This window comes from Mustelus asterias, chromosome 21 (assembly GCF_964213995.1).
Source record: "Mustelus asterias chromosome 21, sMusAst1.hap1.1, whole genome shotgun sequence".
Classification (NCBI taxonomy): Eukaryota; Metazoa; Chordata; class Chondrichthyes; order Carcharhiniformes; family Triakidae; genus Mustelus; species Mustelus asterias.
Window position 1 is genome coordinate 61731196 of NC_135821.1, and position 63163 is coordinate 61794358.

General features: G+C 44.3%; 1 protein-coding gene across 4 annotated transcripts; it reads right to left on the minus strand.

Moving 5' to 3' along the window:
- Positions 1-22820: 22820 nt before the first annotated feature.
- On the minus strand, positions 22821-55227 carry LOC144509323 (platelet-activating factor acetylhydrolase 2, cytoplasmic-like). Of its 4 annotated transcripts, none has more exons than XM_078237990.1 (11): positions 55114-55227; positions 52948-53069; positions 42152-42302; positions 40728-40821; positions 40157-40225; positions 37756-37957; positions 32015-32128; positions 30487-30578; positions 28644-28814; positions 26113-26261; positions 22821-24458 (listed from the first exon to the last, which is right to left on the minus strand). In XM_078237990.1, the coding sequence occupies exons 2-11, from the start codon at positions 53035-53037 to the stop codon at positions 24385-24387; spliced, it is 1206 nt and encodes a 401-aa protein (XP_078094116.1). In that variant the 5' UTR covers positions 53038-53069; positions 55114-55227; the 3' UTR covers positions 22821-24384. The 4 variants fall into 4 exon arrangements, with proteins under 4 accessions (XP_078094116.1, XP_078094115.1, XP_078094117.1 ...); XM_078237989.1 differs by having other exon boundaries at positions 55130-55221; XM_078237991.1 differs by having other exon boundaries at positions 55033-55120.
- Between the last annotated feature and the right edge of the window lie 7936 nt (positions 55228-63163).

Here is a 63163-nt window from a genome sequence, read left to right on the forward strand (position 1 = left end):
CTATTTGGGGGCCTATAGTAAACTCCTAGCAACGTGACCGCTCCTTTCCTATTTCTAACTTCAGCCCATATTACCTCAGTGTGCAGATCCCCCACGAAGTGCCTTTCCGCAGCCGTTAAACTATCCTTGATTAACAATGCCACTCCTCCACCTCTTTTACCAGCTTCCCTACACTTAGTGAAACATCTATACCCCGGAACGTCCAACAACCATTCCTGTCCTTGTTCTACCCACGTCTCCGTAATGGCCACAACATCGTAGTCCCAAGTACCAATCCACGCCCCAAGTTCATCTACCTTGTTCCGGATGCTCCTTGCATTGAAGTAGACACACTTCAACCCACCTTCCTGTCTACCAGTACCCACCCTTGACCCTGATACCTTCCCCAATACCTCACCACCCTCACTGACTTCTGGACTACAACTCCCTTTCCCACTCCCCTGACAAATTAGTTTAAACCCCCCTGAAGAGCCGTAACAAATTTCCCTCCGAGGATATTGGTTCCCCTCTGGTTCAGGTGCACCCCGTCCTGTTTGTACAGGTCCCACCTTCCCCAGAACGTGTTCCAATTATCCACGTATCTGAAACCCTTCCTCCTACACCATCCCTGCAACCACATATTTAACTGCACTCTCTCCCTGTTCCTCAACTCGCTATCACGTGGTACCGGCAACGTACCAGAGATGACCACATGTTTCGTCTTGGCTCTCAGCTTCCAGCCCAGCTCCAGAAATTCCTGCTTTAAATCCCCGTCCCTTCTCTTACCTATGTCATTGGTACCAATGTGCACCACGACTTGTGACTGTTTCCCCTCCCCCTTCAGAATCTGGAAAACACGGTCTGAGACATCACGGACCTTGGCATCCGGTAGGCAACATACCATCCGTGAGTCTCTTTTGCTGCCACAGAACCTCCTATCTATCCCTCTAACTAACGAGTCCCCAATAACTATCGCCCTCCCGCTCTCCCCCTTTCCCTCCCGAGCCACAGAGACGGACCTGTGTGCTTAGTTCATATTGGGTGTGACTTCTCGCCTTAAGGCCCCGAGGGAGAAAGATTCAATTTCTGACAATTTGAGGAGATGGTAGCTGCTCACACATTGTTGATAAGATCATCATCAAATGTGTCTGCAGCACTGTAATGTTGTCACGGGCCCAGCTATTAGTTAGGCCTCCCTTCATGGCTTCCATGTTAGACCTTATCCCTTTTGCCAGGTCCTTGCTGAGCGACTTTAATCCCGATCACATTCATTCAATGCTTGACATATCCTTTCTTTTGTTTGCCGTGAGTCAGGAAGCAGCTTACACTGATGCCAATCACAAGTTCCTGTCTGCATCACGGTCGATTAATCTGAAAGGCCTCCATCTGCTGGTGGGTCCCTGACTTGGCACTGAGAGCCTTCTGTTGAAAGATGGCAGGTGTTTATTTTTTTCTTCATAGTGACCTTCAAGTCTGACTCTTGACCGTGCTTAGCCTCCCAGTAAAAGCTATTGCCTTCAAGATGGGATGGGGGTGGGTAGAATGAATAGGATTTGAAAGATATTTTCTCCTATTACATCATGACAGGCAGAATTCAATACACAACCGCATTGGCCCAATGTTGCAGACGTCTGTGTATTTTGACAGAGATTGAATTGTCAGAGGTTCTCTTGAGTATAGGTGTCCTTTCCAGCTGTGCTCAATGTCTGTGAGCTGCTGTGTTTTAATGAGGCACATTAGTCTTTTTTTTTAAGTTATTCAAGGGCAACATTCATTGCTCACCCCTAGTCTTTTTGAGAATATTCTTTGTGGCAGTTTGATGCAATTGAGTGTTGTGCTAAGCAAATTCATAGGGAAAGTTGGAGTCAACCTCATTTGGTTTGGAGACTGGAGCCACATGTAGACCAGATCAAGTAAGGACAGCCGGTTTCCTTCCCAAAGTACAGTATTGAACCAGTTGGATTCTAGCCACAGTCTGACAACTTCATGGTCACTGATAACTTAGAGCAAAACAAGGAGACACTCTAAACTCAATTATAATTCCCAGTCCATAAAACACTTTTACTGACTCGGGCTTTTAAAAAAAGTCTCAAACTGCCCTGATGTTGTTTGAGCTGATGTACCTGAATTACTACTCCAGTAACATAACCTGTCACACTGTCCTTTCAAATAGTTTTGAAATATCCATTATACTCAGCAATTTTTGTGACTCGGATTAAAATTGCAGCAGCTTTTGGGGTTGGTATTGATATGGATAGAATACATCTGGCTTCCCTCATTCTGAGCTCATTACTCAGCCAGAGGTTTGTGGGCTAGATTTTGACTTTGTGCGAAAGTATAGAATGGGTCATCACCAGGGAAGTGGTACTGAGCAAATGTTGGAACTTAAGGTTGACAAGATTCCGGGTCCGGATGGATTTCATTCTAGGGTCTTATACAAAGTGGCTAGTGAGACAGTTGATGGGTGGGTTTAATTTTCCAAAATTCACTAGATTTGGGGAAGGTTGCATTAGATTGGAAAATAATATAACTCTGTTCAAAAAGAGGAGACAGAAATCATGAAACTATAGGCCAGTTAGCTTGACATCTGTCATAGGGAAAATGTTAGAAGCTGCTGGGGCAGCATGGTGGCACTGTAGTTAGCACTGCTGCCTCACTGCGCCAGGGACCCAGGTTCAATTCCAGCCTTGTATGACTGTCTGTGTGATTCTCCCCGTGTCTGTGTACGTTTCCTCCGGGTGCTCTGATTTCCTCCCACAGTACAAAGATGTACAGGTTAGGTGGATTGGTCATGCTAAATTGTCCCTTAGTGTCCAAAGATGTGTAGGTTAGATGGATTAGCCATGGTAAATGCGTGGGGTTACAGGACTAGAACGGAGAGGAGAGCCTGGGTGGAATGTTCTTGGAGAGTTGATGCAGACTTGATGGGCCAAATGGCCTCTTTCTGCACTGTAGGGATTCTATTACTAAAGACTTAGGGCACTTAAAAACATTCAAGGTGATCAGGCAGAGTCAACATGGTTTTGTGAAAGGGAAATCATGGTTAACCAATTTATTGGAGTTATTTGAAGAAGTAACATTTGTGGATAAGGGGAACCAATGGACATACTGTACTTAGAACTTCAGAAGGCACTTGATAAGGTTATTGTGGAAAATTAAAGCTCATGGCGTAAGAGTTAACATATTGGCATGGATAGAAGATTGACTAACTAAAGGAAACAGAGAGTAGGCATAAATAGGTTTTTTTCTAGTTTGTATTGTGTGGTGTGCACAGGCATCAGTGCTTGGGCCTCAACTCTTTACAATTTATATAAATGAATTGGACAAAGGGACGGTTGCAAAATTTGCTGTTAGCACAAAGGTAGGTAGGAAAGTAAGTTGTGAAGTGGACATAAGGAGGCTACAAAATGATATAGATAAGTTAGGTGAGTGGGCAAAGATCTGGCAAATGGAGTATAATGTGGAAAAATATAAAATTTTCCATTTTGGCAGGACGAACAACAAAGAAGCATACGATCTAAATGGTGAGAGATTGCAGAGCTCTGATGTGCAGAGGGATCTGGGTGTCCTCGTGCATGAATCGTAAAAGGTTCGAATGCAGATACAGCAAATAATTAGCAAAGCTAACAGAATGTTATTGTTTATTTCAAAGGGAATTAAATATAAACTTAAGAAGGTTATGCTTCAGTTATACTAGACATTGTTGAGACCACATCTGGAATACTGTGTACAGTATTGGTCTCCTTATTTAAGAAAGAAGGTAAATGCATTGAAAGCAGCTCAGAGGAGGTTTACTAGATTAATATCTGGATTGAGTGGATTGACTTATCAGGAAAGGCTCGGCTGGCTAGGCTTGTATCCACTGGAGTTTAGTAAGAGGTGACTTGTGAAGGGACACGACAGGGTGTATGTGGAATGGATGGTTCCTCTTGTCCGAGAATCTAGAATTAGGGGGCACTGTTTAAAAATAACGAGTCGATCACTTAAGACAGATAGGAGAGAAAAACATTGGGGTGAATTTTCCCGTCCCGTCCGCAATGAGAATCATAGCAGGCGGGTGATGGACCATGCAAAGGTCTGTTGACATTGGGTGGGACTTTTAGGTTTTGGGGTGAATGTGGCCGGAAAATCCCACCCATTATCTCAGAGGGTTCTGAATCTGTGGAACGCTCTTCCTCAAAAGATAGTGGAAGCAGAGTCTGAATATTGTTAAGGCAGAGGCAGATAGATTCTTGATTGGCAAGGGGACTGGGAATGTGGCGTTGATGTTTAAATCAGATCAGCCATAATCTTATTTACAAGTGAAACAGACTTGAAGGGCTGAATGGCCTACACATGCTCCTAATTTGTATGTTAGTTTGGGTGACAGTAAGTCAACAGCTTTGTTATACATCTCTCCCAATTTATTTTTCCATTGGAGTCAATGGATGTAAAAATGAGATGTACAATGGACAGATATTATTGCATAGAGTCAAGATCTACCCTAGTATGTGTTTCTACAAATTCACAATTATGTGATCAGAGGGGAGATGAAGAGAATTTATTTTACTCAGTAAGTCATTATGATTCGGAATGCACTGCCTGAAAGAGTGGTGGAAGTTAGAACAAAGAACAAAGAACAGTACAGCACAGGAAACAGGCCCTTTGGCCCTCCAAGCCTGTGCCGCTCCTTGGTCCAACTAGACCAATCGTTTGTATCCCTCCATTCCCAGGCTGCTCATGTGACTATCCAGGTAAGTCTTAAACGATGTCAGCGTGCCTCCACCACCCTACTTGGCAGCGCATTCCAGGCCCCCACCACCCTCTGTGTAAAAAACGTCCCTCTGATGTCTGAGTTATACTTCGCCCCTCTCAGCTTGAGCCCGTGACCCCTCGTGATCGTCACCTCCGACCTGGGAAAAAGCTTCCCACTGTTCACCCTATCTATACCCTTCATAATCTTGTATACCTCTATTAGATCTCCCCTCATTCTCCGTCTTTCCAAGGAGAACAACCCCAGTCTACCCAATCTCTCCTCATAGCTAAGACCCTCCATACCAGGCAACATCCTGGTAAACCTTCTCTGCACTCTCTCCAATGCCTCCACGTCCTTCTGGTAGTGCGGCGACCAGAACTGGACGCAGTACTCCAAATGTGGCCTAACCAGCGTTCTATACAGCTGCATCATCAGACTCCAGCTTTTATACTCTATACCCCGTCCTATAAAGGCAAGCATACCATATGCCTTCTTCACCACCTTCTCCACCTGTGTTGCCACCTTCAAGGATTTGTGGACTTGCACACCTAGGTCCCTCTGTGTTTCTATACTCCTGATGACTCTGCCATTTATTGTATAACTCCTCCCTACATTATTTCTTCCAAAATGCATCACTTCGCATTTATCCGGATTAAACTCCATCTGCCACCTCTCCGCCCAATTTTCCAGCCTATCTATATCCTGCTGTATTGCCCGACAATGCTCTTCGCTACCCGCAATTCCAGCCATCTTCGTGTCATCCGCAAACTTGCTGATTACACCAGTTACACCTTCTTCCAAATCATTTATATATATCACAAATAGCAGAGGTCCCAGTACAGAGCCCTGCGGAACACCACTGGTCACAGACCTCCAGCCGGAAAAAGACCCTTCGACCACTACCCTCTGTCTCCTATGGCCAAGCCAGTTCTCCACCCATCTAGCCACTTCTCCTTGTATCCCATGAGCCTTAACCTTCTTAACCAACCTGCCATGTGGGACTTTGTCAAATGCCTTACTGAAATCCATATAGACGACATCCACAGCCCTTCCTTCATCAACCGTTTTTGTCACTTCCTCAAAAAACTCCACCAAATTTGTAAGGCACGACCTCCCTCTTACAAAACCATGCTGTCTGTCACTAATGAGATTGTTTCGTTCTAAATGCACATACATCCTGTCTCTAAGAATCCTCTCCAATAATAACTTTCAACAGTGAGTTGGATAAATACTTGAAGAGGAAAAAATTGCAGGGCTATGCGGAAACAGCATGGGGGAATGGGACTAATTGAATAATACTTTCAAAGAGGTGGCACAGGCACATTAATACTGGCCCAGAAAATATAAGATTTCCAGCATTTGCAGTATGTTGCCTTCATCCTTTTTATAGCTGCGTCAGATGCTGAAGAAAGAAAATTGCAATATGTTCCAGGCTCCTTTATTGCAGCCTCAGACCCATTTATTCATATTAATTATTCAGACAAGTGCGTTATGTTTCTATTTAAAGGTGCATTCAACTGACACATATCGATGGGACTGTTCTGTGTGTCTGCTGATGACTTAATAATAGATTTGACAACACACTTGCACAGCAAACACTGATTGTGTACAAAAAACTCATCCAGTTTAAATCATCCTACAGCAATTTGATATATTCACTGGATGCGCCATGGTTTTTAGCTTTTAGATTTCACATAGATCTTGTCTCCAGCTAAAACCTGAATTGACTTGAACTGAGGAGGAATCTGGGAGGTTTCTGAATTGTTGAAATTCCCAGGACCTTAAAACTGTTCAACTTTAATACTTCCTTTTACCAGCAAACCAATAGTGACAACATTTTTAAAAAAAATGTACTTGACCCTGGACACTTTGGTATGTCTGAGGATATGAAAGATGCTATATAAGTGCAAATTCTAACTTCCTTTCTATGTAATTTACTGGCTTTCGTGGCTATTTTATTCAACCTTGGTGTTGTCATTCATCCAGGACAATGCCCCCTCACAGCCCTCACCAATAATTCCTCCGAATAAAGATACCAGATGGCTACCAGACTTTCCACTACAATGACCCAACCCAGCCCCTCACTTCATGGGAATCTTTAATGCTTCAATCTCTTCAGCCTGTCTCCAACTAATAACACCATCTGCTCCGTTTTACAATTTATAGGGGCATGTTGTCAAAAATCTCTCTCCAATTTGCAATTGAGCAATAGCTTGCATTGATACAGCATCTTTAACATAGTGAAACTTAACTTATTTCATAGGAGTGTAAACTGACATAATTTGACACTGAGCCACATGAAAAGGCATTCGCACAGGCGTAAAACAGTCAGATTTTAAGGAGCATCTTAAAGCAGGGACAGAGGTAGTGAGGCAGAGAGATATAGGGAGGGAATTCCTGAACTTGGGGCCGAGGCAGCTGACGGTATATTTGTCAATGGTGGAGCAAAAGTAATTTGGGATTCGCAAGTAGCCAGAATAGGAGGAGTGTAGAAATCTTAGATGGTTGTAGGAGCAGAGATGCTTACAGAGATGGGCGTCATGATGTGGAGATGCCGGCGTTGGACTGGGGTAAACACAGTAAGAGGTTTAACAACACCAGGTTAAAGTCCAACAGGTTTATTTGGTAGCAAAAGCCACACAAGCTTTCGGAGCTCTAAGCCCCTTCTTCAGTTGAGTGAAGAAGGGGCTTAGAGCTCCGAAAGCTTGTGTGGCTTTTGCTACCAAATAAACCTGTTGGACTTTAACCTGGTGTTGTTAAACTTCTTACAGAGATGGGGACAGAGGTCTGGGGGAAGTGGTGGCCACACAAAGAGGACTTGAATAGAAAGATGAGATTTTTAAAATTGAGGCAGTGCTGAACCAAGAGTCAGTGTAAGTCTGCAACCACAGGAGTTGATGGATGAACAGGTCTTGGTACGAGTTAGGATATAGAATCCCCACAGTGCAGAAGGAGGCCATTCAACCCATCGAGCCTGCATCAACAACAATCCCATCCAGGCCCTATCCCCGTAACCTCACGTATTTACCTTGCGAATCCCCCTGACACTAATGGACAATTTAGCATGGCTAATCCACCTAACCTGCAAATCTTTGGAAGGTGGGAGAAAACTGGAGCACCCGGAGGAAAGCCACGGGGAGAACGTGCAACATGCAAACTCCACACAGTCATCCAATTGAACCCAGGTCCCTGGCATTGTGAGGCAGCAGTGCTAACCACTGTGCCACAGAGGCATAAGCACCTTTATGGAGAGTGGAAGATGAGAGGTCATCCAGAGAAGCACTGGAATAGTCGAATCTGGAGGTAACAAAAGCATGGATGAGAATTTTGTGCTAATCTCAGCCAAAACAGGAGATTATTTGCAACCATTGGCCTTGGTGCCAGTCCAGTACACCCTGCTGTAAGGTGTATATGAATGAGTGGGAGGTGATGACAGAATGGAACCGATTGGCCCTCAGCCCCTTGCCTCTGTGCTGCATTGCAAGAAAAACATCCACCTCCTGAGACCAAAAAAAAGCTATCAACTCACAGGCAGACATCTGCTGTCGTTCTGTGCAGAGCCGTTGTGTTTATTTGCAGGTTTCTGTGTTTGGTAACCACACCCACAGTACAGAGAGAGATATATAACATGTGTGCAGGAAATACAAACATTGCAGCAATAGCTAAACTGCAACGGATGCACAAAATAATCTATATTAACCCTGTAAGTGCCGCAGGAAAAATTTGTAAAGTTTTAAATGGAGTAGACATTAGAGTTGAAATTCATAGAATCATCAAATCTTGTAACCAGCACCAATTTTAATGTCTACCTCTACTAATGTTAAAACAGCTTCTTCATACTGCCACTTAGTAGCCCCAACCCCTGAATACCATATGTTAATGAGGGTATCTTTATTGTTGTTAATTCAAGTCCTTCACAGTCATTTAGTGATGCCTCACACCAGCATCCTGTGTTAGCGGCATGTGTCTCTACTCATGTTAATCCAATTTCTCAATCTGGCTCAGTACCTTCCCCTGGGGACCTATGTGAGACTGGGAATTAAGTGGAAAAAAAGAGAAAAGGAAAGGAAGAAATGTGTAAGGAAGGAATGGAGGGAGGGAGGGAAAATGAAGAGAAAGAAGGAATTAGTGTTTTTAATGCATCTTTTGTGACCTCAGAATGCCACAAAATGCTTCCAATATTGAAGTACTTTTTACAAGAGTAGTGACTCTTGTAATACAGCTCACCACCACCTTCTCAAGGACAACAACTAGGGATGGGCAATAAATGCTGGCCAGCCAGCAATGCCCATGTCCCATGAATTAATTTTTAAAAAATGCAGAAACCAATAATCTCTCCCTCAATGTCAACAAAACGAAGGAGGTTGTCATCGACTTCAGGAAGCGTAAAGGAGAACTTGCCCCTGTCTACATCAACGGGGACAAAGTAGAAAGTGTCGAGAGCTTCAAGTTTAGGTATCCAGATCACCAACAACCTGTCCTGGTCCCCCCATGCTGACACTATAGTTAAGAAAGCCCACCAACGCCTCTACTTTCTCAGAAGGCTAAGGAAATTTGGCATGTCAGCTATGACTCTCACCAACTTTTACAGATGCACCATAGAAAGCATTCTTTCTGGTTGTATCACAGCTTGGTATGGCTCTGCCCTCCGCACTGGAGTTTCACAGTGCGGAGGTAACATGTCTGAAAGTTGTGCATCCAACAGTGTACATGCGGTACATGCAGATATCAGTGTTAGATTAGCAGAGACAAATAAAAGGTCTTATGAAGAAAAGAACCAGAGTGGAAATGTTGGAATGAATTCTGCTCTTTGACTCCAAGTTCCAGCAGGGGAGGATATTTGACCACGAGGTACACTCTGCCCTAACCCGTAGAGTTGCCAACTCTGGTTGGAGATATTCCGGGAGGTATTATCACACCATCTCTTACATCTAGCCATCCACCCCCACATTTTATTACAGGACTGATATTTATTTTTGAAGTGCAAAACATTCTCAAAGTCAAAGGGACAGCAGGCACTCTTTGTTACCCTCTTGGATGCTTCTTGACAGTTAGTCAAACATCCTTTCTTTCCTCTTCCCCCATAGTTTGTTATGACTAATTGTCATGCAGAGTTAAATGGTGGAAACTCCCTCTCTGTTCATCCTGGTCTTTCATTACATGTAGTACATTTTGCAAATGAATTGAAGGCAATTCAATTGGAACCTTATAATTGTGAAATAACAGTAGGAAACAACCTCGACACACAAAATACACACAAACACAACACAGCCACATGATATTTTGATTTGATTTATTATTGTCACGTATATTAGTATAGTGAAAAATATTGTTTCTTGCGCGCTATACAGACAAAACATACCGTACATAGAGAAAGAAAGGAGAGAGTGCAGAATGTAGTGTTGCAGGGCGTAGAGAAATATCAACTTAATGCGAGGTAGATCCATTCAAAAGTCAGATGGCAGCAGGGAAAAGCTGTTCTTGATATATAAATATTTGACATTTAAACACATACACAATAAATTCACAGGCACACAAACACAATACATACTTACAAACAATTGTAGCAAGTTGACAGATTCACTACTGATTTGGCAGCTTCTCACCGACTAAAGGTTGATGCATTTTGGAATGCTCCAAGCCTACCACGGTCCCAAGGCCATTGCACTGTTTCCCTCCCCCCCACCCCCCCCCAAAAGCTTCTCAGTCCCTGAATCACTTCTACTTGATGTGTTTTGCAATTGGCTCAATTTAAGTCAGTCGTGTGATCAAAATGTTTCTTGGCTAATTATTGCAGATGAAAGGTTAATGGCACCAGTGTTGAGCCATGGGAGTCTTGGTCAGTCATGGTCAGAGGCACACACAACACTTGCCTCAATCTCCCCTTTCTCCTATGATCCTCAGGCTTTTAAAATATAAGCCAATCATCATCTGATCGCGAAGTCCTAATTAAGCCTATTTTATTCTAACTGAGGGATTCAAAATCATGAGGGGTCTGGACAGAGCAGATAAGGAGAAACTGTTCCTACTGAGAACAGGATTGAGAATGAAAGGGCACAGATTTAAGATAATTTTCAAAAGAGCAATGGAGACATGAGGAGAATCTTGTTCATGCAATGTGTAGTTAAGATCCAGAATGCGTTGCCTGGGAGTATGGCAGAGACAAGTTCAATTGATGCATTTAAAGAAGAATGTGCAGAGTCATTGGGAGAAGGCAGGGCAACTGCACTCGGAGTACTGCTCATTCAGAGAGCCAGCACAGAGACAACAGGCTGAACAGCATTTTTCTGTGCTGTAATAATTCTGTGATCCTATCATTTTTTTCAAACTTGTTGGTGTACTGCACTGTGAAAATTGAACCTTCACCTGCCACACTTTACACAGAATTTCATAGAATTTCAACCCCCCACACAGGCCATGCAGCGCAACTAGATCTAGTTGGTGTTTACACTCCATACAAACCCCCCCCCCCCACCCCCTTCTACTTGATGTGTTTTGCAATTGGCTCAATTTAAGTCAGTCGTGTGATCAAAATCCAACCCGAGCTGCATATCCTTCTATTCCTTTATCTCACATGTATTTATCTAATTCATCAGAGTTATGAAATACAGTACACTGCTTGGAAGGTGGTGGAGTCGGATTCAATGGTAACATTGAAGAGATTGAAATAAACACTCAAAAGGCAAATATTTATAAGACTATGGGGAAATAGCAGGAGAGTGGGATTAATTGGATAGTTTTGCCAAAAACTTAACAGAGGCACAAGGGGCCAACTAGCTTCCTGCGCTGTATCATTCTGATATCCCTTAAATACATCTATGTTATTTGTCTGAACTATTTGTTGTGTAGAGGGAAAATTGAACTTTCTGTTCTGAAACCCATTGGAGACTCATTTTGAATTACATGTTTGTCACAGAACAGGATTCCTGTTGAGGTGATGTCTTCCTATATTAAAAAAGGGCCATCTGTGTAGAGTTATTTCAAGGACATTGTTCAGTAAGGGAGGGCAGACTCCAGGCGTAAAATAATCTTTTATAATTAGTTCAGCTCTCTGCCATCCTTCACTTTACACTCAGTTTGCCCCATGGGATATTGTCCAGGAGATCCTTTTCAATGCAGTAAAACCATTATTAGCTCCATCACTATACCAATCTCCGTGTAAATATAATTACTCTGTGTCCTGTGTGGAAATAAATCCTCCGTTTCTGCAATTGAAGTGAAAAAAAATACTAATAATTTGAGTGTAACGTGAACAAGTTGATGTTATTTAGGCTTTCCTCAGGGTTCCCATCAGTACCTGGCACTGTTTATGTCCTAAACATTCTCAGTTCAAATATTCAATCCCTCACACATCCAGCCTTACCCAGTTTCCTGCTACTCGAGGCCTCCTATTGCTGTTTTCCGAGCCTGTTTCCTGTTGTCTGTAATGAAAACTGCTCTCTGAAATTAAGTGCTGATTTTCTTTTCTAACAAATGTATTTTTCCTTTTTTACTTTCCCATCTGGTTAGGCGAAGATTTTAGCTATTTAAAATTCCGAATGAATTTCCATCAGAAACAAACCCTAATCATAAATCACACCCTCACTCTCCCCTCTGGTGAAACGTGGTTTGTGCTAATTTTATGATCTGTCTTTTTAAGCAGCGTGCAAAGCGAGCACACAAAGGAACTGCTTGTCTTTGTCTGTGTTGGCTTGCATGCTGCCGTCTCCTGGTACTGCACATTCACACCAATTACATACCCAACACTATGTTGCCATGGTGACTGAGGGGGTCAGTCACAACTCTGAAAGCTTCACATTGAGTAAACGGCACGTGTAAGCCTGTGCTCTCGCATGCCTGCTGCATATTAATCACCTGTACATCTGTGTCTGTGTGCAAATGTCTGGTGTGAATGTGAGCGTGTCTTTCTCCGAACGTGTCTGCCTGAATATCTCACAGTGTGTTTGTGAGCCTGACTGTCCACAGGATGGATTTTTCCAATCCCGGGATGGCAAGCTTGAAGATGGAAAGGGTAGGCTGGAAAAATGAAGAGGAGCCACATTAGGAATACTCCCCAATGCATTGTCGCCCCTATAGAATCTTCCCAAGGCGGACTGGGAAATGGATCAGCTCCCCACCCTCCCAAGGCAGACAGCCAAATACCATAGTTAAGGTCCCAATCAAGGGCGATTTTGCAACCGCGCCAACATTTTGCCAATGACAATGCCAAACCCCTCACCACACACAGAGAACAGCAATTCAATGGAGGCGGTCTCCCTAACCACTGGGAGTGGGTATCAAAACTGGAGGCTCACTGCCCCATTCAGTGGGTAGGAAAGGGTAAATCCATAGCACAAAACACACCCACCCAGAGAGTTATCCCCTCCACTCCGAGGTACCTAACAGCTTTACCCTCATAATTATTTACATTTACACCTCCGAGGGTGTCTCCATGTCGAGACGTACTTGCAGTCACCTCTCTGCCTCTGCAATGCCTATCTTTCCAATTGGGACTGCTGAGACTCTAGAGATGCCCATCCTCTGGCTCGACTGGCAGCATCGAGAGCCCACCCACAGTCCTTAATAGGATAGTGAGTACACAGGCAGCCAATTCCTAAACCACCTACGGAAAAACTGCCCTGCCAACAAATGCGGGCTCGCGACTCCCATTTGGTCCATGTTGGGTCCCCAAACCTACGGGAAAATCCACCCCATCTCTCTCAATGCATCTCTCAGTTAATGCCTCTTCTGTGACTAGTGAGTGCGTCTCTCCGGTGTATCTGTCTGAGTTTAAATCTCTCTTGGTCTCGGCATGTGCATGAATTTGTGTCTGTTGAAAAGCTAATGATAATAATATATTCCAGGGAGGGCTCGTCACAGACAGCAGCTCATGAATGGGCAGGGCTGTCAGGAATCAGAGATCAAACGTGTTGCATTCTGGTTTGACAGATCTAGCCCAGAGCGACAGGATTGACCCAGAGAACTATTATGTTTTAGACTTTTAACCCTTTGGGAACTTAAAGCTAATTAGCTTTCTGGCAGCAGTAGAATGAACTATTAATATTTTCACTTTGTTTTCCGAAAATGGCAATTACAAATGCAAATTACAAAAATGCAAAAATGTAAAGATCATGTGCAATAAATCTCAAATCAAACTAGGACTAGTGTTATTTGCAGTTGCAAAGTAAAGGTTTAATATCCTTTTAGAAACATAGAAACATAGGAAATGGAAGCAGGAGTAGGCCATTCGGCCCTTCGAGCCTGTTCTACCATTAATTGTGATCATGGTTGATCATCAAATTCAATATCTATGCTGTATGATTCTATGATTCTATGTTGATAGTGGGGATTCAGTGATGGTAATGCCATTGAATATCAAAGGGAGGAGGTTGGATTCTCTCTTGTTGGAGTTGGTTGTTGCCTGGTACTCATGTGGCGTGACCGTTACTTGCCACTTGTCACCAAAGCCTGGATATTATCCAGGTCTTGCTGCATATAGACACAGACTGCTCCAGCATCTAAGGAGTTATGAATGGTGCTGAACATTGTGCAGTCATCCAGGACCATCCCCACTTCTGACCTCAGGATGGAGGAAAGGTCATTGATGAAACAAATGAAGATGGTTGGGCCTAGGTCACGATTCTAAGGAATTCTTTTAGCGATGCCCTGGGACTGAAAGGATTGACTTGCAACAACCTTAACCATCTTCCTTTGTGCGTGATATGACTCCAGCCAGTGGAGAGTTTTCCCAATGATTCCCACTGACTTCAGTTTTGCCAGGGCTCCTTGATGCCCTACTTGGTGAAATGTTACCTTGATATCAAGGGTGGTACCTTTCACCTCACCTCTAGAGTTCAGCTAAGTGTTTGAACTAAGACTAAATGAGGTCAGTAGCTGAGTGACTCTGGTGGAACCCAAAAAGAGTGTCAGTGAGCAGGTTATTGAGTGTTGCTCAAAAGCACTGTTGACGACACTTTCCATCACTTCGCTGGTGATCGAGAGTAGACTGATTGGGTGATAATTGATCTTGTTGGCTTTGTTCTGATTGTTTTAGACAGGACATACTGGGGCAGTTTTCCACATTGCCAGGTAGATGCCAGTGTTGTAGCTGTACTGGGACAGCTCGGTGAAGGGCCCAGCTAGTTCTGGAGCATAAGTCGTCAGTACTATTGCCGGAATGTAGTCAGGGCCTTTGCAATATCTGGTGTCTTCAGCAATTTTGCATCAGGAAAAGGCAAAGATGGATCATCCACTTAACACCTCTGACTGAAGATGGCTAAAAGTGCTTTAGTTTTATCTTCTGCACTGATGTGCTGAGCTCCCTCATCACTGAGGATGGAGATATTTGCGGGCATCCTCCTTCAGTTAGTTGCTTAATTTTCCACCGCTCTTTATGACTGGATGTAGAGGGACTGTGTAAGTTTTTCGGGCAACACCAACGCATATAAGGACTGTAAAACGCACATTGGCCATTTAAATGGTAGAAGTGGCCACGTTTGGCTGCAGAAACTGGCTGTTTTCTCCCAGCAGGCTCAGCCCTGCCTGTGCGCAGAAAGGGTGCCTCCAGTCGAACTCACAAATGGTCAGGGTACAGACAGGCTGCTGATTAGATTAACTGAATCACAAAGGGAGCAGATGACGTCACCAGACAAGACCCGCATCGAGATTGGAAGATCGATACCAACCACAATGGACCTGTATAAGATACAATAGATACGATAATGGGGTTATCCAGCAGTAAGGAGAAACCCATCTCCATGATGGGAAAGCAAGTGATTAGGAACATCGATGGGCCGTTCATTCTGGACAAGGCAGTCTCAGCCGTTTGTGATTTCAATAGACTGTGCTATCACTGAAGCTGATAGCGATCCAGGGCCATTGTTCTTGCAATTGCCGGTGGGGGCGGAGCTCACGGGACTTTTGAAATCTGAACTTTAAAAAGTGTGGCTTCGCAGCCATTCTCTCTCTTTCTCTTCGGACCCGTATGGCAACTCTCTCACCCTCCTGAACCACGTTGCAGACAGCAGTTTTCCAGCACACAGCCAACCCAGAAGGTCAACTCAACTGAGTATTTCCTAGTAATTCGTGAAGTTCCCGAGGGTAACATAGCAGTGGAGGCTTTTGTGGGAATGGTGGGTGCATGAACCTTTTCATAGTATAAGATATTGCTAACACTGTTTAAAGTTAGAATTTAAGTTGTGCCCGTTTATTGTTCCCATAGTTATAGTTATAGGCTATGGGATGTTGTTTTCTGGTGTTGATGAGGTTTAATTTTGGTGTTTAATAAAAGATATATGATTTGAACTCGATTAGAGCCCATCTTGCTCTTTCATTTTCTCATCAGCTATCTCTGGTCGGGTCACATTTTAATATCCCTTACCATAATTCCGGAGTTGAGAACCGAGGGTACTCTGGGCAATTCGAACCCGCCCACTCAGGAAAGGCTGCCAGGTAGTGGATAGGCAGCAGTTTCCTTTTCTCTCTCTTGGGGGCGCTACTCTAGTGAAGTAGGTGCAAGGTGGCCGTTGTTCCATCGGCGAGAGAGAGAATCACTCGGACATTGGTGGGGTTTGGGTAACGGAGAACCAAATAAGCCCGCGAGTGGAGTTAAAAAGAGGGAGCCCGCTACAACTGCAGAGCTTAAATCTGATCTGTTGGTCATGAGATTACTTGGCTCCCATTGTTTGGCATACAAGTAGTCCTGTGTTGTAGTTTCACAATGATATGGAGATGCCGGTGTTGTACTGGAGTGGGCACAGTAAGAAGTCTCACAACACCAGGTTGAAGTCCAATAGGTTTATTTGGAATCACGATCTTTCAGAGCGCTGCTCTTTCATCAGGTGAGTGGAGAGGTAGGTTTCACAAACATGACATATATAGATAAAGACACAATTGCAAGATAATGGTTGGAATGCAAGTCTTTTCAGGTAATCAAGTCCTTACAGGTACAGACAGTGTGAGTGGAGAGAGGGGTGATCACAGGTTAAAGAAGTGTGAATTGTCTCAAGCCAGGACAGTTAGTAGGATTTTGCAAGCCCAGGCAAAATAGTGGGGGTTACATGTAGTGTGACATGAACCCAAGACCCCTGTTGAGGCCTTCCTCACGCATGCGGAACTTGGCTACCAGTTTCTGTTCAGCGATTCTGCGTTGTTGTGTCTTGAAGGCTGCCTTGGAGAATGCTTACCTGAAGATCAGAGGCTGTTCCCCAACTGGAAGGGAACACTCCTGCCTGGCGATTGTCGCACGGTGTCCATTCATCCATTGTCATAGTGTCTCCATGGTCATTCCGATGTACCATGCCTCGGACGTCCTTTCCTGCAGCATATGAGGTAGACAACGTTGGTTGAGTCACATGAGTATGTACCATGTGGGTGGTGTTCTCATGTGTGATGGTGGTATCCATGTCAATGATCTGGCACGTCTTGCAGAGATTGCCGTGGCAGGGTTGTGTGGTGTTCTCCTGAAGGCTGGGTAGTTTTCTGTGAACAAAGGTCTTTTTGAGGTTGCGCGGTTGTTTGAAGGCAAGTAGTGGAGGTGTGGGGATAGCCTTGGTGAGATGTTCGTCTTCATCAATGACATGTTGAAGGCTCTGAAGAAGATGTCATAGCTTCTCTGCTCTGGAGAAGTACTGGACGACAAAGGGTACTCTGCCCGTCATGTCCCGTGTTTGTCCTCTGAGAAGGTCGGTGCGGTTTTTCGCTGTGGCGAGTTGGCACTCTTGATCGATGAGTCAAGCCTCATATCCTGTTCTTACGAGGGCATCTTTCAAAGTCTGTAGATATCTGTTGCGTTCCTCCTCTTCTGAGCAGATCCTGTGTATACAGAGGGCTTGTCCGTAGGGGATGGCTTCTTTAACGTGTTTAGGGTAGAAGCTGGAGAAGTGGAGCATCGTGAGGTTATCTGTGGGCTTGCGTTAGAGTGAAGTGCTGAGGTGACCATCCTTGATGGAGATGCGTGTGTCCAAGAATGCAACTGATTCTGGAGAGTAGTCTATGGTGAGTCTGATGGTGGGATGGAACTTGTTGATGTCATTGCGTAGTCGTTTCAGTGATTCTTCGCTGCGAGTCCAAAGGAAGAAAATGTAATTGATATAGCTAGTGTATCGCGTCGGTTGAAGGTCCTGTGTGGTGAAGAGGTCTTGTTTGAACTTGTGCAGGAAGATGTTGGCATATTGAGCTGCAAATTTGGTCCCCATGGCTGTTCCGGGTGTCATTTGTGCTCTTGTAATGGCTTACACCCGCAACTTGTAATTCCCCTGAAGATTTCTCCTTGCATCACCTCAACCACTTCCTTATCCATGAAGCCATGAGATCTCTTTCCACAAGTAAACTGGCGACATGCAACCCCACCTCTCCAACACCTCTTTCAACTTTTCCATCTATGTTATCAGGCATCTTTTCTGACCCAATCTCCAATAACCTCATCCAACAGTTTGAGCTGGATTGGGAAGCATGTCAAGAGATAAACAGATACTGCCTGACACAATCCATCACTCAGTCACCCACCCAATATTTTAAACAATATTAAAAAAAATCCTTTGAATGTGGATGTCACTGGCATGGCAATCTATTATTTTTTAAAATATATAAATCACCTTTGATTAGATTCTAGCCTGTAACTGACTCCTGGGTATTTGTTATTCCATGTTCATATCTCCGTTAAACTTTGGCATAGATTTGCAATGAATTCCAACAGAGCTCAGTAGGGGGAATTGCCAAATTCTGTTGCCAAATAACTAGCCTATTCGCTGATGTTTCACATTACCTGGGTTCAATTTACAGATAGGTAGCAGGTGCATTACCAGGAGGTAATGACGACTGGAGACAGAAACAGAAATAACAATAATTACAAGCTAGCAATCCTCATCCCCATATTATTACAACAGCAGGAATGGCTTTTAAGCTCCTGGAGTCTGTTCTGCCATTCAACAAGATCACAGTTGATCTGTGGCCTAACCCTACATACCTTAAAGTGTATTTATTAGTGTCACAAGTAGGCTTACATTAACAATGCAATGAAGTTACTGTGAAAATCCCTGAGTCCCCACACATTCCGGCACCTGTTCGGTACACTGTGGGAGAATTTAGCATGGCCAATGCACCTAATTAGCACGTCTTTTGGACTGTGGGAGGAAACTGGAGCACCCGGAGAAAACCCATGCAGACATGGGGAGAATGTGCAGAATCCACACAGTGACCCAAGCTGGGAATCAAATCCCAGTCCCTGGTGCTGTGAGGCACCTCTTCGCCATCAATTTCCTTAACACCCTTGGTTAACAAAAATCTATTTTAGATCTAAAAATAACAATTGATCTAACATCAGTTGCATTTTAAGAGAGATTTCTAAATTCCCTCTTTTATATCCAGAAGTGCTTTCTGGAGCCAGATTTTCACCATCATGGCAGGAAGAAAGCTTGAAAATTTTCCAACTTGGCAGACCTGTTTCCATATAAATGCCCCTATCCCCAGCACTGTTTTTGCTCTGTGGAGATGGGAGCCCGCCAATCCCAGAAGCAGTTTAAATATGGCCACAGAGGCGGGCAAGTGCCAAGGCGGGCTAGTTGGAAGGCCTATCTCAGATCTCTGTTTTAAAAGCTGTTTGCACCTCTAACACCCACCAACTCCCCATATCACCTCCACGCCCACTCACCCAATATGCACTTTGCAATGACAAGTCTTGAAATGCTGATAAAAAAACACCCATTTTGGAATCTGCTTTGCAATTATAGAGCATTGCTCACAAGCTCAATCTCCCAAAATGTATTACAGCCAATGACATACTCAATGTATAGTCAAAAAAGCTGCTGCTCTTTCTTTGATCTGTTTTCAATATCTGTATGTTTATTTGGACAAGATTAAGAGGTGCAAAGTGAGGTAAAGTTTATGTTATTGATGACTCTATCTGATGTCACATGTATAGGGTGTAAGTGCAGCAGTTTTTTTCAAGGCATATTTCTGAATGGGTGTTCTCTGTATCAATCAGTATTTCAAGACTTGCCATTGTTATCATATGGTCCTGTACATTATGCATACTGGGTGAATGGGTCATGGAGGTAGTGTGATGATACTGTGCTATTTTAATATATTTTGTGTTTAAGGTGGGGCTGCTTTAAGAGGCTGTGTTTTGTTATAAGAGTTGATTTGTCTGGGAAAACATGCAGCAGATGCTAAGGATGCAGCATAATAACTGATTTTAGCTTAGAACGTGTCACTTTGTAGAGTTAATGAACCTTTTGTTTATTTAAGTCCTCCTGGGATCTTAGACTAGCTGTGCAGAGCATTGTGAATTTGGATTAAGTTGATTGACAGGGATAGAGTCATGTGATTAATGGGGGGAGCTAAGCTTGCAGGACAAAAACAGTTTTATTTTTATTTTAAAACCAAAAGGTTACTGCCTGAAGCTGATGGAAAAAAGTGTTTCTCCCTCTCCAGAGGCTTTCTGAAAGCTCCAGGACTGTTAACAAAGTCACGAGCAAGTATGCCTGTGTTTTGTTAACTAATTTTAAAGAGGGGTTTAAGTCTACAAGAGAAATATTGCTCGATTGGAACAAATAGTGATAGGTTAGCAGTTAAGAATTGTGTCTGATCATGTTTAAGTATTGTTCAATTGATAAAAGTTAAGCTAATTCATTTGTTACAGTTAAAAATATATTAGTTTTGAAAAAAGCTCCCGAGTTTGTCAGTAGAATCATGCCCAGAATGAAACGTCTTATCCTTACAATGCCAAAACAGAAAACTTGGCGGGGTCTAGTCTGACTTCATAATATAGAAACATAGAAGATAGGAGCAGGAGGTGGCCATTTGGCCCTTCCAGCCTGCTCTGCTATTCATTACGATCATGGCTGATCATCCAACTCGATAGCCTAATCCTTTTTTCCCATGACCTTTGATTTCATTTGCTCCAAGTGCTATATCCAGCGCCTCTTGAATAAATTCAATGTTTTGGCATCAACTACTCCCTGTGGTAATGAATTCCACAGGCTCACCACTCTTTGGGTGAAGAAATGTCTCCTCACCTCCGTTCTTAATGGTCTACCCTGAATCCTCAGACTGTGACCCCTGGTTCTGGACTCCCCTACCATCGGGAACATCCTCCCTGCATCTATCCTGTCTAGACCTGTTCAAATTTTATAAGTCTCTATGAGATCCCCCTCATTCATCTGAACTCCAGCGAAAGCAATCCTAACCTAGTCTATCTCTTCTCATACATCAGTCCCACCATCCCCGGTATCAGCCTGATAAACCTTCGCTGCGCTCCCTTGAGAGCAAGAACATCCTTTCTCAGAAAAGGAGACCACAACTGCACACAATACTCTAGGTGTGGCCTCACCAAGGCCCTGTATAATTGCAACAACACATCCCTGCTCCTGTACTCGAATCCTCTCGCAATGAAGGCCATCATGCCATTTGCCATCTTTCTGCCTGTTGCACCTGCATGCTTACCTTCAGTGACTGGTGCACACTCCCCTCTCCCAATTTATAGCCATTCAGGTAGTAATCTGCCTTCTTGTTTTTGCTTCCAAAGTGAATAACCTCACATTTATCCAAATTATACTGCATCTGCCATTGATTAGGCCACTCACCCAACCTGTCCAGATCATTCTGAATGATCTCTGCATCCTCATCACAGTTCACCCTCCCACCCAACTTGGTATTACCTGCAAACTTTGAGATGTTACATTTTGTTCGCTCATCCAAATCATTAATATATATTGTGAATACCCGGGGTCTCAGCACCGATCCCTGTGGCATTCCACTAGTTACTGCCCGCCAATTTGAAAATCACCCATTAATTCCTACTCTTTATTTCCTCTCTGCCAACCAGTTTTCTATCCATCTCAATGTTGGGCGGCACGGTAGCACAGTGGTTAGCACTGCTGCTTCACAGCTCCAGGGACCTGGGTTCGATTCCCGGCTTGGGTCACTGTCTGTGTGGAGTTTGCACATTCTCCTCGTGTCTGCGTGGGTTTCCTCCGGGTGCTCCGGTTTCCTCCCACAGTCCAAAGATGTGCGGGTTAGGTTGATTGGCCGTGCTAAAATTGCCCCTTAGTGTCGAGATGGGTAGGTTAGAGGGATTAGTGGGTAAATATGTAGGGATATGGGTGTAGGACCTGGGTGGGATTGTGGTCGGTGTAGACTCGATGGGCCGAATGGCCTCTTTCTACACTGTAGGGTTTCTATGATTTCTATAATACACTTCCTCCAATCCCATGTGCTTTAATCTTGCATGATAATTTCTTGTGAGGGACTTTGTCAAACGCTTTCTGAAATATACCACATCGACTGGTTCCCCCTTCCAACTCTACTAGTTACATCTTCAACGAATTCCAACAGATTTGTCAAGCATGATTTCCCCTTCATTAATCCATGCTGACTCTGTCTGATCCTGCCACTGCTTTCTAAATGCTCTGCTATAAAGTTCTTGATAATGGATTCGAGAATGTTCTCCACTATCGATATTAAGCTTACTGGTCTATAATTCCCTGTTTTCTCTTTACCTTCTTTACCTCCCTTTTTGAATATTGGAGTGACATTTGCTATCCTCCAATCTGCAGGGACTGTTCCAGAGTCTATAGAATCCTGGAAGATGACCACCAATGCATCCACTATTTCTAGAGCCACTTCTTTAAGTACTCTGGGACGTAGATTATCAGGCCCTGGGATTTATCTGCCTTCAATCCCATCAATTTTCCTAGCACCTTTTCTCTACTGATATTGATCTCCTTCAGTTCTTCCCTCTCACTAAATCTTGCAATATACCTTGGGGTTTCTGATCTTCTATCCTAACAGTAGCCTGGCATATTGAAAGGGAAATAGAGGTGGCATGGGGCTCGGGTAAGACATTTTAAACATACCTTTCAAAAGGTTCTTGGATTCAGACTCAATGAACCACATGCCCTCAAGAAATTTTAACATTGTAAGATTACAATGAATTAAATCTTAGGAACATTTTGCAATTCTAATATATCAATGATGCACAACCTAGGCTTGTGAGTGGGCTGAATCAACAGGCCTCCTTCATCTCAGTGGGCCGCAAGATTGAAATCAGGCTTTTCGCAAACCATGACCCCATGAATACGATTGAATACACTTAATACACACCAAATATTTCACAACAAGTTTTAGAAAATGTTAAATCATTTATATATTAATAAAACTATCAACTTCAAATGGTAAAAGCAGTAGAAATATTTACATTTTGGATACAGAGCTCTCACAGTCGATGTTATGAGCAATCAACATACCTCCTCACTTCACTTGCCCTTCCATTATATGCGCTATCACTTCACTTATACCGGCAGGAAACAAACTACATGGACAGAAATCAGCGGAATGTGGCAACCCTGCGTGTGGGCAACAGTCAACATAACGTCTCGTGGGCCACACTCAGAACCCAGATGGGCTGCATGTGGCCCCCAGGCCATAGGTTTCCCACACTATAATATATTAACAGTGTGCTGCACAACTCTACATGAGTTACAGCTGGACAGACTTGTGAAATCCCAACTATACTTGAGAAATCTTCAAACTTTAATATAAAAGTGGCAAGGGTCATATCTTCCTACATTCCCTAAACCAGAAGTAGCTGCCATTGTCCACTGAGAAGCTTTGCAATCTTCAAATATTTCCATTTCCCTGGACTCATCAGGTATTCTCTCCATAATTACAGTTTCCAGTCCAATGAAAGCATGTGAATATTATGTTTTCTTTAAATTTATGTATGGGATGTAGGCATTGCTGGTTGGGCCTGCATTTATTGCCCATCCCGAATTGTCCTTGAACTGAGTGGCTTGCTAGGCTATTTCAGAGGGGATTTAAGAGTCAACCAGGTTTCTGTGGATCTAGAGTCACAAATAGGCCAGACCAGGCAAGGATAGCAGGTCCCTAAAGGACATTAGTGAAGCAGGTGGGTTTTTACGACAATTAGCAATGGCTTCATGGTCATCATTAGACTTTTAATTTCGGACGTTTATTCAATCCAAATTTCACCAACTATCATGGTGGGATTTGAACCCATTACCCTAAGTCTCTGTATTTGAGAATGATTTGATTATTCTATGCCACTCAACTCAGAGAGGCTTTGCATTGTGAATGAGCTCAGACAGTAAGTGCAGGCAGACCAGTCCACCACGGAGGGCATCACAGCAGAGAATGTTCCCTTTTGTCACCTAATTCAGTGGAACTAATTCTCTCTGGTCCTCCTTCCCTGAGATTTGCTAACTCAGCACAGATTAGCAAATAAACCCAGGACTGTATGATCTGTACCACTCAGTAAAATGCTGAGACGTACAACTATTCATTAAGTCTTTGATGGAAGTGGAGGTAAGAATGGGTGGTGAATCCCTAATGTAGGTTGCACCATACTCATCCCGAACACTCCTCCTCAGCCATTATTCAGGGAATAAAAGCAATTTTTCTTTTTATAAGTACTTGCGCTAGTTACAGATTGTTTGTTGTATGCTGAATTTCTGTTTGAATGTTTTACGGGGGAACATATGCATTGATTAGGATACAGGCTGAACACTGTCATATTAATGCTGCACGATGTGTCAGTTAGGATCCTCAACACAAGATTTGAGTATTTAACCCTTGGAAAGCCAGTCACTGGGGCATAGTTTCATGGTCTTCACATTAAAAACCAGTTGGATTCCATATCAAGCATCAGGACAATTTGAGCCTGAAGGTAAGGTTCACTTTATGAGAATCACATGCTGTCCATCCCCTTCCAAAAGCGCATTCCACTCGTCGAAGTCCTTTTGTAGATCTGAAAAGGTGGACAGAAAAGATGGAATAAGTTCCTAAGATTTTTTAAACAGATTCTCCAGACCAACTGGGGGAATCAGCCACTTGGCTTTGTCCCATCTAGTGCTCACCCTGACATGCATTTCCAACAATTTGGCCCGAATTACCTGGTTTGGATTACTGCCCATTTACTGGAACCCGAAGCAGATAATGTGCGGCAAATCTTTTTTGGCTTCATGCAGTGACACCACGATCTCTGGGGCAGTACGGCGATGGTTGGGTTATTTCCCCTGTCAGTCACACCTGGAAACTGCATTGCATCAAGTGACTGGGATTGATTTTATGCACATTTGTATTATTTAACTATCCTCCACTCACTGCATTTTGCTGAGGAAATAACCTTGCTATTGCCACAATGATGTAGCTGTGTCATGAGTCCTGTTTGCTGCATTTATAAAGGTCATTTTTAAATAGAGGATGGCACGGTGGCACAGTGGTTAGCACTGTTGCCTCACGACTCCAGGGGCCTGGGTCTATTCCAGCCTTGGGTCACTGTCCGCGTGAAGTTTGCACATTCTCCCCGTGTCTGCATGGGTTTCCTCCAGGTGCTCCAGTTTCCTCCCACAGTCCAAGATGTGCGGGTAGGTTGACTGCCATGCTAAATTGCCCCTTAGTGTTAGGGGGACCACCAGTGTAAATACATGGGGTTATGGAGATAGGGCCTGGGTAGGATTGTTGTCGGTGGAGTCTCGGTGGGCTGAATGGCCTCCTCCTGCACTGTCGAAATTCTATGATTCTTCAATGAAATAGGCAGTTTTATGATTAAATGGACTTTGATTGTTTGCCACCTGTCCTGCTCCATCTAAAACCCTTTGGCTCACAGTGGTGTTGAGCTGCCCCTTCCCCAATCTAAAAGGCGCTGTGGCCAAATGCAATACTCCAACAAGGCGGAGATCAACTGAATGCACACCCATGGCCCAGGAGCAATACTGACATTGTAGTCATAAGACATTGTTCAACCGTGTGGCGTGAGGGTTAATCAATTCTCAGGATGTGAACATTATTGGCAATGCCAGCCTTTACCTCCCATGCCAGTTGTTCTTGGGAAGGCACTGGTGAGCCATGATGTTTTTAGGTAAGAGGTTTCAGAATTTTGATCCAGTAATGGTGAATGGACAGCTAATACATGTCCAAGTGAGGATGGAGAGAGACTTGGAATGTACCTGAAATTAATGGTGTTCCCATTGCACCTGGTGCCTTTGTCCTTCCAGGTGACACTTGTTAGAGGCTTAGAAGGTGCAGTCAAAGAAGAGGTTTCGATTGAGTAAACAAGCAAAAATAAGTTCTTAAATGGCAGGAGGGTCAATAACCAGAGGAGGGACTTAAGATAACTGGCAAAAGAATCAGAGGGGAGAAGAGAACATTTTTATGGAGTGGGTTATGATGATCTGGAATGCACTGCCCAAAAGGATAGTGAAAGCGATTTCAACAATGGTTTTCAAAAGAAAATAGGATAAATACCCAAATGGAAGAGAAATTGCAGGGCTACAGGGAAAGAGCAAGGAGAGTGGATTAATTGGACAGCTCTCTTAAAGAGCCAGCACAGGCACGAGGGGTTGAGTGGACTCTTCCTGTGCTGTAAGATTCTAAGTGATGATATTTCAGGGCTGTCGTACCTAAATGTCTCTGCAGGAAGACCAGAGAGGCCTTGGTGGTGATGTCAAGACCCTCAACAGGATCTATGGTTCCCTTTGTTTCGAATGCCATGCTGAGCAAGTGGCCAGTTAGTAGCGTAAAATCCGTCTGGCTCTGGTGTACCGACCCTCTGAAACAAAACATCAACAGAGCAAATACTAAGAATAGAAGAATCTTTCGTGAACAGGAGGAAAAGGCCAAGAGGTCCAGAATTCCCTGAGTTTTTGACTAATGCCAAACCCAACATTCTTACCACATCCTAAAATCCCCCTCACTCTTTCCTTCTCTGCAAAAAAAAGGCTTTTATATATAGCTCCTTTCACAAGAATAAGATGGTGCAAAGCACTTCACAGGCAATAAACTACAAATGAAATGCTTACAATGTTCCTTCCAATTTCCCTTTGCTGTGAGCAAGTCCCTTTGTTGCAATGCGCTGTCCTTCGTGTCTGCAATATTATCTGTAAGGTATGATTGTGTCAGGCTGTTGCTTAATTAGTCTACGAGACAGCTCTCCCAATTTTGGCACAAGCTCCAGATGTTAGTAGGAGGGCTTTGCAGGGGCGACAGGGCTGGGTTTCCCATTGTTGCTTCCAGCATCTAGGTTGATGCCAGGTGGTCCGTCCGGTTTCATTCCTTTTGTAGCAATTGAGTACAACTGAGTGGCTTGCTAGGCCATTTCAGAGGGCATGCAAGAATCAACCACATTTTTGTGGTCGGGGTCGCATGTAGACCTGACCAGGTAAGGATGGCAGGTTTCCTTCCCTGAATTGAGTGAACCAGTTGGGATTTTTCGACAATTGACAATGGTTTCATGGTCATCATTAGATTTTTAAATCCCAGAATGTTTGAGTTTTTAACTTCCAGCATCTGCCATGGTAGGATTCGAACATGGGTCCCCGGAGCATAACCCTGGATCTCTAGGTCAGGGGTTACCTTTTCAGTAACAGGGCATACTTCAATGAGACAATCACTTCCATGACACGCCCACTTTTTTTCAGCTGAATTGATAGTTCATGAATGTCACGCTTACTTACATTCCCTATGGTTGCATGCTTACTAGAGAGGTTCGCAACATTCAATTGAAACTCAATGGATCAGAGCAAAAAGCAAAGATGAGTAAATAGCAACTTAATGGGTTAATGGGAAACCTAAATTTGACAAATTTATTTGAGCGATTTATTTTCTCGATCATGTAACTAGTAGGCGGGGAAGAACCAGTTGATGTAGTATTAGGAGGATTTCTAAAAGGCATTCAAATAAGGTATCACACAAGATAAAGACACAGAGTGAGGAGGGTCAGCTGGAGAGGTCGGTGAGTCCCATTGCTGCTGCAAGTCCACCTCATCGATCCCCCTCAATGCTGATGATCCAGGAACTGGCTGCACTGCCATTTCATTCAGCAGAAGGGCATTTATATTTGTGGGTTCACATATGGACTCTGACTTCAACTAACAGCCTCCTCTATTTTGAGAAAGAATGAAATGAAGTGGCCTTACCTTTACTTCAGATTTGTGTCTGTGGAAATTCCTCTCTCTGTCTCCGATAGTCTCTCTGGAGGATTTGGCCATCTCACTCAACGTCTCCGGCTCCACAACAACCTCAGCCAGTCCCATCAACGCCCGTAGACCTACCAGGACCCTGTTTCTCTCATGTGCAGTTCTTTAATAAACTCTTATATGATTGAGAAACTATACTGTCTCATACAGTCTTCTGTATCCAAACTTGAAACCCAACTTCATACACTCTTCAGTGGAGAGATGCCTGGACCCTTACAACATCTGGGTTGTTATAATCTAGCTTAAACTATTAAATTAAAAAGACAATTCTCTGGTAGTCCGTTTTCTTCGGGAGGGGAATTCAATCAGTTCCTCACACCCATTTCAGTTACTGAGAGACTTGTCTTTCTCAGTCTTTAGTGACAGCGATCATCCCAGGAGTATGCCTGATTGGAAATAGTTCCAAAAAAAGGGTTAGGATTACAACCCACTTCAAGGTGCCCGAATTCCCAGCCTGTGCCTATGTTGACATCCATGCTATGGCCTCTGCTTTGCTCGAGTGAATACCCATACCTGCTCTCATCCTCAGGATGACTTCAGGCAGACAGACACATCCAAGAGCTGTCCATAGAACCAGCTCTCCCAGTGCCAGCAACCCCCGCTCCCTCCACCTGCACACACACACACCTCACAACCCTTGGTATGAAGAAGTTTCACTTGCCCTCTGCTCTGAATCTCTTGTGTTTAACGTGGTATCGTTATCCCTGATTCTTAACTTTAAAAACTTCCGTGATCTTATTGAATAGCGGAGCAGGCTCGAGGGGCCAAATGGCCCACTCCTGCTCTTAATTCTTATGTTATCATCCCAATGAGGGAAAAAAAGGCAATTAAAAAAAAATTAAGTATTTGTGTTTCCTCACAACAAACACATACCAAAGAACACGGGACTCTCTCCAAAGCCTGGATACTTATTCGAGAGCACACATTTTCATTAGACCACCCCTCTCTGCACTTACTTTATGGTGATGATTTTTATCTCATTGCCAGTGGAGTGCAGCCTCTTCATCTTATTGATGCTGTCATCAGTCTGAAATTTCTGAGAATTCACAAAGAGCACAGGACGCAGCACGTTGGGATAAATGTCATCCGTCAGTGGGAACATCCAACTATCCAAGGCTACTGCACACCTGCAGGGCAAGAATATACTTATAGTCAGCAAACAAGGCCGAATAGTGAAAGACGAACAACACACATTCTCACAGGGAGGACTGGTAGATCACAAAACACTAGCACTGGGTAGATTTCTCAATGCTGCCACCGGTTAGATGTGAATGAACATCTCTTCTGGAGGGACGCCATAGAAGCAGCACATTCACTCATCGTGTATCCACTGGTTTATAAATCGGATTTGATGGATCCTCTGCTTTTTTTTCACCATGACGGCCAATTTCTCCAACACTCTCCTCAATGGCTTCCCCAAACTCAACCTCAACACGGGATTTCTCCAGCGATGAAGATGGAACGGACAATATGCACCCAAGTCAGCTTGGGAGGTGAATCTGGAGGTGGTGGTGCTCTCATGCGCCTGCTGCCCTTGTGGGTGGAAGAGGTTGCAGCTTTAGGAGGCATCACCAAAAAAGCTTCGGTGAGTGGCTGCAGTGCATCCTGTTGATAGTACAATCTGCAGCCACGATGTTCTGACACTGGAGAGAGTGATCAAGCAAATGCTTATTCCTGGATGGTGTTGAGCTTCGTGTGGTTGCAACACACCTGGACAGGCAAGTGAAGAATATACCATCGTGTCCCTAACTTATGCCTTGTAGGTGGAGGATTGGCTCACAAAGTGTGCTACCATTGAATTTTGAGTCTAATATGACATATGGTTCTCTAATTGAGGTTTTATTTAATCACAGAATCCCTACAGTGCAGAAGGAGGCCGCTTGGCCCATCGAGTCTGCACCGACTCTCCAACAGAGCATCTCACCCAGGCCCAATCCCTGTAACCCCACGTATTTACCCCGCTAATCCCCCTAACCTACACATCTTGGGACACTAAGGGGCAATTTAGCAGAGACAATCCACCTAACCTGCACATCTTTGGAGTGTGGGAGGAAACCGGAGCACCCGGAGGAAACCCACACAGACATGGGGAGAATGTGCACACTCCACATGCAATCACCCAAGGCCGGAATTGAACCCAGGTCCCTGGCGCTGTGAGGCAGCAGTAGTAACCACTGTGCTGCTCATCTTTACATCTTCATTCTTAGATTCTACATCTTGCGAGACTAATAGCAATATAGAGATCAGTCTCCCTAGTTGTGGAATCACAGGTTTGCATCAGAATCATCCCATGGCATTACACCAACGTGCCTCATTGTGTTACTGCATTATCAGGATTGAGTATTCCTGCTGAAAACTTTCCTCGGTTACCTTAAGGGCGGCACGGTCACAGTGGTTACATGGTGGGCGGCACAGTAGCACAGTGGTTAGCACTGCTGCTTCACAGCTCCAGGGACCCGGGTTTGATTCCCGGCTTGGGTCACTGTCTGTGTGGAGTTTGCACATTCTCCTCGTGTCTGCGTGGGTTTCCTCCGGGTGCTCCGGTTTCCTCCCACAGTCCAAAGATGTGCGGGTTAGGTTGATTGGCCATACTAAAAATTGCCCCTTTGAGTCCTGAGGTGCGTAGGTTAGAGGGTTTAGCGGGCAAAATATGTAGGGATATGGGGGTAGGGCCTGGGTGGGATTGTGGTCGGTGCAGACTCGATGGGCCAAATGGCCTCTTTCTGCACTGTAGTGTTTCTATGATTCTATGATACCTTTCCTCTAACATGATGACTACGATCAAAATATTGCACCCACCTGAACCGCTGGTCCTTAGCGACTGCCAGAATTGCCGTGGAGCCTCCAAACGAGTGACCCATCACTGCAACTCTCTGCAGGTCGATGCAGCCCTGTGTGAATGAAGGCCACCACCTTAGATTTCATTCTATTCTGATCAGCTCCCACCCACGGCTAGACAATGTACCCCGAAACCCACTAACTCAGACCTCTGAGGTAGCCAGTCTCAGCCAGGATGGCCCCGGCTGCCATGGGTTGCCAGGATCATACTGTGAACAGTTGCATTAAAAGCCATTTGCCAACCTTGGGTCCACTTCCCCAATAAATCCAAATCAATTTGTCATCTACTGCCTCCTCCTAATGCCACCCCCCCCCCCCCCCCCCCAATGGTGCCCATCTTGCTGGAGAAATAACTGTGCTGTAACAATGGACACTGTTATTTTAGAATTACAGAAGTAATGATGCAGCATTGGAAGCCATTCAGCCCATCATGCTGGCCCATTTGTAGACTTATTCAATTAATAACAGCGTCCTTATTCTTTCCCCACAACCCTGCAATCATTGTTTCCTCAAGTATTTAAGAAATATTTATCCAATTACCATTTAAAAGTTATTAATTCTATTTTCACCACCCTTTTAGCAGTACATTCCATCATAACACTTAGGGTCGTAACTTCTCAGCTCCAGGGCTCAGTGTAACAGGAGAGCACCCTAAAAATGGGCTGGAGAACCCCAACTCCCTATGGAACTTCCCTACTCCACCTCCCAGGCCCAACCTGACATGACCGCTCCCCCTGCCGAGTGCCCGGTCCACCTCCTCACAACTGCCTCCTTCTCTCGACTGTCTGGACCTCAACTCGCTGATTCACCTGCCCAGACCCCCAGTCACCACATCCCCTTTCCCACCTGACTGCCTGGACCCCCGACCACCATGCTCGCACCCACCCCACCCCCCTCCCCCCCAACACCACCTGACCTGACTGCCTGGGTCACCAACCATCATGCACCCCCCCCCCCCCACCCCAAGACAGTCCAGACCCCAACCACCACGACTCCCCCCACTCAAAGTTAAAGTTTATTTATTAGTCACAAGTAGGCTTACATTAACACTGCAATGAAGTTACTGTGAAAATCCACTCCTCACCCCATTGCTTGGAACCCTGACCACCATGCCCACCTTGCACCCAACTGTCTGGAGCCCAGACTACTCTGCAGCCCCTGTATCCCACCCCAACAGCTTAATCCCCGATCACCACTCATTCTGCGTCTGATTGCCACTCCATAGATGTTCAGGTCCAATGCATTTCAAGTCGGTGCTTTATTGGTTATAAAATGTTTTGTGACATCCTGAGGTCATGAAAGGTGCTTTGGAAAACTTTTTTTCCCCCCCATGTTCCCCACCCCCATGGTGACACTCTTGATTTATCCTCCCAATGTAACCCCTACCTGTACGTGTGGAAAAGTATGTCCCTGTTGTTTGGGGAAATAGCGGCAGCACCATGCTCAGGATTTAGTTGAGGGAGAGGCATCTTGCTCCCAATGTACTCACCTTCATAATGGAGAGGTCCAAGTTGCCAGGAAGGACGTTTGTGATGAGCTTCCCATTGTTGATATCTGTGAACAGGTCCAAAGTCTGACTACATTCCTCCACTCGCTGGTGCACCTGGGAGGGAGAAGAGGCAGCAAAACAAATATATCTCTATATAACTTTCCCTAACTCATTTTGAGGCTGCACCTTAATATTTTCTTAGAAGTGAGAAACTAGGAGCTGTGCAGAAACCAAGAGGTTTAAGGGTCGATGTCTACAGATTACCAAAGCTAGCATACTGGTACAAAAGTAATCAAAATGCTAGTGGAATTTTGGTTTGTAGTTCAAGGGTTGTTTTTAATAAATGCTGGCCAGCATTTATTGTCCATTCCTAGTTGCCCTTAAGATACTAGAATACAAAGAGGAATACATTTTCTTTAATGGTCCATATTCTTGGTGAAACCCCACCAGAACTACTGGGCTCATTTTGAACACCATACCACAGGGCAGAAATGGATCCTAGGAGCAGGAGTAGGCCATTTGGCCCTTCAAGCCTGCTACACCATTCAATAAGATCATGGCTGATCTGGTTGTGGTCTCAACACCACATCCCTGTCTGCCCCTTATCACCCTTGACTCCTTTACCCAAATTTAATCTGCCTTAACTCTACCTTGAATAAATTCAATGACCCAGCCTACTTTCTTTCACTCATCAATGTCCCTTTGGGAGTAAAGAACATCTCCTCATCTCTGCCTTAAAAGGAAGTCCTCTTATTTTTAAACCATATTCCCTAGTTTTAGTCTCCCCCACAACAGGAAACATCCTCCAGGTATCACCTCATCACATCCCTTCAGAATCATACAGGATTCAACAAGATCGCCTCTCATTCATCTAACTCCAACGAAACTATGCCTAACCTGTTTCTTCATAGACAATCCCTTCATTTCAGGAATGACATCCAGTGAACCTCCTCTGAACTACAATTGATTTTTTTGAAAAATGTTGAAGTGCCTGGAGAAGGAAGGGATTAGACTGCATGGCTCCTTTGAAGAATACATTGTTGCCAGCTTGATGGGCCAAAGGACCACTTTCCATCCTGCAATATTCTATATCTGCTCTGTGTTTCATTATGCTGCTGTAATATTGGAATCTGCCACCAGAGGTCAGGGGTGCAGCATTTCCTGCAGATTCATCTCCATCAATTTGTCTGACCTCTGAGTATTGTAACCTTTAAACTTCTGATCACACACAGATCAGCTCCGGGAGCTAGATGGTCAAGTTTCCAGCTTTCCTAGATGTACAGTATTTAGGATTCATCAAGTTTTGTATCACAGTTAAATAAGACGCACCAGAGTGATACCAGGGCTTAAAAGGTTCAATTATACTGTCAGTTTGAACAAAGAGTCATAGGGGTTTACAACATGGAAACAGGCCCTTTGGCCCAATTTGTCCATGCCGCCCAGTTTTTACCACGAAGCTATTCCCAACTGCCCGCGTTTGGCCCATATCCCTCTAAATCCATCTTAGCCGTGTAACTGTCTAAATGCTTTTTAAAATTTTACCCACCTCTGCTACTACCCTCTGGCAGCTCATTCCAGACACTCACCACCCTCTGTGTGAAAAAACTGCCCCTCTGGACTCTTTTGTATCTCTCCTCTCTCGCCTTAAATCAATGCCCTCTAGTTTTAGACTCCCCGACCTTTGGGAAAAGATGTTGACTATCTACCTTATCTATGTCCCTCATTATTTTATAGACCTCTGTAAGGTCATTCCCAAGTCTCCTACGCTCCAGGGAAAAGAGTCGCAGTCTATCCAGCCTGTCCTTCAAACCATTAAGTCCCGGTAGCATCCTAGTAAATCTTTTCTGCACCTTTTCTAGTTTAATAATATTCTTTCTGTAATAGAGTGACCAGAACTGTACAAAGTATTCCAAGTGTGGCCTTACCAATGTCTTGTACAACTTCAACAAGACGTCCCAACTCCTGTATTCAATGTTCTGCCTCATGAACCAAGCATGTTAAATGCCTTCTTCAGCATCCTGTCCACCTGTGACTCCCATTTCAAGGAGCTATGAATCTGTACAACTCGGTCTCTTTGTTCTATAGCTCTCCCCAACGCCCTGCCATTAACTGAGCAAGTCCTGCCCTGGTTCAATCTACCAAAATATATCACCTCGCATTTATCTAAATTAAACTCCATCTGCCATTCGTTAGCCCACTGGCCCAATTGATCCAGATCCTGTTGCAATCCTAGATAACCTTCTTCACTGTCCACTATGCCACCAATCTTGGTGTCATCTGCAAACTCACTAACCATGCCTCCTAAATTCCCATCCAAATCATTAGATTTGATTAGCCAGGAACAAAAAAAGTACAGTAGAGGAACAGGCCCTTTGGCTCTCCAAGCCCGTGACAATCATAATGCCTGACCTAAACTAAAAAAAACCTTTTGCCCATACTCGGTGCATATCCCTCTATTCATCTACCCATCCAAATGCCTCTTAAATGTTGCTAATGTGCCTGCTTCCACTACCTCCTGGCAGCATGTCCAGGCACCCACCGCTCTCTGCATGAAGAACTTCCCCCACACATCTCCGTAAACTTTCCCCCTCTCACCTAGAACCTGGGCCCCCTTGTAATTGACACTTCCATCCTTGGACAAAGCGTCTGACTATTCACCCAGTATAAGCCTCTCAATTTTGTAGACCTCTATCAGGTCTCCTCTCAGCCTCTGTCTTTCCAATGAAAACAATTCTAGTTTATTCAAACTCTCCTCATAGCCAACACTTTCAAGATCAGGCAACATCCTGGTGAACCTTCTTTGCGCTCTCTCCAAAGCTTCCACGTCCTTCTGGTAGTGTGGTGACCAGAACGGCATGCAATTCTCCAAATGCGGCCTAACCAAGGTTCTATATGGCTGCAACATGATTTCCCAATCTTGTACTCAATGCTTTGTATTCACATGAGTCCAGCAAGCTGAGGTGTGTTCCAATTGGGGTATTTAAAATGATTTTTTTTAAATCCAAAGGTTAGTTGCAGAGAAATTATTTCCTCAGGTGGGGAATCAGATCAAGGGGCATCCTTTTTTAAAATCAAGGAGCTTTCCTTCACACAAAAGGCCGTGGAAATCTCACTCTCCCCAAAGTGCTGCGGATGTTAGGGGTCAAATTTCAAGACTTACAGTGATTTTTATTAGGTAAAGGTACCAAGGGGTACATAGCAAAGGCAGATAAAGTAGAACAAACAGAACAGGCGCACGGGGCTGAATGGCTTGTTGTCCCCATGATTCAATAGGCTTGTCATTTTTAAAATTAATGCCAGATATTTCAACCCTTTCCCTCCTTAGAAACAGGTCTCATAGAATCATAGAATTTCTACAGTGCAGAAGGAGGCCCTCCAGCCCATTGAGTCTGCACCGACTCTCCGACAGAGCATCTTACCAGGCTCCTTCCCCGCCTTAACCCATAAGCCCACACATTTCCCATGGCTAGTCCATCTAACCTACACATTTTAGTACATTAAGGGGCAATTTAGCATGGCCAATTAGCCTAATCTGCACATCTTTGAACTGTGGGAGGAAACCGGAGCACCCAAAGGAAACCCACGCAGACATGGGGAGAATGTGCAAACTCTGCACAGACAGTGACCCAAGGCTGGAATTGAACCCAGATCCCTGGCGTTGTGAGGCAGACCACTGCGCCACCGTTATTTTTCAATACGGTCAACTTCAATAATCTTGGATGATGCATTCCAATTCTCAATTAACCCTTGTGAAAACATTTCACCTGACTGCATGTTTCTTACTCTTAACTTCCTAATCTTTAACACCCCTGCCATGGATTTTGAAGCCATTGTAATTGGTTTTACAAACACTGCAATATTAATAGACTGAAAAATAAAGAAAAGGGAAGTTATCAATCTCCTGTGAAATAGCTTTCAATAATTTGTACAAAGAACATAGGAAATAGGAGGAGACTTCAACTCCACTTTTCCGTCCTCTCACCATCTCCCTCGATTCTTTTAATGGCCTAAATTATACAGATTTTAGTGCTGAATACCCTGAACAACTGAGCATCTAAAGGCGCTCTGGTACAGAGTTCCTAAGATTCACAACCCTTTGAGTGAAGAAAGTCCACCTCATCTCAGTCCTAAATGACTGATCCATTCAGTGGGCTTTATTGCTCTTTTTAAAGATCTGTAACAAAATCTGGCACATGTCTACTTTTTCATGTCCTTCTCAGTTTGTAGTACATGTTTTATTGATGTAGCATTCTTAAAGGGGCAAAACCTTCCAAGGTGCTTCACAGGACATATTACAAGACAAAATTTGACATTGAGCCACATAAGGCAAGGCAGATGACCAAACACTTGATCAATGATGTAGGTTTTAGGGAAGAGAGGGGACTGGAGAGACAGAGTAGCCAAGGAGGGAAATCAAGAGCTCTGGGGCTTTGGAAGCAGGCAGCATGACAACCAATGGTGGAATGATTAAAATCTGAGATGTTCAAGAGGCCAGAATTACCAGAGAGCAGCTGTCTGAGGGTTTGGGGTTGGAGAAAGTTAGAGAGGTAGGGAGGGGCAAGGCCACAGAGGGTTGTGAAAATGAATACAAATTTTAAAATCAAGGCATTGTTTAATCAGGAGCTATTGAAGGTCAGCAAGTGATGGGTGAATGGAACAGGAAGCATACCTGTGTTACTTGTAGCCCAGAGAGCTGCACTCTCACTGGAGTCAGTAGATTGTGGATTCAAGTCTCACTTGAGTGATTGCAGCACAGAAACCAGTCTGATCCTTCATTAAGGTAGGGTTATCCTGTTAGAAGCACTGTTTTTGGGTTCAAAAGAACCTAGATCACTACTTTAAAGGAGTGGTGAGCTTTCCCTGTTATCATTGACCAAAGTTTCTCTCTCAACCATCACCATCAACACAGATTATCCAGTCCTCATCATATTGCTGTTTGCGCGATTCTGCTGTGTCCAAATTGAGGGCTGTATTTCCCACATTACAATAGTGATTACACTTCAGAAAAATACTTCATTGCTAGTAAACACTTTCAGATGTCCCAAGGTTGTGAAATGTGCTGTACAAATGCGCAAACTTCTTTTAAACCTCTGTCAATAACAGAATCACAGAATTGTAATGGCACAGAAGGCCATTCGATCCATCAACTCTCCAAACAAGCATCATGACACAGTGCCAACCAACCACCACCTCCCCCCCCCCCCCCCCCCCCCCCCACCCCCTCCACCACCTTTTCCATTCAACTTGACACAGTCTCTGTTTGGATTGATGCTCTCGAAAGTGACACAGATCCCAATACCTAACGTGAAATATAAACAGTCCTCGTGAACTGAAAATGTGGTGCCCTTTTTCTAATAGTCTGTCAACTTAATTTGCTTGTTTAGGTAGAGGAAAGAGTGTTTTATATGCATGAGTTAAAAACATAATGAATACCTCTTCTGCTAAAATCTAGGCATATGACCCTTTGAGTTCCAAAAGCCCAACTGGCTGACAGATGTCAAATGAGTGACTGAAGATATTCTAGCTCTGTCAATTTTTTTCTGATGATTAAAATTAGCCCCTAAGAATCATTAGATAACTGGGGTAAGAGTAGCATTCCTGCATGGAAGCATAACCAGGGAGTCAAGGAGCAGATTTCCTGACGCATTAAGTCCCCTTCCCTAATGCCAAGGCTGAAATAGGAATATTCAAGGGAGCAAACCTGCTAGACCTCCATTTTAATTCCTGGGTTTTAAACACACCTGTTTATTCCTCAGGGAGAAATCTTCCTCGACCACATCCAGTTTCTTATACGGGAGCCATTCTTCCTCCAGTGTTGGTGGGCAGGCTTGGGGTGATCCAGGTCTCCCGGGAAGCTGTTCTGTTGAAGTTGTTGCTCCAACTGGCTGCTCCAAATCCTCAATGGGAGACTTGAAAAAAAAGGTCGCGCAAGCTGACTCATCTCTGATTCAAAATAAAAATAGAAAAAGTGAAAGGGCCTCAGAAATTATTACAGTAAACTCTTATAAATAGTAAAACCGCCTTTACACTTCCCAAACACTCCCAGCACAGGTGCAGTGCAGGTTAGATACAGAATAAAGTTCCCTCTATACTGGAAGGAGCACAATGTAAGGCCTGAGTCACTGATCAGGAAACAGAAGTTGTGAATCTGGTTTTGCAAGTGTGTGTTAGTCAACTCCAATCACAGGTGCTGCAAGAGTAACGCTTGAATCCACTTACACAATCCACAAATCCATTCTAGCCTTGTGAATGTTCAAACTTTCCACTTGACAGGCAAACAGCACATTGCACTATCCCAAATGCTTCCAGGGCAGGTACAGCACAGATTAAATACAAAGTGAAGCTCCATTTATCTACATTATGTCAAAAGGATTCACATGACACACAGCTCAGGTATCACATACTGCATGGTCCAGCACTGTAACAATCCTTTTGACAGGCATGGTGGTGGGAAAGGTATGGGATAATTAGGAATAGTCAGCATGGCTTTGTCAGACGGACGTCATGCCTAACAAATTTGATAGAATTTTTCAAAAATGTGATCAAGTGTGTGAATGAGGGAAGTTCAGTTAATGTAGTTTATATGGATTTTAGCAAAGCTTTTGACAAGGTCCCACATGGCAGACTGATTGAGAAGGTTAAAGCACATGAAATTCAGGAAAACTTGGCGAGATGAATCCAAAACTGGCTTAATAATAGGTCACAAAGCATGTTTTAGTGACTGGAGGCCAGTGCCACAAGGCTCAGTGTTGGGACCCTTATTGTTTGTTATATACATAAATGATAAAGATGATATGGGGGGGAATAATGATCAAGTTTGCAGATGACACCAAGATTGGTAGGGTGGTTAATTGTAAAGAAGTAGTAGGTTACAGAAAGTTATAGGTGGGTTGGTCAGATGGCCAGAGCAGTGGCAGATGATATGTAACCCTGATAAATGCAAGGTGATGCACTTTGGAAGAAGTAACATGACAAGGGAGTATTTAATGAATGGCAGAATACTAGGAAGCTAGAGGAACAGATGGATTATGGGGTACTTATTCACAGATCCCTGAAGGTGACAGAGCAGATGATTAGGATAGTTAAGAAGAAGGCATATGGGACACTTGCTTTCATCAGTGGTGGCATTGAGTATAAGAGCAAGGAGGTAATGCTTGAGCAGTACAGAACATTGGTTAGAAAACAGCTGGAGTACTGTAATTCTGGTCACCTCACTAGAAATCATCATAGAAATCATCATAGAAACCCTACAGTGCAGAAGGAGGCCATTCGGCCCATCGAGTCTGCACTGACCACAATCCCACCCAGGCCCTACCCCCACATATTTACCCGCTAATCCCTCTACCCTACGCATCCCAGGACTCTAAGGGGCAATTTTTAACCTGGCCAATCAACCTAACCCGCACATCTTTGGACTGTGGGAGGAAACCGGAGCATCCGGAGGAAACCCACGCAGACACGAGGAGAATGTGCAAACTCCACACAGACAGTGACCCGAGCCGGGAATCGAACCGGGGACCCTGGAGCTGTGAAGCAGCAGTGCTAACCACTGTGCTACCGTGCCGCCCACTATAGGAAGGAAGTGATTGCACCAGAGGGGGTACAGAAGATATTCATCAGGATGTTGCCTGTGATGGAGCATTTGAGCTATAAGGTGAGACTGGAAAGGCGTGGGTTTTTTTTAAATAAAAGAGTAGAGAAAGCTGTGGGGGGAGGGGGGGTCATGATGGAGGTGTACAAGGTTATGAGCGGTATAGACAGGGTAAATAGGAAGCAGCTGTTCCCCTTGGTTGAGGGGTCAATCATGAGGGGGCAGAGTTTTAGCGTAAGGAGCAGGAGGTTCAGAGGGGATTTGAGAAAAAAAAATTCACTGAGAGGGTGGTGGGAATCTGGAATGCACAGCCTGGGAGGGTAATGGAGGCCGGAAAACTTACAACCTTTAAAAGGTATTTGCATGAGTGCTCGAAACATCATAACATTCAAGGATATGGGACAAGTGCTGGAAAATGGGATTAGTGCGACTTCAGTGGTAGTTGCCAGTGCAGACTCAATGGGCCGAAGGACATTTTCTGCGCTGTATGACTCTATGACTATGACTCTATATGAATATTGCAGAAGTGTTGGCTCCTCACGGACACTGACCTGTGCTCCACAGCAGCGACGATAAATCCCTGAGATGCTATCTCGATGCAGACAGCAGAGTATACGGTCCTGTCGTAAGAAACAGAATGTAACAGTGAGATACTTCAGCACCATGATCATCCTCCCAGATCCTAACACCTGGCTGCTTTGTCCTTGCCAATGAAGGCTCTTGAGAATAGTAATACAAAAAGCAGGGAGCATTACAGAGGCAACTTCCATTGCATATGCAGAGTAGAAGATGCAGTGCCCTTCATTCAGGAACACTCTGGAAGGAAGGGAGGACATGTGGTTAGAGAGAAAATAGTGGAAGAGGATGAAAAAAAGTATAAATGAGAGAGTTACAAAAAAAAAAGAGAAAAGGAAACAAGGATGGATAAAGAGATGATAGATCAAGGATGGATCCCTCATCAGTCCTGGAACATAGGCGAAGAAACCCTTTGGTGGAACTAAACAAGGAAGGGGAGTGGCGGGGTGTCGGCGGCAGTGTGGGGGTGGGGGTAGGGGGCACAGTGAGAGACAGAGCCTAAAGTTCACATATGAAAATCAATTGTCACTGGGATTGACACTCTACCTGAAAGCCCCAAGACCGTGAGAAAATATAATCAGCGGGTACTTCTCCGCAGTTTTGAAAGGAGCATCCCATCCAACTGGGACTTCATGATAACCTACAGGGTGATAAACGTGATACATAAAAACATTATGCTAGTTACCAAAATGAAAAATTCCATTATTTACCCTTGTTTCTCTTCGAGCTTTCCAAAGTATCTGATGGCTGGTGGGATGAATACTTTGGCTTCAGCTTAAAATCACAGAATGGAGATGCATCTTCTTTGAAATTATTTAAATAATCTTTAGCATTATAATGAGGCTTCAAAGCCCTGGCTAGTACTTCTTGTATATGGACTAGCTCCCTTTACCCTCCAGCACTAGACAAGGTTCTCTTGACCGTCATCCATTGAAGGCACTGTACAAAAACCCAGAACCAAGAGAAAGAAAAAAAAGAAATTGGGAAAATATACTTTGACTCACTCAGGCAATTGAAACCATTTCAGGAGATCATGCTTTATCTTAACTGGTAAAGCTCTTATCCATGTTTTATAGGCCCAAGTCCCATTATTCCACTTTGCAGCATTCTCTGGACATTCCAACAGAATGAAGTCCTTCTGTAGTCTAGTCAGTGCAGGATTAGCACGGTAAATATGTGGGGTTACGTGGATAGGGCCTGGGTGGGATTGTTGTTGGTGTAGGCTTGATGGACCAAATGGCCTATTTCTGCACTGTAGGGATTCTATGAAATGTGACAGCCAATTTATTCACAGCAAACTTCCCCAAACAATGAGATAATGGCCAGATAATAGGTTTTAATGATATTGGTTGAGGGTTAAATATGAACCAGAATATCACAGTGAACACTCTTGCTTTGCTTTGAAAGGTATCCACCTGTGAGAGCAGAAGGAGCCTTGGTTTAATGTATGATCCAAAAGACAGCACCCGACAGTGTAGCTATACTGGCACCATATATAGCAGCATGGATTTTGTTCTCAAAACCTCTGTAGTGGGACTTGAACCTCACAAACTTTCTGACACAGAGGTGACTGTGTTAAGAGGTGAACCACAGTTAACACCTTAAATTGTGTCCATCTGGCACATCTGAAACCACAGTAATGCTTAGACATGGTCAATGGACCCATCAGGAGTGCACAGTAACTGATGATAACTGGTGGACCTGAAGTATGTGGCTCCAAGTGGTCCAGCAGCTACTTCTGAAATATACCAAGAGCATCTTATAATGAAGCTTCTCTGGTTTATGATGGCTGCACGAGTGACTCTCATTCTTTGGGTTATCCAGCACTTCCCCCACTGTCCCCAACCTTCAATAAACCTCTCCCTCTTGAGGAATGTGCCTCATCTCCCCAGTGGGCAGTTTGGAAACTTCTGCTCTAAACTCTTGATTATGTAGCTCACCATCCGATCATTTTGTTGAACCATGCTCACCGAATGCCAAATTGAGTACAGGGGCGCACCACCTCTTGTCCCTCTCCAGGTAATTTGCCAGGCCTCTGCAGTACTCGTATCGGGGAATCCACAGTGGCTGCTTCACCTGCTCACTGGCCTCACAGGGATAATATAAACGGAAGAAACTTCCCTGAAAATGAAATGATTATCTGCTTAATTGATTGTAAGGACAGCAAGAGACATAAAGAAAAGCCTTGAACTCAGACAGCATCTTCCACAATCTCAGGACATTCTGAAGCACCTAACAACAAAATCAAGTGCTTTTGAAGTATACTTGCTGTTGTAGGAAATGTAGCCACTGATGTGGACTCAGCAAGCTCCCACAAACAACAATGAAATAATGATCAAATAATTTGTTTCGCATGATGTTGGCTGAGGGATAAATATTGGCCAGGACACTAGGGGGTACACCCCTGTTCTTCTTCAAAATTGATCAACAATCTCACACCACTAACATGGCCTTGGTTAACATCACCTCAAATCAGGCCACGACATGACCCCAGAGGAATCACCAGCTCTCAGACTGAGAGTTTGTTGGACAACTGATTTTGATCTCATTCAATTAGTGTGCTATTCTGGTTAATATTTTGTATTGTGTATTTTTACCATTTCAAAAGAACCAGATCTTTGTGCACCTGACTTCTTTCAACGTAGGCAAAACCAAGGCTCAGTCCTTTAAGAGACAGCGCAACCTCCCTTCAGAAAGTCAAAGCTAGCAACATCCTTTGTGTTTTTGATGAATGTTCCGTCAAAATCTGCAGTGAGCGAGGAGGTGATTGCTTAACGAGTTATATTAAGGACATGATATGGACACCACAGTCAGAGGTTGGTGGTGGTGGGTGGGGTAGCTCCCTTTGCAAGATTGGTCTTTTGCAATATTTCTTTGCACAACTTAACAAGAACGAACAAAATTTATCAAGCTGATGTTTATTTTAGACACCAAATTTCAGCATAAAAAGCACATTAAGTTATAATGCAGGAGAGGAAAGTTATCTTTGAACTGTTGCGCAAAACATTTCCAGAGTAAATACAGCACAAGTTAGATACAGATCAAAGCTCCCTCTACATAGTCTCATCCGTTCTGACGATGCAACCTTCCACAACTGCACTTCAGCTATGTCCTCCCTTTTCCTCAACCAGGGGTTATCCACCCTCATTGTAGTGAAGGATCTTAATCGTGTCTGACCCATTTCCTGTACTTCTGTTCTCAGCCCTTTCCCCTCTACCCTAGGACCGCGATAGGATTCCATGTTGTCTTCACTTTCCACTCCTCCAGCCTCCAGATTAAACAAATAATCCTACACTATTTCCACCACTACCAGCATGATGCCACCATCAAACGTACCCACCCCTCCCCATGCCTGTCAGCATTCCATGGGAACTATTCCCTCCACAAAGCCCTGGTTTGCTTCTCAATCACCCCACCCCCTTGTCCCCATCCCACACAATCACACGAGGTGTAACACCTGTCTTTTTCATCTCCCCTCTCTCCTCACCATCCAAGGCCCCAAACACTTCCAGGCGCAGCAGCGATTCACTTATTCTTCTTTTAGTTTAGCCTCCTGAGTTTGCTGCTCACGATGTTGTCTCTTTCACACTGGGGAGACCAAACGCAGTTGAGTTCAGCCTTTTGGAACACCTCCACTCAGTCCGCAAGCACAACGCCAGGCTTCCAGTTGCTTTCCATTTCAATTCACCACCTTGCTCTCTCACTCACATTCCTGTCCTCAGCCTGTGGCACTGTTCCAGTGAAGCTCAATGGAAGCTCAAGAAATAGCACTTAATCTTGCAATTAGATAATTTACTGCCTTTTGGACTCAATGTTGAGTTCAACAACTTCAGGTCATGAACTCTGACCCCATGTTGATTCTGTTTTTTTGCCATGTGCTGATCTGAATCTTGTTTCTCTGTTTTTGCTTTCAGTCAGAGCTATTCATTAGACTGCCATTCACATACACTCTGTTTTGTTTCTTTACTCTTCTAATCTCTTCCACCTGAACCTATTCCAGATCTTCTCTTTTGTTCTTCCTTCCCTCTGCCGTTTCAATGGCATAGAACTCATCACTTCCGGAAGTTTCACAAGAAGCAAATGTGTTCCCCAAACCGGAAACCATGGATGAACAGGGATATCCACTGCTTCCTGAAGTCCGGGTCTGAGGCGTTCAAGTCAGGTGGCATTGACCTATACAAGAAAGCCAGATACGATCAAAGGAGATCCATCAAAGATGCCAAAAGACAGTACCGGACCAAGCTAGTGTCCCAGCCTAGCCACACCGACCCCCGCCGACTATGCAAGGTCTGCAAGACATAACAGGCTACAGGATGAAGGCATGTAAAATCGCCGGCTCCAATGCACCTCTCCCTGATGAGCTCAATGCATTCCACGCCCATTTTGAGCAAGAGGTCAGCAAGAGCATGCCCTCCACCCTGGATGGACCTGTATCTGAGGTCACCATTGCAGATGTCAGAGCAGCTTTCTTGAAGGTCAACCCACGGAAAGCAACTGGTCTGGATGGGGTACCCAGACGTGCACTCAGATCCTACGCAGATCAGCTGGCAGAGGTATTCACAGACTTCTTCAACCTCTTTTTACAACAATCTGAGGTCCCTTTCTGCTTCAAGTAGACGACCATCATCCCGGTACCTAAGAAAAACCAAGCAACGTGCTTTAATGACTATCGGCCGGTGGCTCTGACATCCATCATTACGAAGTGCTTCGAAAGGTTAGTCATGGCACAAACCAATTCCAGCCTCCCGGACTACCTGGATCCCCTACAGTTTGCCTACTGCCGCAACAGGTCCACAGCAGACGCCATCTCCCTGGCCCTGCACTCAACCCTGGAACATCTAGATAACAAGGACACCTATGTCAGACTCCTATTTATTGACTACAGCTCAACCTTCAACACTATTATTCCCACGAAACTCATCTCTAAATTCCATGGCCTGGGCCTCGGCACCTCCCTCTGCGACTGGATCCTGAACTTCCCCAACTCACAGATCACAATCAGTAAGGATAGGCAACAACACCTCCGCCACAATAATCCTCATCACCGGTGCCCCACAAGGCTGTGTTCACAGCCCCCTACTATACTCCTTGTACACCTATGACTGTGCGGCCAAATTCCCCTCCAATTCGATTTTCAAGTTTGCTGACAACACCACCGTAGTGGGTCGGATCTCAAACAATGACGAGACAGAGTACAGGAATGAGATAGAGAATCTAGTGAACTGGTGTGGCAATAATAATCTCTCCCTCAATGTCAACAAAACGAAGGAGATTGTCATCGACTTCAGGAAGCATAAAGGAGAACATGCCCCTGTCTACATCAACGGGTACGAAGTAGAAAGGATCGAGAGCTTCAAGTTTTTAGGTGTCCAGATCACCAACAACCTGTCCTGGTCCCCCCATGCTGACACTATAGTTAAAAAAGCCCAACAACGCCTCTACTTTCTCAGAAGACTAAGGAAATTTGGCATGTCAGCTCTGACTCTCACCAACTTTTACAGATGCACCATAGAAAGCATTCTTTCTGATTGTATCATAGCTTGGTATGGCTCCTGCTCTGCCCAAGACCGCAAGAAACTACAAAAGGGCATGAATGTAGCCCAATCCATCATGCAAACCAGCCTCCCATCCATTGACTCTGTCTACACTTCCCGTTGCCTCGGGAAAAACAGCCGGCATAATCAAGGACCCCACGCACCCTGGACATTCTCTCTTCCACCTTCCATCGGGAAAAAGATACAAAAGTCTGAGGTCACGTACCAACCAACTCAAGAACAGCTTCTTCCCTGCTGCTGTCAGACTTTTGAATGGACTTACCTTGCATTAAGTTGACCTTTCTCTACACCCTAGCTATGACTGTAACACTACATTCTGCACTCTCTTGTTTCCTTCTCTATGAATGGTATGTTTTGTCTGTATAGCGCACAAGAAACAATACTTTTCACTGTATGTTAATACACGTGACAATCATAAATCAAATCAAAAACATTCAATTTTCATTCCCAGATGCTTCCAAACATGCTGAGTATTTCCAGCACTTTCTGTTTTTATTACAAGTGAAGTTCCTTCTAGACTGTCTGATTAAATAGTGATGTGGACGTGCCGGCGTTGGACTGAGGTATGCACAGTAAGAAGTCTCACAACACCAGGTTAAAGTCCAACAGGTTTATTTGGTAGCACAAGCCACAAGCTTTCAGAGCGCTGCTCCTTCATCAGGTGAGTGGTAGTTCTGTTCACGAGCAGGGAAAATAAAAACACAAACACAATTTACAAAACAATGATTGGAATGCGAGTCTTTACAAGTAATCAAGTCTTTACAGGTGCAGACAATGCGAGTGGAGAGAGGGTTAAGCACAGGTTAAAGAGATGTGTATTGTCTCCAGCCAAAACAGTTAGTGAGATTTTGCAAGGCCAGGCAAGTTGTGGGGGTTACAGATAGCGTGACATGAACCCAAGATCCCGGTTGAGGCTGTCCTCATGTGTGCGGAACTTGGCTATCAATTTCTGCTCAGCGATTCTGCGTTGTCGTGTGTCGACACTGCTCGACAATCACCAAGCAAGAGTGTTCTCTTCCTGTTGGGGAACACTTCAGCAGTCATGGGCATTCAGCCTCCGATCTTCGGGTAAGCGTTCTCCAAGGCAGCCTTCACGACACACGACAACACAGAATCACTGAGCAGAAACTGATAGCCAAGTTCCGCACACATGAGGACGGCCTCAACCAGGATCTTGGGTTCATGTCACACTATCTGTCACCCCCACGACTTGCCTGGGCTTGCAAAATCTCACTAACTGTCCTGGCTGGAGACAATACACACCTCTTTAACCCGTGCTTAACCCTCCCTCCACTCACATTGTCTGTACCTTTAAGACTTGATTACCTGTAAAGACTCGCATTCCAACCATTATTTTGTAAATTGAGTTTGTATCTTTATATGCCCCATTTGTGAACAGAACTCCCACTCACCTGATGAAGGAGCAGCGCTCTGAAAGCTTGTGGCTTGTGCTACCAAATAAACCTGTTGGACTTTAACCTGGTATTGTGAGACTTCTTACTGTGATTAAATAGTCTCAGAGAAGGTACAACACTACTAGATTGACTAGGTTAAGATTGTTTTTGCTGGAGTTCAGACAAATGAGAGGGGATCTCATACAGACTTATAAAATTCTATCAGGACTAGACAGGGTAGATGCAGGGAAGATGTTCCCGATGGTGGGGGAGTCCAGAACCAGGGGTCACAGTCTTAGGATTCAGGGTAGACCATTTAGGACGGAGGTGAGGAGACATTTCTTCACCCAAAGAGTGGTGAGCCTGTGGAATTCATTACCATAGGAAACTGTTGATGCCAAAACATTGAATGTATTCAAGAGATGGCTGGATATAGCACTTGGGGTGAATGGGATCAAAGGTTATGGGGGAAAAGCAGGATTAGGCTATTAAATTGGATGATCAGCCATGATCGTAATGAATGGCGCAGCAGGCTAGAAGGGCCTAATGGCCTCCTCCTGCTCCAATCTCCTATGTTTCTATGTAACATATAACCCTGTGCCAAACAAGCTTTACACTATCCCAAACAATCCCTGGTAGGTAGAGCACAGGTTAGATATGGAGCAAATCTCTCTACACTGCCTTTCACACTCCCAGGGCAGATACAGCATGCGTTCAATACAGGAAGGAGACCAGCTTGAGTCTTGAGTGGAGTATCATGTGGGACAGCTGGGTAAAAGTTGTGGTGGATTTGGTCGAGCAAGATATCAAGTTTTGGTGAGTCAGTTCTACCCACAGGTGTTACAATAATGTAGCCTGAATCTCCTGACACAGCCCAGAAAACCACACCAGTTCCTGCCAAATGGACATTTTCAACAAACAGCATGTTTCATTTCCCTCATCAAGGTTCCTCTCCAGCCCCAAGTTTCTGGCTTGCTCACGTGCTTCAACTTCTGCCCTGTAACATCGAGTTTGTTCCACGCTCTGAAACAATTGCTCCCATTTCTCTTTCCAATTATTCATTCAGCTCATCAGAAAGTATTTTCTGATCTTTGATGTTATACGATACAACCCTGACATCTTCAACTTTAAAAAAAACCCTTATATCTTCAACTTTAAAAAAAAAACAACAGCTTTATTGACATTTCGTGTATATTGGACCTTAGATGTCTCCCTGCTTTTCTATTTCTTAAATTTTCCCATGTAGTTATATTTCCGTTCCTTATTTCCCCTAAAACATACTGCCTTGCATTTCTCCCTACGAGAACACAACTGACACCCAGCCGAGATCTGGCAACCAGGAAGCCGCAGGAAACTGGGGTTTATTCAGCTTGTATGTTGGCAGCGGAACGTGGGCTTAGTCGTGAAACTCAGCAGTTTCATTTACATAAAACGCAGCCAGCACAAAAGAAGCTGTTCAAAAACCTCAGAGCAACAAGACTGCAATCTGATTTCTCAGCCCCACTATCCTGCTTCCAGGGATGAATGATGCACAACTTAGTTTAGCTGTTCCAGAAAAAATATACCCCCCACCAAACACTCTTCCCAGAGCCAAGCGGCTCACACCAAATACATTTCTAACACTTGCCAGTTCACTGTAAGCAGGGAATCACTTTGACGGGCTGGGACTTGCCACATTCTGTGGCAATATTTAATTTTCAGGGGTGAGAAAACATCAACATTTTAAATGTTTACTGCAGATTTTTTCATTGGTTCCCTCTAAGTAAACCAGTCTTTCGGGTTTCTTAATTTAAAAACAAAACTATTCATTCGTGGGACACGGGAATGCTGGCTGGCCAGCATTTCTTGCCCTAATTGCCCGAGGGCCGTTCTAATTCAGAACTTTCACAGTTTCTCAGCTTCCTACACACAATTCCACTCCGTTCAACATCCTTTTCCTTAAATATCTTTTTCACTTTCATGTCTGATTCCGTTGTCCTTAAACACCTTTTTGAATTCAACTTCTCCAAATATAAAAATCTTTCATGTTTTCCATTTTGCCTCTACTTTCGGGCCAATAAAATTTAATATACCTTCCCTTCTCTAGTAACCTTCCCACTGTTTGTTTAACTCTGGACTCTTTCACACCATTTTCTTTAACTACACAAAAACATAAAAATTTACATCTGTCATCTCAAAGGAATATTCGCAGATTTTTTACACAGAGGGTGGTGGGTGCCTGGAACTCGTTGCCGGGGGAGGTAGTGGAAGCAGATACGGTAGTGACTTTTAAGGGGCGTCTTGACAAATACATGAATAGGATGGGAATAGAGGGATATGGTCCCCGGAAGGGTAGGGGGTTTTAGTTAAGTCAGGCAACATGGTCGGTGCAGGCTTGGAGGGCCGAAGGGCCTGTTCCTGTGCTGTAATTTTCTTTGTTCTTTGTTCTTTGAGAGTCAACCACATTGCTGTGGCTCTGGAGTCGCACGTAGGCCAGAGCAGATAAGGATGGCAGATTTCCTTCCCAAAAGGACATTAAGGAACAAGATGGGGTTTTCCAACAATTGACAATGCTTTCATCAGATTTTTACTTCCAGATATTTTTATTTGGGTCCCCAGAACATTAGCTGAGTTTTTGCATTAATAGTCTAACAATAATTCCAGTAGGCTACATCCCCCCTTATGTTTAGAATCGACTAACCAGCAATTTATGAATTATTTTGTCTTTCCTGTTGCTTCCATTTGGTTTGTGTCTTGCGATTTGGAGCTTGGCCCTTTACCTGATGTTGCAATAAATATGAAAAAGAAACTCCACAATAACAAAAATCTGTGATTAAAACCCTTGGGTCAGGCTACTCTCCAGGGAATCTGGTCAGTTTGTTCAAACCATGTCCGTGCCAATATGGAATGGCCAATTGCAACCACATCACAGCACAATTGTTGCTGTGATTTGACTGGTCTGTGTAACGAGCGTGGTGCCACAGTGCCAGGGCTGAGCCAGAAGGTCATGGTTTCAAGTTCCACATGAGCATATAATCCAGCTGGCACTTCTAATGCAGTGTTGAGGGACTGCTGCACTGAGGTGGGTCTCTTCCTTTGGCTGGGACATTGCAATCGTTACATGTAAATTGGTTACACATTTCTTTACAGTTGCACAGTGACCTCACTTCTAAAAGAGCTTTGGGGCACTCTGACATCATAAAAGGTGTTAGATAAATACAAGGCTTTTTTTTCTACCTTTAGCTGTAGGAATGTTACCTAGGAGGGAAAAGAAGCTTAGCCCACACCCCATATTCTGTTTGCAACAGCAAAGTCACAGAGCAGACCGTACTGACTTTAACTGCAAAGCAACCAAAGCCTTTGCCATTCAGGTTTTACAACTAGAGGCACAGACTTTAAACGTTGAAATGGAAGTGACTGGACCCCAAAATCTCAAAGATCAAGACATCAAATTAAACAGGAGTTGATGCAAACATTAAGAATTAGCACATTTCCTTTAATTTACACAAAGTGTTTTAAATAATCAGATGCCATGTACTTATCTTCCTTTCCATTATGAAATCATAGAGTCCCTACAGTGCCCATCGAGTCTGCACCGACAACAATCCCACCCAGTCCCTATCCCTGTAACCCCACACATTTACCTTGTTAGTCCCTCTGACACTAAGGGGCAACTGAGCATGACTAATCAACCTAACCCGCACATCTTTGGAGTGTGGGAGAAAACCAGAGCATCCGGAGGAAACCCACACAGGCAAGAAGATTATCATATTAATCAAATTGTAGACCAATAAAATTCATAAGCAGCAAACAACATTCTGTGCCTTCACATTCACAGTCTTAAAAAGGTTAGGATAGTTGGACAACAGGTCAGTCGTGATCACATTGAACGGTGGAACAGACTTGAGGAACCGAATAGGTTTGATGGGGCAGAATGCATCTGTTCCGATGTTCTGAGTGTCGAGATTAAAATAAGCATCTAGCTTACTCCATCAAGGCCCCGATTTGACTACATCACTTCTGTAATCTCCATCCGCCCGCCACCCTTATCCTCCTGGGACATCAACAGTTTTGAAAAGGTTGCATTTTTTTTATTTTTAATGTTTATAAAGCAGGAAGTAGAATTGGGTTAGTGGCTGCACCAAAAACACAAAATTGCATCCCTTTTCACTCCTCAGAAAGAAGGCAAACAAGCAAGTGCATTAGCTTTGATGTTCTGAACCCTACATACCATCCATGTGGTGTCAAGTTAGCCAGACAGTGATAATAATGCTGAAATTAGCCTCACTGAGCAGGGAGAGAGGGGTAAGAAACTGAACCAGATATCTCATGGACACAGTGCCTGTTGATCAATTGTGGACTTTCACTCAGAGGAACAAAGAGGATGCAGCCCCATCAGGAACCAATCTCACAACTTCCCTGATAGACAGGCCACAGCACGAGCCTCCACTGGGTATCTGGTCCTCCAATACAGAAACAACAAGCAATTTCGCAGAGTACACTGCAAGTCCAACAACCATAGGGTCACGACTGGCCAGGAACTCAACTGGACCAGCCACATAAATACCATGGAAACTGAAGTTGGTCAAAGGGTGACAAGTGACTCCCCAAAGTCACTCCACTACCTACCAGGTACACAATCAGCATTGTGATGGACAATGTCCACTTGCCTGGATGGGTGCAGCTGCGACAACACTCAAGAAGCTCAACACCATCCAGAACAAAGCAGCCCGCTTAACTGGCATCTCATCCACCAATTTAAATATTCACTCCTTCCACCATCTATCTACAAGGTGTCCTGCAGCAACTCCCTAACATTTCTTCGACAGCAATTCCTAAACCTATACTGCCTAGAAAGACAAGTAAGAAGTCTCACAACACCAGGTTAAACTCCCAACAGGTTTATTTGGTATCACAAGCTTTCGGAGCGCTGCTCCTTTATCAGGTGAGACTCCCCTGTCGGACTTTAACCTGGTGTTGTGAGACTTCTTTCTGTGCCCACCTCAGTCCAACGCCGGCATCTCCACATCATAGAAAGTTAAGGGCATCACGTGCACAAAAACACCACAACCAAGTTTCTCTCAAGTCGCATAACATCTCCACTTAGAAACATATTGGCCGTTCCATCAACGCCACTGGGTCAACATCCTGGACCCCTCACAGCACTGTAGGAATGCTTTCATCACACAGGTTGCAGCAGTTAATGCAGTGCCACCACCTTCTCGAGGGCAACCAGTAATGGGAAAATGTCAGCCTTGACAAAGACACACACATCCCAAGAACGAATAAACAATGAATCCCATGAATCTTTGCACTTGTGCATAGATGGAACTTCCAGTGTTTCATTACAGAAACCTCAAGTGCAATAAAAGCACCAGCTCTTTGTTTGATAATTCATTCAGCTTGCCTGATTGCACCCCATCCATCGTCTTAAACATTCACTCCCATGTACAAAATGCACTGTAACAATCACCAAGTGGCACGCCTTCCAAAGCTGCAACCTCGACCACCTAGCAGGACAAAGGCAGCAGACACATGGGAACACCTACAAATTCCCCTCTAAGCCACGCACTACCCTGATTTGGAACTATATCGGATTCCTTTGCAGTTGCTGGATTAAAATCATGGAACCCCTTTCCTAACAGCACTGTAGGTGTGTCAGTACAAAGAAGATACAAGGAGGTAGCTTGCCATCAGCTTCACAAGAACAGTTCGGAATGGGCATTAAAAGCTGGCCTTCCCAGTGATAGCCACATCCCACAAAACAATTTTAAAAAATTACTAGACAGCAAAAACACAAAGGTTTATTAAATATAATCTCCTAATGAAATACCTTACCTGCCTTGTGTGATCAGCCATGACGTCTGCGCAGCCCACTTTATGGGGTCCCTTCGCAGGAGGCAGTTCCAGTGATTGCACCCCCCCCATGATCTGTTGGATTGTAATGTCAGATCCACTATCTACAACGGATGGAACAAAAATATGCTTACTCTCTTGTCTTGTTGCCAAGTGTTCTAAACAACTACAGCAAAGAAACTGCATTCCTGATTCAAAAGCTAAGCTTGATCCCATTGTGTGTGACTGTCGTAACATGTAATTTTGCCCTGTACACCCACAAAAGGTTGAACCCAGTTACTGGAAGGATTGAGAGTGCAGCTTCCAAAAGATCCCCTGCACTTCTGAAATGTAGCAGTAGAAACATCTGTTTTCTATTTAATCTCCTCTCTCCATCACTTCCCTCCCAGATATGCTGTTTATTAATCAGGTCTAAATTTTCCTCTCTAATTCCTCCAAATATTTGAATGCAACTTAAGATGGGCTCCTTAATTTATGCTACTCTTCCCGGAGACCTCATCCTTTGGTAGACTCTCCACCGTTTACTGCTTATCCACCAGTATCACGTTTAACCTGCGCATCAACATAGCAAAAACGAATGGAATATTCAACTGTGGAAGGAATCAAAACTAAACCCAATCTCCCTCACAACACCCATACTCATATACCCCTTCCAGTAGGGATTATTGGTTAGTGGGCAGGAATGAGAACTGTGACCAACTTTACCCTTCCTAACCAAGCGATTCTGAAACAAAATACAGCAACTTTGGCATCGAGGATCAGATAGCTAAACACCAACCAGGGATCAAACCTGGGGCGTGGGTTTAAATGATCGCTGAGTATAACAGGCATTGGCCTCTTTTTAGGTCAAACCAAATAAACAAACTCAAATTAAGTCAGGACAAAGTAAAAAGGGCAGCTCCCCAAAAGGAGGGGGAACAGCCCGAGCAAAAATCAAAGTACAAAAGAAACTTAAAGACATCAAATTAAAATGTGATTATCGGGGTCAATAACGCACCCCAACCCCTGCGGTGCCCAACGGGCACTAGTAAGCAAGAGTTTGAGCAACAATGGAAAGCAGACCTTCAGACCCATCGCCCATCAGGCACCCAGAAATTTCCAGGGCAAAACCTAGCACTGGACATCACTAAACTTGACAGTTTCTTTGACTCTCTATATGACAATAAAAAAATTGAATAAAATCCCATCAACTGGGTTGATGATGTACCAGTAAATTGGCAGAGAGATAATTTTCAACAAGTATGATTCACTCAGTTGACTGCATTCGATGCTTTAACCACAATACCCGATGAAACATGTGGTATCCACTTTCGCATACAAAACAAATATATTCCTTTTTTAAAGTCCAGATTAGTAATGCAATGCAAGTGTGAGTATGAATCAGCTTCTCACTTTCACTCCTTTTTAAAAAAAGAACCACGATCACAAGAAGTCAACATGTAATATTCTTGCAACACAAAGAGATGCCTTCAAACCAAATAACAACTATGCTTCAAAGCAATTGATGGCAATAAATAAATGCCCAGTACTTAGAACTATTTATTGAGTGGAGGATAAAGCGACAAAGGTCAGGCTGGTCTGTCGCTATGCTGTAACTTCTCTGTTCAGTATAGCTATGTCTGGAGTGTAGTGGCTGCAAAGAGCAACATCAATGTGGAACACAAGTCAGTGAAACATGTATTTTGGGGTTTGGGTACACAGACCCACTGCATAATCCTTTTCATAATTAACAACAAACATGTTTGAACTTGTATACTCTTACAGCAAAGCTTTTCCACCACTCTCCTGAGCCTGGGCAATGCATGCTCCCTTCCTTAACTCTCCCTTCTCAAGCTTCCCTCCTCCGTCCTTTCTTCAGTTCTTGTTTACTTGCAAACAACCCAAGAGTCTGTGATCAAATATAGTCTTGCTGGAGCCACTATGTCTTTAGAACCGTAAAGAGTGCAAAAGAACACTGTTGTCAAATATGTGCAACGCACTTAAGTGAGGTTCAGTTTGGGAAAGTTCCCCTTAAAAGGGGAAACTGAAAGTTTCCTCCAACCCCAGAAAACTTCAGCCCCAGAAAACCTTTTTAGAAGCTGTTGCTCAGGAAACCGCTCCACTCCTGCCTGGTTGGTGCTGATGCCTCCTTTCCTAGCCTACACTTACCTGCACTGCAACCTACCTGTGCCTCTGCGCCACGGCACAAAGCACTCTGTCACTGCCCTGGCGCTTCTTCGCTCTGGGGCTGAGCCTGACCGCCACCGCCGCCCGCGCCCCCGCCCCCCCGCGGGGCACGCCGGGAGTTGTAGTTCCCCCATCCACCGCCTGCTGCCGATCTCTGCAGACCGGGGACTACAAACCCCATAGTGCACCGCGCCCAATAGGGAACAGGAGCCTCACACCGCCCTCTAACAGCATCGTACGGGAAACTGCCTTCTTCCCCATTTTTTTTTTCATTTTTTGCAAATTAAAGTTAATTGTTTCTTTTTTTATATTTGATTTATTATTGTCGTATGCATTGGAATACAGTGAAAAGTATTGTTTCTTGCGCTATACCTACAAAAACATGCCGTTCATAGAGTACATAGGGGAGAAGGAAAGGAGAGGGTGCAGAATGTAGTGCTACAGCCATAGCTAGGGTTCAGAGAAAGATTAATACAGATTAATACAGTGGAGCCCCGTTTTAACGCGATGGTTGGGGTCCATAAAATGTTATCGCGAATGTTATCAGGGTCGCGCGAAATCGGGGTCGCGCTAATTCACTAAACCGGAAATAGCAACAAAAAAAAAAGATCCGTCGCGCGATTGCGTCATATCCGATTTCGCGCTAAATCGGGGCATGTAAAATCGGGGTTTCCACTGTATATGACAGGTCCATTCCAAAGTCTGATGGCAACAGTCATCTCTACACCCTAGCTATGATTGTAACACTACATTCTGCACTCTCCCGTTTCCTACTCGCTGAACGGCATGCTTTGTCTGTATAGCGCGCAAGAAACAATACTTTTCACTATGTTAATACACATGACATTAATAAATCAAATCAAAAGAAGCTGTTCTTGAATCATTTGGTACATGATCTCAGACTTTTGTATCTTTTTCTTGACAGAAAAAGGTGGAAGAGAGAATGTCAGGGGTGCGTGGGGTCCTTGATTATTCTGGCTGCTTTTCCGAGGCAGCGGGAAGTGTAGACAGAGTCAATGGATGGGAGGCTGGTTTGCATGATGGACTGGGCTATGTTCACAACCCTTCATAGTTTCTTGCTGTTTTGGTCAGAGCAGGATCCATGCCAAGCCGTAATACATCTGGAGAAGTGTGCTTTCTATGGTGCATCTGTAAAAATTGGTGAGACTCAGGGAATAAAAACACAATCAGCATTATAAAGAATGTTCAGGAGGTGAACTATGTAACATTTCATTGAATGCATTTTGCAGAAACAGCATTACTGCTTCATGCACCCAATGTTAATGCTGCACTTACCCTTTTTGGTCGAACTCTATCAGCTGAATTTAAAAAAAAGATCTGTAGTTGAACCAAGATCATTGGGAGCTCCAAAACCTAACCAAAATGCACCATCTAAAATGGTACTGAACCAGAAATTCCGGGAGGCCCCTAGGTTGGATAGTTTAAGTTAGCTTCTTTCAGCTTGAGCAACAGTAGAAACTCCAATGAATAGTAAGACTTCAGAAGGGGGAGTAATCAGCCAGGGTTCCTACAGCTGATGGTTATCTGGTGACACCTGCACCAAAGCATTCATGAAGAAAGAACTTGCATCTCAGGATAAGAAACTACAAAGGGTTGTGAACACAGCCCAGTGCATTATGCAAACCAGCCTCCCATCCATTGACTCTGTTTACACTTCCCACTGCCTCGGGAAACTAGCCAGCATAATCAAGGACCCCATGTACCCCGGATATACTCACTTCCACCTTCTTCCATCTTCAGAAGAGGAAGGGGGAAAGAGTGAAGAAACTGAAATAAAAATATGCCACGCGTCGTTGAAATGAACGACACATGTAGCAATCTTTAAAATCAAATCTGACCTCCAAACGCTGCCAGTGTCGTCCAGCAACTTTTCTCTAATTCCGAGTATTCACTCGGCTGTCCCAAATGGGATAGAGTTAAAGAAAAACTCCATCAGATTTCAAAGTGCCTGGAAGGCTAAACTGCCCTAATGTATTCTGCAACCGTTACTAATGTTAATAAATTTGTCATTACACTTTCCATTAAACATTGTGTTTCACGCTGATATTCCATTTTATTTTTGCTTGGTGGGATGGCAAATTAAGTTTTGGGGAAAAACTGTCTCGTTTTATTTCTGCATTGAGAAAGGGTTTTGAAAAATAATTTTTTGATATCACCATCAGATAAATCGAGATTAGAGTATTTTTGAGCAGAGGCAACTTTTTTTTTGCTTTCATTTTAAGAAGCAGAACTTTCTTCCTTTTTGACGTCTTCAGGGACCGAGGAGAAGCAATCAAGCCCTCAGCTGAGAACCACAAGAGATAAACACGAGAGGCAACTATGAGTTGGTGTGGTCAAAAACTTGCAAACTCAGGGAGGAAAGAAGAAGCAAGTCAAGAGTTTAAAATGCAGACTTGTTTAATACGGACCTTCGCAATGTTTTGGTGAATTTCTGTGCTCTGAAACACAACTAACATTTAAACTGTTGCGTAGGACAATTTCAGTAACTTGCATTTATAAAATGCCTTTAACACAGTAAAACATCCCAAAGTGCTTCACTGAAGTGTACTCAAACAGAAATTAAGATCCAGCCAAAGAAGAAGGTACAGAGGTGGAAATGTTTGTGGAGGGAATTCCAGAGTTTGGAACCCAAATGACTGAAGGTAAAGCTGTCATGGTGAGGAGATGGAAATCAAGTTTGTACAAAGGATCAGAGTTAGAGAGGCACAGAGGTCTCAGAGGATTATAGGGTTAGAGGTGGGTTACAGAAATAGGGAGGAGTGAGAGGCTGTTAAAGTATTTTAACAAAAGGATAAGCTTTCTGAATTGTTTAAATCCAAGCAGCAAGACTTGGATCACATCCAGACTTGAGGTGACACATGGCAAATAGCATTTACACCATGCGATGCCAGGGAATAAGCACTGCCAACATGAGGAGGCCTAACCACCTTCCCATGACATTCAATTACCATCCCTTAATGTCCCACTATCAACAATCTGAGGGTCGCCATTGACCAGAAACTCAACTAAACCAGCCATGAAAATGCTGTGGCTACTAGAAAAGATCAGAGTCTGGGTATCCTGCTGTGAGTAGCTCATGAAACCTTTGCACCATCCACATGTCAAAAATCAGAAGAGTGATGGAATACTCTCCGCTTCCCCGGATGGATGCAGCTGCAGCAATACTTAAGAAGGTTGATAACCATCCAGGCCAAAGCAATACACTTGATTAATAGCCCATCCACCATTTTACACATACACTCCATCCACCATCAGTGCAGCATAGCTAAAATGGGTGCTATCTTCATAATGCACTTCAACAAATTGCTTAGGTTTCTTTGACATCACCTCCAAAACTTGCAAACTTCACCACAGAAGATGCATGGGGTCCTTTCACATATTACCTAGTTGTATGTCATTTCAGCTCAGACAAATATCACATTCCTTCATCGTCACTAGGTCAAAATCCTGGAACTCCCTATCTGAGTGTGGGAACAACTTCACCACAAGAACTGGTGCAGTTCAAAAAGTCCCACTACCATCTTCTCAAGGGGCAATTAGGAATGTGCCATAATACCATGGAATCCATAGAATCCTTACAGTGCAGAATAATGATGGCCTTGCCAATAACACCCATAGTTTGAGAATTAATACTTTTTAAAAAGGTATTTGTATGATAGTCTTTGTTTCTCAATTTATCAGAAAAATTAACCTATTTAAGATAAATATAATAGGCCTCTAGTTAAAGGAGCAGATAAAGGAATTTTACGCTGCACTAATGCTGTACAACACAATTTCGACATATAAACAAATCGGCAACAGAATTGGGTTGTTTGAGCATATATCACATGAACTCTGATCACAGTTGACATGTTCAATCTAAGTTAAAACAACGAATTTTTTAACATACTTGTAGGAATGACGAACTTTGCACTTTCTGGTTATTTAGATGTGCTAGGGTGCAACCAAGGGAAGCACAACTGGGTGATCAATGGGGCTGCACGGTGGCACAGTGGTTAGCACTGCTGCCTCACAGCACCAGGGATCCGTGTTCAATTCCAGCCTCGGGTGACTGTGTGGAATTTGCACGTTCTTCCTGTGTCTGCGTGGGTTTCCTCCAGGTGCTCCGGTTTCCTCCCACAGTCCAAAGATGTGCAGGTTAGGTCGATTGGCCATGCTAAATTGCCCCTTAGTGTTAGGAAGGTTAGCAGGGTAAATAGTTGCGGTGATAGGGCCTGGGTGGGATTTCTTTTTTAAAAAGCAGATACGATAGTGACATTTAAGGGGCGTCTGGACAAATACATGAATAGTGTGGGAATAGAGGGATATGGTCCCCGAAAGGGTAGAGGGTTTTAGTTCAGTCGGGCACCATGGTCAGTGCAGGCTTGGAGGGCCGAAGGGTCTGTTCCTGTGCTGTAATTTTCTTTGTTCTTTGTTCAATGGGAAAGATGCTGCTGGACTAGCTAAACTGTTACTTCCATTGCAACTCTCATCCTGCATCTAGTGGTGCATTTAGGGGAGGCGATTGCCTAGTGGTATTATTGCTAGATTATTAATCCAGCTAATGTTCTGGGGCCTGGGGTTCCAACCCTAACACAGCAGGATTTGAATTCAACAAAGAATATCTGAAATTATGAATCTACTGATGACCATAAAACAATTGTCGATGGTTGTTAAAACCCATCTGGTTCACTAATGTCCTTTAGGGAAGGAAATCTGCCATTCTTATCTGGACTGGCCTACATGTGACTCCAGAGCTATAGCAATGTGGTTGCCTCTCAACTGCCCTCGGGCAACTAGAGATGGGCAATAAATGCTGGCCAGCCAGCGACGCCCCTATCCCATGAATGAATTAAAAAAAAACCTTTCATCCATTTCCATAGCTAATAATTGCTGGAACAGGTCACTTGTCTGTCGCCAAGGGCTTATAGCTTGAGGGGCACCATGCCACATAAAGTGTGGCTGACCAGGACTCCCTCCTGCTGTTACCACCAGCCATTGGCGTATTAGAAGGAATGGCAGAGTGATGCACTCAACCTGTTTGACCATATTATGAACGCACCTTCCTTGGCCATCAAGTCCTGGGGAGGGACGCAAACCCAGGGCTTCTAGCTCAGAGGCAGAGACGTTACTCACTGTGCCACAAGACCTCCTAAACTGCCACTTACACTGGGGTAATTACCACTAAATGGATAAAATTTAATGCCCTTCCTGTAGTGAGCTTGGTGGTAAGGGAAGGGTGGTGGGTGGGGACTCTGCTGCCTACCCATCTCTGCCCCGATTAAGTTTGTGGAGGGAAGGCTCATGGACCGCCTTGCTGCCCCACTGCCATTTGCAGCACCTAAATGGGAAATTAATGCCACTTAAGGGCCTCATTCTGCCACTGCTGGTATTCATCCAGTGGCAAGTGGGGAGGCTGAAAGGCAAACCCTATCGTAGGCTTTCAGGGGTGTCCAATACCGAGGGGCCCAACATCATGACAAAGGGGGCCCACTGAGAGTCATCTTGCTGCACACCCCAATCACCTCCCCCACTCACCCGCATGACCCCTACCACCCTGTGATCCTTCTCCCTGCCATCACTCATATGTGGCCTGGATCCATCAGTGATCCTGGGCCTTAGGTGGGAGCATTTCCAGTGGCAACCACCACCTTCCCAGTGGCACTGCTGAGGATTAAAGAGCTGCTGGCCTCTGATTGGCCGGCAGCTTTCAGCAGGCAGGACTTCTACTCTTGGGTCTTTGATCCCAGGAAAGGCCCCAGCTGCCCAGTTAGGTGCCTCATTGGCACTTAACGTGGTGGGCCTTCCCAAAAAGATGATGCATGGGGCTCTTATTGGCTCTCTTGCGGCAGATGAGGCTTCCATCACCTACATTAAATTCCACTCAATGTTTCAATCCTGTTGCAGAGTTTATATTTTTTGTGAGAAGAGAAGGAAGACACAAAACAAAATTTACGTACCAAGATCTCCAGATCAGTATGGGACCCAGTGTAAAGTGTCCTTCTCCAACTGATAAGAAGGGGACAAGTGGATAGTGGGGAAGGTGGGTACAAATTGTGAGGGAACAGCATGGGGCCATACACCTTTAAAGTCTGAGCAACAAGGAGAAATTAAATAAACCATGGTTGTATTCCCTGGAATTTAGAAGGTTAAGGAGTGAGTTGATTAAAATAATCAAGCTATTAAAGGGGAACAGATAGGGGAGATTGGGAGAAGCTATTTCTGCTTGTTGGGGAGTCTTGGACCAGAGGGCAGAATCAATATATTTGGGGCCAGACCTTTCACGAGTGAAATTAGGAATCACTTCTGCATGCAAAGGATGGTGGAAATTTGAAACTCTCTTCTGTAAACGGTAATTGATGCAGAATCCATGGGGAGTCACCAATTGATCTTCCTGTGGGACTTGTTGAGTATGAGTTCCCCTGGTAACAGGCTATGGTCTGCCCAGCTGGAACTCATTACCTAAGCCTTTCATAAGGTAGACCCAGGACTGGGCCTGCTGAACTACTTGTCCCAAGTGGAGACCTGTGTGTACACCATGGTAGTGGGTTATCTTTGCATAATGTAAATAAATTATGTTTCTTTCCAGTTGGGTTTCCTGCGTTATTACAATAAGGTAGGTTGCAGATCAGCCATGATCTTATTGGCTGGTGGAATAGGTTTGAGCAGCTAATTAGCCTCCTGCTGTACCTATGTACTTACTTTGCCTTGTATTCGGATCTGAGCAATTGGACCCTGAAGTGGGAATGTGTGAATGAGCAAAGCCTGCATGAATTTTGCCTGTTTGAGGCGAGGGATGTCCAGCTTCAAGTTTAAAGTTTATTTATTAATGTCACAAGTAGGCTTATGTTAACATTGCACTGAAGTTACTGTGAAAATCCCCGAGTCACCACACTCCGGGGCCTGTTCGGGTACACTGAGGGAGAATTTAGCATGGCCAATGCACCTAACCAACACGTCTTTCAGATTGTGGGAGGAAACCTGAGCAGCCGGAGGAAACCCACAAAGACATGGGGAGAATGTACGAACTCCACACAGACAGTGACCCAAGCTGGGAATCGAACCCGGGTCCTTGGTGCTGTGAGGCAGCAGTGCTAACCACTGTCACACTGTGCCGCCCTGTCACTCGCAAAGAACCTTTCTCCTCTTTGGCTTTTGGCAATGTACCACAAGTAAGAAAATACATGAAGAGCATGGCTGAATTAATCAGCAATTATTCCTTTAATGGAATAAAAATACAAAGTACAAATTCGGGTCTTAATCAAAACTAGAAGGCTATGTTTCAATCTAATAATGCAGTCACTCTGAAATTGGAAATTAGAAATAAAAACTTGCATTTAAATATTGCTGAAAAGATACATGGGTTGGAAGTAGCATTGGCAGCACAGTCAGCTTTCCTTGCCTTATTGTCCAGCACTTAGAAGAAAAAAATGCTCGAGGTTTGTCCCACGTCATCACTAGGGTGGGGTGGTGTCTGAAAACACTGGCAATGTTGGGTTTCCAGATCGGGGTGCCCGGTTAATAAAAAGAGGAGCCCTCCACACCCACAGAGACCATCCCCTCACCACAGGCACATGGACAACCTCCCCCCCCACAGGGACACACCCCCCACCCATGTACATAGAGAACCACTCCAGCATGTACACAGAGAACCTTCCCCAACATGTACACTGGGAACCCCCCAATGGACCTCCAAAGAGGGGGCCCCCTGGCACTGCTCTTGCCAATGTCTCTGGGCACTGCCCCAGCACTGCCCCTAGAGTAGAGTCAGAGTGCCAGGAGGCAGTGTCAGGCATGGGTCACAGGGGCTAGTGCCAGGAGATAGTTCCAGGAGACAGCGAGTGGCCACACTTGAAGGCCCCGCCTTCTCAACCTTGCCCCTCGCCTGAGGTGTGGTGATCCTCAGGTTAAACCACCCCCCAGTCAGCTCTCCCCCTCAAAGGGGAGAGCAGCCTATGGTCATCTGGGACTATGGCAACACCACACTCCATGTATCAGGAATGGGCACAGGAGGCCAGAATTGGTGGAGTGC

Bases quoted from the DNA above. Each gene is read 5' to 3' on its own strand.
- LOC144509323 (XM_078237987.1), bottom strand. From the start codon at position 53,202: ATGTTACGACAGTCACACACAATGGGATCAAGCTTAGCTTTTGAATCA. The intron at 40,822-42,151 runs GTGAGCATGGTT...ATCACCCTGTAG, and splicing joins TGTACTCAATTTGGCATTCG to GTTATCATGAAGTCCCAGTT. The intron at 32,129-37,755 runs GTGTGTTTAAAA...TCTCCCTCCCAG, and splicing joins TCTCCCTGAGGAATAAACAG to GTGCACCAGCGAGTGGAGGA.